Here is a 72,089-nt window from a genome sequence, read left to right on the forward strand (position 1 = left end):
AAATGGGTTCTACAGATATTATTTATAACAAAAAAACATATAGGTTGAAGGAAGAGAAAACCTATCATTGCCACGTTAGCTATCAAATTAATATTTGACATTTATCTTTTGACATCTCCGTTGAAGAGTATTAAAGATGAGATTTGGCAATTATTCTTATCTTTAATGTCTTTGGCATATCTTCTTTGTCGCTAGTAGGGAGCTTGGAGGTATCGCAATCTGATGCTCAAGCCTCCAGGGATATTGGATTGTGCGTGAGAATATTTGTGTACCCTGCCCATTTATTGAGGGCATTCTTGTTTGCTTCGAAAAAGAAATCCACATGTCATCTTCAAGGTTTTTTGCTCCACAGTGGTGAACTGGGTTACAAACAAAATTTGTTTTTGAACAAATGATATTATCTACACTAAGGGGGAAGGGGTGGACTTAGCCTCACAATGTGTTAGCAATAATGTGGTTCAAATTCGTCTTTGGTGAGAATCATACCTAAGACATCTCACTTACAAATGAAGAGAAATACCACTAACCCATATTACTAAGTGGCTGCATACGAGATTTTTTTTAATTTTTATTATATTTTAATGACTTAACAGTGCCAGTTCTTTGTTAAATGTAAGAACATGTGTGGAACAAATAGATAGAAGACACTGATGGGGACATGCATTCGGAGACAGCAGACATGAGCCCGTTTTGACTTTTTGAGCCGTTTAAGGTTTTGCCAGTAGTAAGAGTAAAATTTCACAAAGTTTGAGTACTATATATATAGTCTATATGACCGTTCTCAACACCGAAGCTCACTGAAGTACGAGCACCTAACATATATAGAACATCGAACTAGCTTAGTACTGCTATCTTTCGGGTCTGAACTGCCTTTACCAACCTACATCTAAGTTGAAGGTTTGCTAGCTAAGCTGTTGAATATGGCGAAAGTAGCAGAGGAACACGTTGAAGCTCGCGTCAAACAACTCCTGTCTCGTATGACTTTGAAAGACAAGGTTGGCCAGATGACCCAAATCGAGCGCCAGGTCGCCACTCCCGCTGCCGTTAGAGACCACTCCATAGGTATATATATATATGTGTGTGTGTGTGTGTCTCTCTCTCTCTCTCTCTCTCTCGATTTTTTGTTTCATGTAGTAATTGATGGAGGACTATTTATTTTATGGGGTTGGCAGGGAGTACATTCAGTGCCCCGGGCAACGTGCCCTGTGAAAAGGCTTCGCCTTCAGAATGGGCGGATATGGTGGATGGGCTTCAGAGGTCAGTGCTAACGTCGCGGCTTGGGATTCCTCTCATATATGCGACTGATGCAGTGTTAAACTTATTCCAGCAATCAGATTCAGTTACATAAACCACTACCAAGATCAAAACACAGAACACTAATCCTTATAAAGTGAAACATACTAACCTGAAGAATTTCCATTGGAAGCAGCCATGGGTGTTCACTGTTGATCTAAACGCAGCAACTCTTCTTCTCTCTGTCAGGATGCTTTTACTCTAACCAAGAATAGGACTTAGTTCCAACAAGAGCACGCACCTGTGAGAGGAGAGAATGCCATATATACACATATCCTTCTCATATTAGCATGTGGATTCCCTATTAAAATCCTTATGGGAAATAACTTATGTTTTCCTATATCAGTTTACTACTGCAATAAAATCCTTTATTGACAAGAACTGATATTCATCTTCATATAAGACTTTCTTATCCTTATTGGATTTGAATAGCTAATGCCCGATCATCTTATCTCATGTTTATACTCTTACATGCAGTTCATGGCAACGGTAATGTTTATGGTGCTACTATATTCCCTCACAACGTTGGTGTTGGCGCCACTAGGTAATTAGTTTGTCTTTCATTTTTGTTTTAAATTTTTCCTCTATGTTTTTAATATTGTTACGTGGTGCTGCTCTGCTGATCCACCCATGTTATAACCGAAGTTTAATTTATCAACTCCATAAACACCTCGCTCCCCGACCTAGCTATATTGTAACAAATGGATTATACTAAAATATATTTTCCATTAAAAGGATGTGTCAAAATTAAGTGAATTTGTAATTCTGAAAATGTGAATTCCGTACTTTACGAAAACAAATTAAAGTACATTTTCATAATGTTGGTTTACAATTACACCAGTGTCTACCAAGTTATCAGTCTCTTGTTTCATTTTTTAAGAAACTAATTTCTTTGTAATGATTTAAAGTTTGGTTTAAATTACTGAATTGTAGACAGAATCATTTTTTGATGAAACCAAACGGAAAGAGATGAGTCTTTGGTAGTCATCCTCCTCCAGTTCCTTTAGATTAACTTTTGAATTGTGTTATAGAGATGCGGATTTGGCTCGAAGGATTGGTGTGGCAACTGCTCTTGTGGTTTTCACTATATAATCGCTCCTTGTGTGGCTGTAAGTCATTATAGATTCCGTACTAATTACGTTTATCTGTTTTTATATTCATTAGACTCTGAATTTATTGTCAATTCGCAATAAATAAGTACTTATTTAGGCTCCATTTGGATCTTAGAATTTGGATTTTAATATTCAAATTTATATATGTACATATACACACACATGTGCGCGCGCCCACACACACACACACACACATATATATATATATATGAATTTTGGAATCAAGCATTTTAAGATATATTAGACATGACAATGAAGCATGAACTGGATGGTTTCGCAAAGAAATTCAGTTGAATGGATTCCGAGTGTTTTGACAGGTAAGCAAAGATCCGAGATGGGGAAGGTGCTACGAGAGTTACAGTGAAGACACTGAAATTGTAAGTCTATCGTTTCAGGCTTACAGGGGCAGCCACCCCAAGGACATCCCGAGGGCTACCCTTTTATAGCGGGAAGGTCAGTCGATAGTTTTTTATTCATGCTTCTTTTTCATGAAACATTTTGCATTTATCTGAGTTTGATAAGTTACGCACTTGTACGTTCTCTGTTCCAAAGAATTTGGAAAAAAAACGTTGACATGTTTGAGGTCATTTATGTTGATATTTAGACCATCTTTCATCTCAATAAACTAAACACATGGATTAGGCTAGAAAGATGAAGCAGCATATGACAAATATGAGCAGCAGCTTGCTGCGGGAAAACAGAGGGTATAGAGCAAACGGGGAAACAGAGGGCATAGAGCTTTTCTCACAAAGAGATATGTAGAAGACAAGGAAATGGATGTGGTCTACTACAGGATAGAAGATCAAGTTGCTGATATCTTTACCAAGGCATTACCAAAGGACAGATTCATCTACCTAAGAGAACTTTTGGGAGTGAAGCAGCAAAGCATTAAGAGAGAGTGTTAGAATTAATCCTTTGCTTTAAAGTTAATCCTTTTATGTAATTTGAAATGGTTAACTCTTTTACAAAAGATCTATGTCGTACATGTGGCAATAGATTAGAGATCCAAACATTTCAAATTACATAAAAGGATTAACTTTAAAGCAAAGGATTAATTTTAACACTCCCTCTTAATGCTTTGCTGCTTCACTCCCAAAAGTTCTCTTAGGTAGATGAATTTGTCCTTTGGTAATGCCTTGGTAAAGATATCAGCAACTTGATCTTCTATCCTGCAGTAGACCACATCCACTTCCTTGTCTTCCGTAACACCTCTGATGTAATGATGCTTCATAGCAATATGCTTTGATTTGCAATGACAGACATGATTCTTGCTCATGGCAATAGCCGACTTGTATTCACAAAGGATAGGAGTTGCTGATTCTTGTTTCTCACCAAAATCTTGCATAATTCTTCTCAGCCACACTACTTAAGAAGTTGCAATTGAAGCTGACGCATACTCAACCTCTACCGTTGATAGTGCAACTGATTTCTGCTTCTTAGACACCCAAGAGAATACACCAGTCCTTAGTGTAAAAGTATAGCCATATGTGCTCTTCAAGTCATCCACACTACCTCCCCAATCACTCTCACAGCCCATACAATTTTGTCTCAACATTCCTTTCATACATAATACCAAAGTCAATCGTACCTTGTATGTATCTTAGGATTCTCTTTGCATCTCCATAGTGAATGCGAGTAGGCTTGTGCATAAATCTAGACAACAAGCTTGTAGCATACTAAATATCGAGTCTAGTCGCTGTCAAATGCAACAAACTCCCAACTAGGCTTCTATACACAGATTCATCAGCATCACCACTACCATCTTCTCTTTGAAACGTTTCATTCACAACTAGAGGTGTTGCAACAGGCTTGTAACCAACCATTTTGAATTTTTCTAGAAGTGTTTTTGCATATTTCTTTTGAGCAATAAAGATACCATCATTTCATTGAATGGTACTAATTCCCAAAAAATAATGCAACATGCCTAGATCATTCATCTCATATTTCCTCATCATGTCATTCTTGAAATTCAAGATCATTTTATCACTACTTCCAGTATAAATCAAATCATCAACATATAAGGAAACGATAAGGATATCTGAAATAGCTTCATTTTTGACATAGAGGGCAGGTTCATTCTCACTTCTTTGAAATCCCCTTTCATTGAAATATAAGTCAATCTCTCCATACCATGCTCTCGGAGCTTGTTTCAGAACATAAAATGCCTTCTTAAGCTTGTACACCTTGTGCTTTTGTCCTCTAAGAACAAATCCTTGAGGTTGATCAATGAACACCTCTTCTTTTAGGACTCCATTTAGGAAAGCAAACTTGACGTCAATTTGGTGTAGAAATCACCCCTTTTGAGTAGCTACAAAAATAAGGCCTCTGATTGTTTCATGCCTAGTTACCGGTGCAAAGGTTTCTTGGAAGTCAATCCCTAATTTTTGAGAATAACCCTTTGCTACCAATCTAGCTTTGTTCCCTTGAATGGAACCATTTTGATTGAGCTTAGTCTTATAAATCCATTTCACTCCAATGACGGAGTTGTCACAAGGTCTGTCCACTAGTTCCCATGTCTTATTTTTCACAATGACATTGATCTCCTCTTGCATTGCAGCCTCCCATGTATCTTCTTTCACTGTATCATCAAAGTTTTCCGGTTCTACAACATAGAAATTGCAGCTTTCATAGACTTCATTTTAGCTTATTAACCAAACCGGCGTTGAACTTGGACTCGAAGGTGTGGGAGGGTGAACTTTAGGACTATTTTCAAGTGACAAATGTGGAATTTCCGGCTCAATTTCTTCTTCAATTCTGATTAGTATAGATTCCTCTCAGATGGTTGCTTGATTCCAATCCCACGAAGATTTCTCACTAAAGAGAACATCTCTACAAACCACAACTTTCTTCCTTTTTAAGTTGTAGAGTTTGTACCCTTTTGTGTGTGAAGCATAGCCTACGAAAATGCATCTTTCACTTGACTCATCAAGTTTTTATCTTAGTTCTTTCGGAACATAAACAAAATTGATTGACCCAAACACTCTCAAGTGATTCACGGAAGGCTTTCTTCCACTCCATGCCTCAAATGGTGTCTTGCCTTCAACTGCCATTGTCGGATGCCTATTCCTCAAGTAGATTGCTGTATTAACTGCCTCACCCCACAAATATTGAGTCATTCCCTTGTCATGCAACATTGCCTTAGCCATTTCGACTATGGTTGTGTTTTTTCGCTCAGCTACTCCATTTTGTTGTGGAGTGTAGCTGACAGTAAGCTGCCATTCCAAGCCAATATCTTGACAAAACTTATCAAATTCTGTGGATGTGTACTCTCCTCCTCTATCACTTCTAAGAACTTTGATTAGATAACTAGATTGTCACTCAACTATAGCTTGAAACTTCTTGAAGATTGAGAACACTTCTGATTTTTGTCTTAGAAAGTAACCCAAGTCATTCTAGAATAATCATCCATGAAGATTAGGAAATACTTGTTTCCCACTTGAGTAGAGGTTTTCATGGGTTCGCAAACATCTGTATGAATCAATTCCAATGGAGCTTTTGCTCTCCCAGCTTTACCATGTGGAAATGAATCTCTATGATGCTTCCTAAGTGCACAACCTTCACAGATTTCTTCATTTTCTTGGATGCTTAGCAACCCATGCACCATTTCTTTTTCTTGTAGCTTTTTGAGACTTTGAAAATTCAAGTGGCCAAGCCTTTTATGCTATAGCTTTGAATCTTCTTGCACTTCCATCTTGAGTACAGATTGAGTTGCATACTTAATTGTAAGAGGAAAGCTTATACTCTTCCTCATCTCAATCTTAGGCAAGAGTTGTTCACGATTCCTCCCATCATATATCTTGCAAGTATTGTCTCCAAAATACAAGTAGTAGCCATGTGCAATGAGTTGTCCAAGACTTGGTAAATTTTGCTTCAAATCAGGAACTAACATGACATCCTTGATGAACATCTTTCCATTCTTTGTATACACAGTAATAGTACCTTTTCCCAATGTATCAACTAGTTGCCCATTTCCCCTCTTCACTCAGGTTGGGTTTGTAGTGTCAATATTATGGAGTTTGTTCTTGTTCGCCATCATATGATTGCTAAAGTCGTTGTCCACAAACCAAACTTTAGCTTCTTCTTAGACGGTTGTATCATGACCAACATAAAACATATTGGTCTCTTCACCTTCTGCTTTGGTGTAGTGAGCTAGCTGATTATCTTTGTAGGTCCAATCCTTTTGCATCTGCTCGAATCTGCTACACTTGTGGCATTATACTTTTCCCTTGAACCAACATTCACTGGAATGAGCTTTGTCACAAATTTTGCACTTCGAAACATACAAACTCTTCTCAAGCATTTTCTTCTCTTCAAAATTACCCTTTCCTTCCCACACTTTGTTTTTGCCTTTCCAATTCTTGTTGGACTTGGCTTTGCTTTGACTTGAACTAGCTTCAGTTTTTGGATTCACTGTAAGTGTTTGGAAAGCATTTTCTACATCATTGTTGTCATGCCTGGATAGTCTTTGAGCAAAACCTTTGAGTGAACCAATCAATTCTTCAACGCTCAATGTTGACAAATCCTTAGTCTCCTCTATGATTGAAACTATGTTGTCATACTTTCTTGGCAAGCTAATTAAATACTTCTGAACCATTCTCTCATCAGACAAGGTTTCACCATAACTTTTCATTTGACTAATAATCTCAGACAATCTACTCAGGTAATCATCTAGCAATTCATCATCTTTCATTCTTATGTACTCAAAATCTCTTCTCAAATATTGGAGTTTGACTGCCCTTACCTTAGTAGAGCCTCTGTAGACTTTCTCTAGCACATCCCAAGCTGATTTGGCACTTGTCTCGTTCAAAATTCTCGGAAAAATTTCATCTAAGATAGCATTTTGGATGACCCCAAGAGCTTTTGCATCTCTCTTGATGTTTTCCTTCAGTTCCCTTGTTTGAGCCTCTGTCAAAACCACAGTACTTAGGGGTACCACATAGCCATCTTCAATCAAGATCCACAAATCATGAGATACAAAAATTGTTCTCAACTTTGTCCTCTAGAAGTCATAATTCTATCCATTGAAGATAGGTGTTCATATCTCTCCACTGCTACTTGAACCAGCCATGAATTTGAAAATTTTGATTTTAGGGTTTCACTTAGAATTTTCCCCTTTTGAGAATAAAAAAAGGATCCATTCTTTGATCAAGTTGGCTCTGATACCGTGTTGATATTCAGACAATCTTTCATCTCAATAAACTAAACACACGGACTAAGCTAGAAAGATGAAGCAACATATGACAAATATGAGCAGCAGCTTGCTGCGGGAAAACAGAGGGCAGATAGCAAACAGGGAAACAAAGGGCAAAGAGCTTTTCTCACGAAGAGATATTTTTCTGATATTTTTTTTTATATTGATTGAATGTCCCAGCACATGGGACAACTGATAAGGCAAATGGTTACAAAAGATTTATGCCATACATGTGGCAATAGATTAGAGATCCAAACATTTCAAATTACATAAAAGGATTAACTTTAACAATTTCTTCACTTTGACACCCACTCTTATGCCTACCAATATCTTAAATATTTTTAATTTTCTCCTAATTCTTTTATATTTCAGCAACAACAGTATTGCATGTGCCATGCATTTTGTTAGAGAAGGGGGTACAGACAAAGGTGTAAATGAGGGGAATGCTGTATTATCTTACGAGGATTTAGAGAGGATTCATATGAAACCTTATCTGGACTGTATTTCTCAAGGAGTTTGTACTATTATGGCTTCCTATAATAGCTGGAATGGAGATAAAGTACATGGCCACCGTTTTCTCCTTACAGAAATCTTGAAAGATAAGCTAGGTTTTAAGGTGAGGAAACCATATAATCTGCATAATTTCTCTTTCGTCTCAAAGTTTAATTGGACCATTATTATATGTAAACATCGGCGTCTACTATTGCTGCAGGGAATTTTAATTTCTGACTGGGAAGGAATTGACCAACTTTGCGAACCTGAAGGTTCAGACTATCGTTTATGCATTTCCTTAGCCATTAATGCAGGAATAGACATGGTATAAACACTCCAAGCTTATAGGCCTAAACAATTTTTCACTTTCCTTGATCTTTACATTGTCTGATTGGGAAGGTACGCGTGCAGGTCATGATGCCTTTTAGATATGAAAAATTCATCGAGGAATTAATATATCTTGTGGAATCCAGGGAGGTACCAATGTCTAGGATAGATGACGCTGTTGCAAGAATACTGAGAGTGAAGTTTGTTGCTGGTGTTTTCGAACATCCCTTTGCTGATAAATCTTTACAGGACGCAGTTGGTTGCAAGGTAATCTTCTGAGCTCAGCACGTCTTTCATTCTCCTTGTTGAAAATTTCACATGCTTTGCCTGTTATCATTTGAAAGTGCATGATCAGTGAACATCTGACAAAACCAGTTCGAATCAAGTTAGTACTAGTGAATTAGTTTTGCGTCAATGATTCTTGTGTGCAGTTGCACATAGATCTAGCACGTGAAGCAGTTCGCAGGTCATTGGTTCTGTTGAAGAACAGAAAGGACCCAATGAAATCTTTTCTTCCATTAGACAGAAATGCTAAAAGAATACTTGTTGCTGGAACTCATGCCGATGATCTTGGAAATCAATGTGGAGGATGGACCTCTACAAAATATGGTAGCAGCGGCCAGATAATAATCGGTATGGAATTTTATAATTGAGAGACTAACTGTGATCAGTGTGACTTAAAAGACTAGGATTTTTCTTTTTAAAAAAGTTTAAATTCTCAAGTTTCGAACCCAGAATTCTTCAAAGTTTTCAAAAACCATTACTACAGGCTACATAGAAGTTGTGTTTTCTTGCGCTTGAAGAATTCTGGCTATTACTACTTTTAACGGATAGTATAATCTTGGCCTTAAATTGATAGATTGTAAATCAGCATTGTTACATCTCCTCATTGCATTTATTACCCTAATTTATTAGCACATGTACATGTTTAAGGACAACCATCTTGGAAGCTATTAAGATGGCAGTTGGAGATGATACAGAAATAATTTACGAGAAATATCCATCAGCAGACACCTTAGCGTGTCAAGATATCTCTTTTGCGATTATGGTTGTTGGTGAAGCTCCGTATGCAGAAGGCAGGGGTTACAGTTCAGAGCTTGTGATCCCGTTCAATGGAACTGATGTCATAAGCTCGATTGCTGACAGAATTCCTGTCTTGGCGATTTTGATTTCTGGAAGACCCTTAGTTTTAGAGCCTTTGCTCTTGGAAAAGATGGATGCCCTTGTTGCTGCTTGGCTCCCTGGTACTGAAAGAGAGGGAATTGTAGATGCAATCTTTGGAGATTTTGACTTCGAGGGTAGACTCCCGGCGACATGGTTTAAAAGGGTTGAACAACTGCCTATGCATGCTGCAGACCCTTTATATCCTCTTGGCTTTGGGATGACATAAAATAAGGTGTAATCTTTGCACCAAAGAATTTGAAGATAATGTTGTTTTATTGTTTGAATCTGAATTTATTGCACCGGTTTTTGCCTAACATTTATTCATGAATGCACCCTCTTTTATGCCATTGTCTTCGTGTCACCGAGGAAATTTTTGCTTAGACCGTTATGCGGTTAGACTTGTAAGGTAGTCCAATCAAAAGGTGTCATGTTGATACGATAGTGAGATTGATATGATGTCCTGCTGACTTGGCATCTCAGCTTCATACAAGTTTTTCACTTTGATTTCTTTACACATTTCATAATTTCCATTATGTGTATTTTTCTCTTTGATTCTTTCCGCATTCTCATAATTTAGCTTACACAAACCTCTTGAGAGTTGGCATCATGCTTCCAACTTGAAATCGAGCCTATAGTTTAGGGGTTTCAACAGGCTTATTGATAGGATTTTTACCATTTATGTAAATAGGGTCAAAATCACATGAAATACTTGCAAGAATAGAAGGATATTGTAGTATAGATGCTCATGCAAGGTCGTTATCCTCAATGACTATTTCAATAATTTATACAAAAACAATTCCTAATTAATTATTTGAAATTTAAAATTGAAAAAGATGATTTTGAATTGAGTAATATTAAAAATGAATTTTAATTAAAAACAAATATGATAAAAGAAAAGAGTTTTAAATATCAATTTATAAAAGCATTAGGGTTTCACCATTACCTAGCAATCCTATGAATTTTTACCAATTACTTGTGATCTACACATGCCACTTTGAAGGTTAGGTTTTCCTAATATATATTCTACTTGGAACCTCCAACATAGAACGTATACCTAACATACAACCCGTCCGGACGTTTAGATCAAATTTGAACATGAAAGACTCATTATACTTTATGAAAACCCTTAGAAAAATCATGCAACCCTTAAGACGAGGTGTTCATCTTAAGTGAAATTACAATTATTAATCACAAGAAGCCAGCGCCAATTTTAGGGAACCTTCTGACCAAAATTGCATCAAATTAATTTTCTAAAGATCCTAATGGTGATCAGGCATTAAGACAATTAGATAATTTAATCACGGTGATTAATAAATTCAAAGTATGCATACAATCAATGATAAGCAATTAAATAAAAATTACATATTCATGCTAAGGCTAAAGGCTTCACCCTAGCAAAATAAATTAGTTACACATATTTATAATTACAATCATAGAAAATATTATTAAGAAGAAAAGGGATGAAAACACCTTAAAGTAGAGAATCTCCAAGAACCCTAACAATTACTCTCTATCTCCAAAGTTTCATAAAAGAAAGCATGCCTAACTAAGGCCGGCCGAAACCTTTTAAATCGCATCTAAAAGGCATCACACAATTCCTAAAAACCAGGTCTTTTATTCCCACTAGGAAACTAAGAATAATAAAATAAAATATCTTAGAAAATAAAATCCTAATTAACCTAGGAGAATCTGCCAAGTACTTGTCCAACCACGTTTTAGCCTCAGAAATCCCCAAATCCGGCTCATAATAGCTAGTTTTGAAGATCGGGACGTTCTGAACACATCTCCAGAAGGCCATGAACCCATCTGAGGTCATCATGGGCTCCAAAACCGCAATTCAAGCCCAAAACGTTACTATTCCAACATTGCACACTGCTCCTTTATTTTATAGTAAAAAAATAGCCGCTTGGTGGAAAAATTTGATATTTTGACACGATCAAGCAAAATGACTCACAAACGTCCTCCAACTAGAATTACACCAAAACTCATCCATTTGATCATGTTTTTCTCTAGAGGAAGTCGAAAGTCCTATATTGGAAATACAATTCAAAGTATCAAAATTCTTCCAAAATATTAATCAAAATATACTAAGAATAGGGTTAAATATATAATATAAAATCTACTAATCACTTATTGCAATTTATAAGGAAATTTGTACACGTCGAAATTTTGGTGAAGTAAATGTTTACCAACACATTAAAGTTTCGACATGCCAAGACTTATGTGGCATGCGACATGTGTGTCTTACAAATCGTACACATGACATGCGACTCATCAAAATCTGATGAGTCATCAAGAGAGACACGTGTCAATACTTGACGGAAAGTAATTAAGAAATTATTTGATTTTAATTTTTAATTAAAAAATTAAAAAATTAAAATTTAAAACAAACGAAAATACCAAATTGGGGAAGATTGATATATGATTTTTATTTGATTAAATCAAATATTAATAGACGGAGTCAAATGACGATCCGAGTCACAAATTAAGTCTTGACTCTTTCGTCAATTAATCAAGTCCACAATTAAGGCCAAAGCCGTAGGTAAGCCTTGGAGAGCCTATAAATACGAGACTCGAAGATAAAGAAAGGGGTCAAAAATTCATTCTCACACCTAGATGCTCAAACTCTCAAGCCTCAAACAATCTTGAACATTCTCAGAAAGCTCTCTGCATTATTCGCCACACCCATGAAGAATCATCAAGCACAACTATATATGGCAGTTCTTCTATCACCATAAGCCAAAACCTTGCGGCATCTATTCATCCGATATCAAGTCATTGCGAGTCTTAGATCAACATCCCCTACACAAACACTTTGCATCCCGAAGATTGAATTAGATAATCAAATTTGTAATCAGATATTATAATGCTAAACATTCATTAATACAAATATTATTTTGTACTCATCAATTGCCATGATAATATAAATATACTCATACATTAGTCCATGCTTATTCAAAACACATGGAAAATTAAGATGAAAGGAACAACCTTTACTCCCACATAGCAGCTGAATCAAATAAGTCAATGACTCCCATATTCATGACATGATCTTTGAACACTCCAACAGTCAAGGGCTTTGTGAGAGGCTACTCCTGCCTTCACCTTTTCCTTTATGGACAAATATCTCATGTCCATCATTCATACATGTTTATGTTACACCTTTGGGTAAGAAACATAAATAACCATCAATTTGAAAATAGATTATGTAACCTTATTGTATAATAGTCATTAAAAGATTAAGAAACCAAGATTTCAAGTCTTTGGACAAGAAAGAGGTCAACTTAATTCTCTTGAAAATGTTATACCCTAAAAAATCTCAAACCATTTATCTATTCCTCTCTTTGGAAAAGAATATTGACATGTTATGAGTTTTAAAACCATAATTTACATAATCCAATTCCTGAAGTCTTTTCACTTTGGTGAAAAACATATGTACACAAGTTTGCACTACAAATCTCGTTCAAAAGATTTTTCCTGAAGATGTAAATGTCAGTGAACAAAATATTATCGCAAAATACTTTATAGCTATGATTGCAACCATCTGAAGAAGTCAAGAAACATCAGTGAGTTAAGCGCCAAACCCTACTGATCATAAAATAATCATTAGTCAAAACCAATTAAGCAGTCTTTAACTCAAAATTGCCTCAAAACCCAATCAATCGTGAAAACAAGTTCATTTAATCATGCATATTTATGTCACACTTTTGAACAAGAGACCTAAATTGCCTTAATTCTTTACTGTATAACCATCATAATAGATTAAGATAGAATAACCCTTTGATAAATTAATGCCCAAAACTTTCTTAACAATATGATTAGAATAACCCAAAAACAACTCCTATTAAGTTTTTAGAACTTATACACTTATTGCAAATAAGTTAATGAGTGTGAAGCCCAATTTTCTTTCACTAATTCTCCCACTTGGGCAAACACTTGTTAATATATTCTTTCAAAAAATGTATCAAAAAATTATTTTCTTCCTAAGGAAACATCTCCAATACATGCCATAAATTAGCCTTGAATGAATTCCACATGCTTTTGAAATTCATACGTTCATCACTTCCTTATAAACATAACCACTTGACCAACGCATTACATAAGAATCGATAAATATTGATGATAATTATCACATAATTACTACAAACCTCATTCATTTGTATAATGTCTTTCCACTGAATCTTTTCTTTTGTTCCATCCATGAATAACCAATGATAAGTACCGAGAAGCTCAAGCAGTAGCCTTCAATTCCGATAAACCTCCCTCATCAGAATTAGTGCTCACACCAATGACAAAAGCTTGAGATATAACTAACCGCATTGCATCAAGTAAACTATAAAGCAATCTCTGTTTTTCCCAGAGAAAACAAGTCAAACTCATCCATAACATAGATAATTGTATGAGCTAATCCACACTCCCTTTACATGGCTATCTTAAAGTGGGTTATCATCAAATGATGCCACTCTCAAAAGCACCAACTGATGGACCATGCATAGCTGCCTACTTTGTACATAATGTTTGAACTTTATTAGGGTTAGCTCATAATCAAGGATTACAAACAGTTAGGGAACAAGGTTACATACATACATACATACATACATACATATATATATGTGTGTGTGTGTGTATATATATATATAATCGTGCATTGCAAGCATATAGTGGAAACACAGAAAGATTAGATATTCCAGTGCTCCATCCATCTTACAGCAGTATATGATTGCATACACAAATGGAGGTGTGAAACAGTCGAGAAATACCTGCCCAGTTCAAGACAGTGACGCCCTTCAATCAATGGCCTGTGTTCAACTAACCACTTTGCAAACGAAAATGTCCCAGGCCATATTTAATTGGCATTCAACTGATTGAACAAAATTTCGCGGACGACCAACTCCATCCCAGGAAACGCGTGCCCCCTCTCTACGAAGCTTTGCTGGCTTTCTAGGGAAAAAGGCAATAGAAGCTTTGGGAATTTGAAACTCGAATTCACAAGATCCAAAACCCAACTCCATCAACCACACAAACACAGCAATCCATCCCAGAAAAGCAAAGAAAACTCACACACATTAGTTGAAGAATTATAGTGCCCAGGATCAAAATATAATCAACGACAATAGTAATTAAAAGAATCGAATTTGTTCAACATTCCACCAAATACTATGTTCAAATTCACAAATTGAACCACTCAAAATATTCCCTTCTTTGAAAGGAAATATATGCACGTTATGATGGATGAATCACAATTTCATGCAATCATATCACTGGACCAATATATTACCATGTAAAATTATCAGAGAGATGGGCCAAAGGCCCACTTTCAACAATATCGATATTGTCTCAGACTTGATAATTACCACCTGGATAATCCGTCAGGTGTGGTATTTTATCTCAAAATGCCTCAGTATTAGTTTAGAGTATGATTAGGATATTTAAACTATTACTTTTGTTTTTCTACGACCGATGTGGGATTCGACACACCCTCTCACATGGGACCTAATTTGCGGGTCACATATTGAAGATCCACACATCAGCAACCACGCAGGGCCAAGGGACCTACCATCATTTTACAGGGACAAGGGGACCCACCCATTGCGTGGCAGTACGTACAAGCCTGCTCCCCGACTCTAATACCAAATGTTAGATTAGAATTTATTCTCAGACTTGGATCACAACATTCATGTAAGTGTTAGTCAATTGTGATTGAATAATCATATATATATGAGATGAATGCACCGAAGAGAAAACTTTTAGAACGTTTTCTACTCACACAGTCCTTATGTCCAATACTAGTGATAGTCTAGTGATTGAGCGAACGTGTGTCTAATGAGCAGGGACGTTCATATTTATCGAGTATATTCCTAACGTGATCCCAGCTATCATGGGATCAGTTAATACCCATTAATTTACACGTTCAAATGAGGCTGACTAATCTCATTTGTATCATGATCCCAAATCTTAAATAATAGGAAAATAGTTTGTTCATATGGCCACGACTCCTAATCAGTTTAAACGACATTTAGGTATCCTTATCATAATATGTGTACGTTCAAAACCTAACACATTCCACAAGCTTTGCTTGTTACCATTTGAAAGTGCATGATCAGTGAACATCTGACAAATTACCAGTTTGAATCAAGTTAGTACTAGTGAATTAATTTTAACTTCAATGATTCTTGGGCGCAACTGCACAGAGATCTAGCACGTGAAGCAGTTCGCAAGTCATTGGTGAAAGGACCCAATGAAACCTTATCTTCCAATAGAAAGAAATGCTAAAAGAATACTTGTTGCTGGAACACATGCCGATGATCTTCTAAATCAATGTGGAGGATGGTCGGCTACAAAACATGGTAGCAGCGGCCCGATTACTATCGGTATGGAATCATGTGGCTATTTCCATTATATTTGATAATTGGAAGACTAATTGTGATCAATATAACTTAACAAGACTACGATTTCCCTTTCTAAAAACTTTAAATTCTCAAGTTTCGAACCAGAATTCTTCAAACTAACAACAGCCTACATAGAAGTTGTGTTTTCTTGTGCTTGAAGAAATTTGGCTATTGCTACTTTTAACGGAATTAAATTGATAGTTTGTAAATCAGCACTGTTATATCTCCTCAATGCCTTTATTGCCCTAATTTAGTAGCACATGAACATGTTGAGGGACAACCATCTTGGAAGCTATTAAGAAAGTAGTTGGAGATGATACAGAAATAATTTAAGAGAAATATCCGTCAGCAGTCACCTTAGCGCGTGAAGATATCTCTTTTGCGATCGTGGTTGTTGGTGAAGCTCCGTATGCATTAGGCAGGGGTTACAGTTCGGAATGTGATCCCGTTCAATGGAACGGGTGTCATAAGCTCGATTGCTGACATAATTCCCGTTTTGGCGATTCTGATTTCCGGAAGACCCTTAGTTTTTGAGCCCTGGCTCTTGGAAAAGATGGATGCTCTTGTTGCTGCTTAGCTCCCTGATACTGAAGGAGAGAGAATTGTGGATGCAATCTTTGGAGATTTTGACTTCGAGGGTCGACTCCCGGTGACATGGCTTAAAAGGGTTGAACAACTGCCTATGCATGTTGCAGACCTTTATATCCGCTTGGCTTTGGGATGACATACAATAAGCAATAATGTTTGCACCAAAGGATTTGAAGATAATGTTGTTTTACGTTTTGATTCTGAGTTTATTGAACTGGTTTTAGCATAACATTTATGTTGGGATTTACGGCTCAAAATTAGGATGATGCAGAAATTAGCTTTGTGTTACCTATTTTATTTGGTGTCCTATTTGTGCTTGGATTTGACTTCTTGGTTGAATTCCTTGCTTGGTGGAGAGGTTTTCTTAATTACCTATTTGATTAGGATTTGGATTTACTTCCAATTAGAATTAGGATTCTCATTGTAACCTAAGTCCTATGCACTATAAATAGGACCTTTGACATGCCCCAGCCCCGATAATTCCAAATATTAGGGTAGACACGTATTGGTCGACAACTGAGGGTGACGAAGCCATTTTAAACATGCATATAAGTAAAAGATATGCAATTAAAACGTAAAATACCATAGCAGGAACGTGTTCTAAGCATACAACTACTAAGAATAATATGGAAGAATTACTAGGAAAATATACGAACAAAGGAATGATACCTATACTAAGAAGACTCTAGAATACATAGGCAAAAGTGTCCTGACGCCGGGATCATGTGCCTCAATCCTAACTCCTGAGGGAGCACAAAACCAGAAAATGTAAGTGGACCAAAGTTTATAATAATAATATTAATAATAGAAAAACCGTTTTCTTTATGAACATAGTAACCCCCTGTTTTGAAACATATATATAATACTAAATATAGATTTTATGAAAAACCCTAGCATGCCATGTAAAACATTTGTAAAACCTCTGTAAATCATATCCGCGAAGTACTCACCTAGGGGTATCATAATCGCCCGAAGGCAGTACCTGTCCATCCCCTGAAGGTGAAGCTGAATAATCTGTCCATCAACCTGAAGGTGAAGCTGTATAACCTATCCATCACCCAAAGGTGAAGCTGTATAAAATAGCATACATTCACACTGACACTAGACGTGGCTAGTGAAGCTGTCCGACACCACTTTCGGCGATGAAGTTAGGGGTATATAATATATCATATCTCACTCCTCCATCATCTGTGTCCTATGGCCACAGACATAATACCCGTGGTGTGTGGATGTGTCGTATGATAACCCACTAGGTAAGTATTGAAAACATATCTCAAAATCTCGTATCAAACATCGTAGCTCAGAAGCTCAAACCTCGTCTCATAAATCCATGGCAAACCATATTCATAAATCCATGATAAACATATATTCATAGAATTTTATAACAAAAAATCCAATGATTCATAACCTTTAGTGATATATAAATCCGATAAATCGTAATTATTTCGTAAAAGCAATTTAAATAATCATAGGTATGAAAATCCGTAAAACATAATATAAATCATGCTCCAATCATAAAATATGCAATGCATGCTAGGCTAATATTTTATAAAAATATATAAGTTATGAAGGGGTCCGCTCACAAGTTTTCCATTGCCCGAAAGCCTCTCAAACTATCAAGAATGTGATCACTTCTCGCCAACGCGCCTAAACACAATTAGGAACCTTTTAGTAAAACTCTACTAAAATGTTCTAATTTTGGAAAACGGATGATGGATTCAGATTCGCCACGTCGAGGAACCTCAGTTTTTCCCCCACGCACCACCATACGTGGCAGTTGGCCGCCTCGACTCACCGAAAAATCCAACAACTCCAAAAATTCTCAAATTTTACAAGAAGGAAGATCTCAATGAGTGGAGAAACTTTCATACCTGTGGCTAAGGCCAATTTGGCCGAGAAAAACCTCAATTTCACTCAAACCCGTCGGAACCCTAGATTTAGGTGTGCTTTGATTCAACTCCTCTGGTGCTCCACCGCCTCTATGGTTGGTTGGGGTTTGTTCTTGGGTTCAAGGAGAGTCTAATGGTGGTAGAGATCTAAGGAATTTGCTTCAAAAATTGGTAGATTGCCACCAAGAACACCACGGTGCCACCGGTGCTATTCCCACAAAACCAAGACCAAAAATCATCGAGTTTGGGGTGGAACTTGAAGAAGAAGGGTCATGGAGTTGATTCTAGGTGGTGGCGCGGCGTGAATTGCTGGAAAAAATTGCCTTAATGGCGTTGGAAAACATGGGTGCCGTCGGGTCGGGTACGTGTCAAAGGGAACCCAGTGGGTTCCTCTCCTTCTCCATTAGTTTATTTTGTGTGCTTCACCATTAGTTTAGAGAAGTTTCTCTATTTGGGTTTTATGTGGAGGTCACTGTTTGGAATCATGAGTGTGGCAAATTCATGGCTCATTCGTTTGGGAATTTGGTAAGAATCAATTTAAGTTAGAGAACAATTGGGAGAATCTTATCCATTTATTTGTTTTGAGTTCTCTACTCGTTTGGTTTAGGATTTTGTAGTTTGTGGCATTTGAGTTGTGAGAGTTAAACACGCTTTTGTAATCTCGTCTATTTAGTGAAATTCCTCGTCGTGTTTCACCAGTGGACGTAGATTTTGTGTCGAACTAGATTAAATCTCTTGTGTTCTTATTTTGAGATTGTTTGTTTTAGCCTTCATCTACGATGTTGATATGTAGTACTTTATTAGAATTCGTTTCCGCTTACGCATAAAAATACCACAATTTATTCATGTACGCATCTTTTTTTATGCCAATGTCTCCGCATCATCGACAATATCTTTGCTACGAGCGCCACGCGGTCAAATGTAGGGCAATCCAATAAGAAGATGTCACGTTGACACGATCGGAAGATAGATTTGAAATCCCGCCAACTTGGCTTCTCAGCTGCATACAAGTCGACCAGGATGAAATGAGATGCCTTTTAATTTACCTTTCTACTCTTTGATTTCTTTCCGCATTCTCATAATTTCCATTATGTACCTTACACAAAACCTCCTGAGAGTCGAGACCATGCTTCCAACTTGAAATCGAGCCTACAGTTCAGGGGTTTCACCTGCTTATTGCAATTTACAAGCAAATCATTGCAGGGCATTTCATATATTTATCCACACGACATTATGCAAGCAATTCGTTTGCCTAAGCCTAAGGTTTTGTCCGGTCAAAATTTTTCAAGAGAACAAGAAGATTGCGCCTACAAATACACATGGAACAAAGAGTACTTCTACTTTACAAGCTAGACGCAACTCTGAGCAATGACAGAAACTCCTACAGCATAATCTACTGCATGTTCAAGTTTCAGATACATTAGTGTGCGCCTGCCGGACGAAAATTTGATGTACAGTGAAACTCTTGCCATAGAACGATTGGATAAGTGTGAAGCTTCCATAACTCTCTTAATATAGGGCTCATATTAAACCCTCCCAAGGCAAGCCAAGTTCGTGTATTGAAATCCTTGAACATATTTGGAGTATCCCATTAAAAATCAGCAATTTATGGCAATACGACCTGAGAAAATATTGATTCCAAGTTTGTAAGGTATTGAGGAGATAACAACAAGATTAGTCGTGAATCATATTATCCAAAGTAGAATATAGAAATAGTGAATTACTTTCAAGGCTAACGTCTTCTTTTAGATCTGGTACGACGGCGGAGAATCCGGAAAACCACGACAGTAAAAGTGAGAAGTACTTGTGTGATGATTAATATCTTCAAACCTGGAAACACGAAAAGCCCCAACTTTCGTTCACACATAATTTTAGCTATAAAAAGACAAGTAAGAAAGAAGAGACTACCTGTAAGATTCTGAATCAAGTCGTCCAAATTAACTCCACTTTTGGATTGTTTTCTGTCAATTTGCCCAAGATCACCAACTCTTGAGAAGCTATGGATGGTTTTGTACTCAATATTCCCGCCCATGATGCATGTGTTTGGACAATTGACACTACCATCATACTCGTCACTTCCATCGCAACAATCTATGTAAATAGTGGATGGCAACAGACAAACATCATAAATCTAAATGGATAATGGAACTATATATGGAAAGCAAACACATGATTAGACCAGACCAGAGCTTAGAATTAAACTGGATTAGTGCCATGGATTTTCTGATGTCAGAGCTTAGAGATATGGGGACTATATCATGCCAAAAGTTAGAGAGCTTCGGAATTCAGACTGAAAGCCCATCCTCAACACTGGATGCAGTCATGTATTTAAACCATGTAAAGAAATATTACAGCAAATCGAGTGTGCAAGTGTGTTCATATATACAAGCTAACAGCTGGAGAAAAAACGTATAGAATTCAATTATTCAAATACAATGAGCAAATGAAAATCAGTTTGAATTAATGCAGAATCATTCAAAACTAATTAGTGTTTGAATATAAATCCATTAGAAACACGCACATGACTAACTTGACTGGGTTTTACATATGTCCACCGGCAGAGGAAGAAATGTATGGCAAAGGACCTGATATTATATGATGGACGTTATCCAAGCAAAAACATTTTTTTTTTAGTATAGCAATACCACAAAGCAAGGCATCTGTAACATCCCAGCGATAAATAAGGGAAAACTAGATGTCACTTCCTCATAGAGGAGACTAGCTTTAAAGCAAAAAAGGAAAACTCAAAACAATTTAAGCATTGGACTTTATATAGAGAGAACATACTCATGTCATACATATGTAAAAACTGGTCTAAAGAAATTTAGCACTCTCCAGTGTTTAAAGAAAAATATCAAAGAACACAACTTAAATAAAAATGTACACTACGACTTAGTCCCCGCCGTATACTACTAATACAGTTACCCATTTTTTAAAGTTATGTTTGAAGTTTTTCATTAACCTCAGGAGGGTGCTAAATTACTTTAAACCATCTTACCTATGTATGACTTGAGTATGTATTCTTTAAAATAAGGTCTAGTACTTAAATTGTTTTGAGTTTCCCCTTTTTCTTTAAAGCGAGTCTCCTCTACAAGAGAAGTGACATCCCGTTTTCCCTTATTTATCTCTAGGGTGTTACAACATCAATTCATCTTGTTTGAAAAAATTAAGCTACAAGCGCCATGAGCCATGTATTACATAGAATTAATTAAGAAAAGCCTTAAATAAATATGCGATTCAAGCAAATAAGTAACTATACATATGATACTTACCACAAACCTGATCGTTAACTCGAGAAGAAAATAGGAAGCGCGGAGTACTTCCGCTATTCAAACAATAGAATTTTCCTGCATGGCAAGCGGAAGTCCCTGAAAAATTCAAAAGAAGCTTAAATGACTACTGGGACACAAACAGGGGGATTATATGCATAGCATAAAAACAAAACTTTAAATAGGAAGAAAAACTTGGAAATGAGAACTGAAACTAATATTATTAAGGGGTAGTTACAGTTTACTCCAATTACCATACTTTCTTTTTTATTTACACACCAGAAAAATTAGTCTTTCCTTTCCACCCCATTTAGAATTTTTTTTTTTGTGGATAGGTCACATTTTCATATTTTCTACCCTATTTAAACCCTAAAAGTTCCTCAGTGACTGCAAGTTTCCGGCATTTCCGATCAAATATTCCGGTCAGTAGAGTTACAAAAGTTAGTTCCTGCAAATTGCAATCTCCTTGATGTGCCTGTGTTTTCTATTTGGGCGTTCACCAATAAATGAATGACCCAATTCAAAATTAGGGACAGGAAGATAAATGGAAAATTTTTACGAGGCGAATGTAGAAACAAAAATTCAAAGAGGGGGTTATTAATAATTGAGAGTTTAGAGCGAGTGAGTACCAGGCTCATCGGTTCCGTCAAGGCAGTCACAGAAATCATCATTGAGACGGTCTCTAGTGAAGGATTTGGAGTCATCCCTGCAGTTGATCACCTCTGAACCATAGTATTTTTCATCTGCATCCACACAAGAGAAGAAATTATTTCAATTTCATATATATATATATATAGAGAGAGAGAGAGAGAGAGAGACCGAGTGGGTGAACTCCAAGAAGAGGTGGGATGGGGAGAGAGTGAGGAGAGGTGAAGGAGGAGGTGAGTAGGAAACACACGGAGACAAGACGGATGAAACTCGTCTCCATGTCTTTCTGCCAGAAACCCCTTCTTTGTTTTTTGTTTCTTCAAAGGGATATTTTTCTTAATTTGGCAAAATGAGCTAAAGAAGGTATTGACCAAAAAAATGGGTTTATTGACCCAAAAAAATAGGTTAAATTTTATAAATAAAATGATATAAAAGTTAATGATTAAATTATTATTTAAGTATTAATTAATGTAGTATTTTTTTTATTCGTAAACACTATTTAATTTAAGAGGTGTATTCAGTTGAGATTTTGAACGATTTTAAATTTTGTAATGGATTTAAGAGTATTCAATTAAGAGTTTAAATGATTATCTATTAATTTTAAAGTGCATTCAAGGAGGGTTTTGAGATAATTTATTAAAATTCTTATATATCCGGATATATTCAATTAGAATTAAAAAAAATTATAATACTATATTCAATTAGAAATTAATTTCAAAAATTTGAAAAAAAGTTAAAAAATTCGAGAGAATTGAAAATTTCATTTTGCATTTTAATCGTCTACAAATCTCATAACTTTCCGTAAATTCTTTTAGAAAATTGAATTAAAACTTTTACATAAAATAAAATGTCTACAAATTAATGAAAACTCCATAAACATTTGTAAATAAATTTATAAGTGCATTAAAATCTCTAAAATTCCGATACAACCCCAGAGTCTAAACGTCGACTTTAATCTTCTACTCATTCCGTCGGTCTGTACGGAGACACTCACAGACAGAGCAAGCCAGACCGCCTGGGGATACAGAAACAGATCTTAACGGTGGCACTCTTCTATTCCCTCCCAATTATTGAATCTCCACCGTCCGATCTCCTCAACATTGTGCTTCAGATTCAACTCTCCGGCCGCCCATCTCCTCCCTGATCTCCTCTGGACAGTAGTATTTCCCTCGCAATTTCAAGGTGCATAATCCTCACTTCCCTCGTTTTTCGTATCAGAATATGACCTCATTTCATTAATTTGGTTCACGGTTTATCCCCTTGATTGAATTGTCCGTTTGTAAACTTATTTATGAAGGTGGACACACATTTTTGTTTGGTTGCTGAGATTTTTGAGAGAGAAAATTAGAAATTCAATCTTGATTTGACGTGAATTATGATGGGTTGGTTTCGGAATACAGAAATGTGAACTGGGCAGTTGCAATTTTGTCAAAGGATTAGTCTTGGTCCTTTTCTTTTGATTGGGGTAAAAAGAAAAATTGTGTCATGCTTAATGGTAACTGAATTCAATCAATTTCAATTTCAGTGTTTGATAAATTCTTCGTATGAACCAAATTTGCTCGCTGTTTCTGTTAGTGTCTTTGAAAACTGATACTCGTTAGGCTAATTGTGCAATTGAACTAAATTGAGAGAAACAAGACAGAAAGGAAGAAGATTGGTTGCAGCTGAACAGTTTTCGGATACGAGTGTTACCTCAGATCATTAATCTGTTTCTTGGTGTTTCAAATTTTTTCATATTCTTTTTTTTTTTTTCCCTTTGGAGTCTTCATAATGTATATGGTAAATCTTTTTTTGTATGAGAAATGGAATAGGAACTAATATTAGTAAACAGTACAATTGGACATTACTGAGGACAAGGCGGGAACTGAAGCGATCGGAAGGCTGGTAAGAGTATAAAGTTTCACTCTCGTTACAAAAAAACTGCCTCTACAAACTGTAACAGGTCTTTCTTGCTGATGTTCAAACCACTGTAGTTGCCTTTCCGTCATTCTTTCCACAGGATTTTTTTTGTTTTTCAATCTAGTATTAGTAATTTTTATGTTGTACTTCTCAAATTTCTGTGCTATCAGTAACTAGCTACATTATAGGGGATTCCTTCTGGTAGGCTATAATATCAAGTGGGTCTTTATCATAGTATTTCTGAAATGATACTAAGTGGTGATGTTTTTTTGTTTATGCTCTCAAACAGGAACTGTGTTTATTATGAAAAGTTGGTGGAAGTAATGTCTGTTTATTTTGCTAGTTCTTTCTTTTGGTGATTTAATACTTTAAATCAATTGGTTCACCTGCAGACAGCTTCTATGGGAATCGAAGGGATTGTGAAAGATGTTGATACCAGCAATTGGCAAACAGATTTGGCCTATGACCAGTGGTTAGCACTCCCTGTTTCTGGTCCACGACCACCAGCTCGGTATAAGGTACGCATTTATTTTAAATTTAGATAAGCTCTAGGTTAAAACCATAGGGAAATATTTTGTTTAAGTTCACATTTTTTTCTTCTTTTGTAATTCCTAAAGTCATTTTTTTAAAGTCAGTGCAAAATCAAACTTGTTTTGTTTATATTTATCAAATACTTTCATTATTTATCAACAATATTTTCATTTATTTTTCAAGAAAAGGAAATTGATCAACCAATACTTACCATGCTATTTCTCTTTTCACTGTAGCATGCTGCTGTAGTAGCGGATGAAAAATTATACATTATTGGTGGGAGTCGTAATGGTCGGAACCTATCTGATGTCCAGGTATTGTACATGCTCATGTACTTTTTGACTTTGAGGTTCATCTTTTGTGTAATGTAGTACTGGACTCTTCTTGCAGGTCTTTGACTTTAGAAATTTGTTGTGGTCTAACATTAAACTGAAACCCAATTCGGATAAATTTGAAGACAGTGGCTTACAGGAAGTTCTTCCAGGAATTTCTGCTCACAATATGGTAAATGTTCATGAGAACAGTACTATTTTGTGTTTGTCTGTGCATATTATTTGTTTGTATATGTCCTATTCGCATTTTGTCTGGCCGTCATCCCATTCGTTTATGATTTCACGTGGTTTTCATTATCCAGTTGAACACTTGTGTCTATGTCTTGGCAGGTTAGGTGGGGAAATAAACTTCTTCTTCTTGGTGGAAATTCAAGGAAATCGTCTGATAGAATAATAGGTTTGTTACTAAAACGGCCATCTTGTTAGTTCATGGATAATATTTTATCTCTTGTGAGACATTTGAAAGTGCACTTTAATTGGCGTTTAAAACCTTTTGCAATGTTAATGGACTTGTAGTTTGGTTCATCGATTTGGAGACGCATGTCTGTGGCATCATCGAGACCTCAGGAAATGTTCCAGTATGATGGCTGAATCCTTATTTTTCCTTGTGCTTTGTGCTTTCAACTGTTTTATTAACCTGTTTGGTATGCATTCATCCATGTAATTTCTGGATGGCAAACTGATATTAGCCAAACCACAGAGTGCAATGGGTTTCCATATATGATATCCCTTCTCTAATTTTGTTGCTCTAATATATTTGATCCATTGTTCTGTGGTAATTTAACCTGTTTGGTATGCTTGCAAATTATTTTTCAGGTAGCTCGTGGGGGCCAGTCCACCACACTGGTTGGTTCTAGACTGATAATGTTTGGTGGAGAAGACAAGAGCAGAAGATTGTTGAATGATGTTAATGTTCTTGATTTAGAGACAATGACTTGGGATGTGATGGAAGCAACGTAAATATCCATACACTTTTATTTGAAACAACTTCTGTGACGTGTTTTTTTATGAATTCTGCATTACTTTCTTATGTTGTGATAGGCAGACACCTCCAGCTCCCAGATTCGATCACGCAGCTGCAGTACATGCAGAACGCTACCTTCTAATTTTTGGTGGTTGTTCTCATGCTACTTTCTTCAATGATCTTCATGTACTTGACCTGCAAGCAGTACGTGATTTACTGATTACATCAGGACTAGTTTACAAATTGTGCAGTCTGTTCTAATACACATACACATGCATTATTTAAATGTTTAATTTATTAGTTTTCAGTTCACCAGATGATTTCTGAGCTAGAAGCGTACTGAAGTGATTAATGAAAACTAACGCAGAATATAGCTAGTTGGTAATTAATATGTTGGTTTCCAATGAAGGCAACAACTTTTATCAACACTTAATGAGTTTCTGAGACCATTTTGCAACTTATATTTATGAAATTAAAAGATCTCTGTTTCACCTTTTTAGATTTTTACCGAAAGTGCTATATAATGTAAGAGCTCCTTTCTATGCATTAATGAGCATCTCATGTTTTTGCTTCCATCCTGCTGTAAACCTAGAGGCCTCAGTTGAGTGATCTAGGAACATCTTCTTTTGTTTTGTTTTACTTTTGTTTTTTGCTTTTTTATTGTGTGCATCTGTATACTCTCTTTCAACCTTGAGATCAGAAGATTCATGCTTCATTTGAACAAGTAGAGGACTGCATGTATCAAATAGACTTTAGGATACGTGGGCTTTTGTGCAATAAGAGAAATTGGCTATGATGCAAAGCGAAGTATTTACTTTCCGAGTCTGTCCATTTGCCTTCTACCATATGCCACACATCATGGAATGTTTATGAGTTTTTAGTGAACTTAAACATTTCTGGTTTCAGGAGCATTATTTTTGAAGGTTTTTCGTCATACCTTGAAAAATGATTATGTCATCCTATACTAACAAATAACCTGTTCTGAGTATAGGCTGAATGAAAAATTACTTTTAGTTGTGACCAAAAACTGAATCATTATTAGTAGTCTGATTTTCCATGCTTTTTAAGCTGCACAGTTTTCCAGTTAATTGTTGTATTTTCTATTCTTATATTTCTTGCCCACAATTTGCCATTACTTTTCAGAGGGAGTGGTCCCAACCACAAATTCAGGGTGATCTAGTGGCTCCTAGGGCTGGTCATGCTGGTATAACCATTGATGAAAACTGGTATATAGTTGGCGGTGGAGATAACAAAAATGGTATATATGCGCACGTTAATATGTACTATTGTGGCTTTTACCTACTGGATAAATGTACTTTTCTAGCTTTCTGTGATACTTTCTGTAAAATTTTACAGGCTGCCCCGAAACTCTGGTGTTAAATATGTCTAAGCTAGTGTGGTCAGTCTCAACCAGTGTGAAGCAAAGGGATGCACTCGCTAGTGAGGTCTGTTCCTTTCTTTGATTATATATGTTTTTCCGAGAAGTTTCAGTCCGAAAGAAATTTTGATGACTGCATCCACTGACATATAGTTCCACTAAAATACTAAAAGAAAATGGCAGTTTTCATAGTTAGTAATATACTGGACCGAAAATATACTTGTGACGTATTGTCATTACTCTAATATGACTTGTTATCCAGCTTTGTTACATAAAAGGTTTGTTGCTCCCGGTGTAACTGAATATCGTTTAGGATCATGCCTTTTACAAGTACACATTTCTAGTTTATTGGTTTGTAATTCAGCAATGAATATGATTTGGAAACAGGGACTCAGTGTCTGCTCAGTGACTATAGATGGAAAGAAGCATTTGGTTGCCTTTGGTGGCTATAATGGGAAGTATAGCAATGAGGTATGTTACTTAATGCCAGGTTTCGTATCCTATTGTTCAGAAGCCTATGTTGCATTGCATGAGGTGTGTTGTGCATCCCCTTCTATTGTTCATTGCCTTTCTTTTCTTACAGGTTTTTGTAATGATGCCCAAACCGAGGGACTTATCACAACCCAAGATATTCCAGTCACCAGCAGCGGCTGCAGCAGCAGCTTCTGTTACTGCTGCATATGCCTTATCTAAAATAGAAAATTTGGATTTCAAAACAGCAGAGCTGAACTCCAAGGGACCTGGAAACCAGCATTATGAACAAGATTTCACGGTTGAGATAGAGGCCCTTACAGAGGAGAAAAGTGTGCTGGAGTTGTCGCTGGTGGAAGTCAAGACAGAAAATTCCAGGATTGGGCAGAATATTGAAGAAGTCAACAATACTCATGCTGAGTTGTCCAAGGTATGCTCCTTAGAGACACTGGTTACTAAGGTGATTATTGTGTTTTAGAGTATCTCATCCTTTCAACCTTCCCTTTCAGGAACTTCTTTCAGTCCAAGGGCAACTAGTAGCTGAGAGATCAAGATGCTTTAAATTGGAGGTTTCTCCTTTCATAACTTGTTTAATTTATTTGGGTTGGGTCATTTGACGTGCCTTCTACGAATGTAATGTGTTCCATGTAGCAGCTGATTCTTTTCTTATATTGTTTTCCTAGGCTCAAATCGGTGAACTGCAAAAGAAATTAGAATCGGTGCAGTCCATTGAGGATGAGGTGCAGGCACTTCGGGGTCAAAAATCTGCATTCGAACGGGATGAGCTTGCCTCATCTGTTCAAAGACAAGGTTCTGGTGGGGTTTGGCGGTGGATTGCTGGGGGTGGTGGCGACTCATAAAAGTCGCAAGGTCAGTGCATGAATTCTTGACAAAAAGAGAAAATGATAGAAGTCAGAGCCGGAATATTTAAATGGAAAGCTCACACACCTGGTTATCTGTCCCAGCTCCCTCCAGAAGCTGAGGCAGATCCCAGCAGTGGCCTACCGGAAGCGGTGGCCTACAGAAAGTGTTCTTACTAAGATAGCCAGTAAAAGGGATGAAAATTACAGTCTGAGTTATAGGATTTATATAAACGTTTGTTTGGGATTCATGAACAGTCATTTGATCTTTTTCTTTTTTTGCGTCGTTCGGTTTATATTCATGTCTAAATTGATAGAGTAGTTGGATTTGTATGTATGATGCAGTTCAAATTCTTTATGTTCTCGTGGTCTCAGAAAAAAGTGATTGATATTTAATTTTCATGGCCATTGGAGAATGAACTTCATTTCATTAACAGGGGTCAAATACAAATTTGGTACATGACAGAAACCCTAGCTTGAGGAGGGTTCTGCTAAATACAAGTATCAACAACGAGCACAAATACACCGTACCGTGATTTAGACACTATGAATGGCATTGGCACTTACAAAATAAAATGATATATATTATAAAATGTTAGAACATATTGAAAACATGGAAAACAAGTATATAATGAGTGTTTATATAAGTATTTAACAAGTTTTTTACATTTTATTGAAAAAAATATAGAATGCAATATGAAAGTTATCGATTTTTTTGTATAATTTAGTGCAGTCCGTAACGAGATGACTTTATGGCACTTGTTGCCTTGTCTCTCTTTATTTTCCTTATTTTCTCGTTATTCTTACTTTCTTTGTTGGGCTCTCTATTTACTCCTTTGGCTTCGTCCGTGGTTATGAATTATCCAGTTTTTCAAGAAAAGAAAGAAAGAACACAGGTTTAGGACAGTGGCCAGCCATGCAGAGATTAATCGGAACGGTGGCCAGTAGCCTATACAGGACATAACGGAAATTTTTAGAACAGTGCATGAACCCCAGCCAGCCTCAATGATGCAGATCAGATCTGCTTTCACACCATCAAAGTCAAGGAAGCAAACACTACAAGAACAAAAGATCGATTCCATAGTAGATCTGCTCAAAAAGGCAAGGAAAGCAAAGGACTGGGGGAGGCAGCTCTCCGCATTGACTTAACGTGGGGAGAGGTTTTAAGATTACATCTATAAGAATTGAATTTAAAATCTCTCATATACAAGTAAGTGTGAATACTACTAGACCGTATTACTAAATGACACTCTACAACATCTTCTAATTGCCAATTCTTAGTTGTTTTTTCATAAATAATAGGTTAAAGTTGATTTTACCACCACCATCCCACGCACAAGAGTGTACAGTTCATTAGTTCAAATAAATTACAATGAAGATCCATGTGGAATCATAAAATCATATATATTTCAAGATGTAAAGCTAATCAAAGATGCTTCAACAAGATTAGTATCTGGAAAGTGTCCAAAATAAGATAGATTGTATTGTGATGTGTACTTATCACATCAATTAATAAATTTATCTTATTGAATGATGATTGTGTGTATCACTTATCACATAAAATAATACATTAATAGCCACTCAGTATTACGGTATGGGCGTATTCCTCTTTACTTATAAGTGAGAAGTCTTAACTTCGAATCTCATGGATGACGAATTCGATACCAAATTAAGTTGCTTATTGTGTGGTTTTAGCAGAACTCCCCTCCTCTTAGTGTAAATATGATATGAATATGTGATCTTCTTAGCATTACTCGATAAAAATATTGAGAAAAATAAATAATTAATGTATCATGTATATGCTCTCGAGAGTAACTAAAGGTTTTAATAATATAAAGAGTTAATCTCAGTTTACTACTTTGCAGTTTCTTAGTTTTCAACATTTGGTACATCAAGTTTTTTTCATTCCAAAGTGGTACCTGAAATCATAATTTTTGGCAAGTTTCATACATTCATTAAGGTTGCTGTTAAATCAGCCGTTAACTGGTGATATGGCAACCCACGTGGATAAGAATTGAGCATCATGTGTCAATATAGGCCCACATGGATATTAAAAATGTTTAAAATAATATATTAAAATATTTAAAAATAATAATAAAAAATATAAACTTATTTTTGCCGTCTCCTTCCTTGTCACCCCCCTCTCCTGGTTCCCTGCGTAATTTTTGACAAATTTTCCGTCAAATTTTCCGGCGTTTCACAGTCATTCACCACCACCAATCATCACCATGCCACTTCCTCTTCGTTTTCCACCTAAACTCGACTGGGTTTGACCCCAGTTTCGCGACGAACTCACCCTGTCCACTTCTCTACTTCACAGCGACGATTTCACCATTTCTACAAGCTCCACCGTCAATCTCCGTCAATCTCCACCATCATTCAACTTCTCTTGAACCCAGGGACAAGACCCAAGCAATGGTTGAGGTGTCGGAGTCCCGATGAAGTTAAATCCATGATTACCCTTTATATGGTTTTTGGCGGTCTAAGGGTGGTTTCAGACATTTCCCGGCCAAATTAGACCTCGGTGAAGGTATCAAACTTACTCCACTCATCACAGTCTTCATTTTGGTATAATTAGAGCAATTTTGGCGTTAGGTGATTTTTTCGGCCAATTGAGGCTGGCCGACAAATCGTAACCAAATCAGATAAATTTTGCCTCCTCCTTTGGTGGGTGGAGTAAGAGTGGATGTGCGCAGAGTCGACGAGGAGAAGAGGGGAAGGGAGGGGGACGACAAGGAGGGAGGGGGCAAAAAAATTATTATTATTTTTTTTTTAATTTTAATTTTTGTATATTTAAATGTTTTAATATCTATATAAGCTCATATTGATATGGCGTGCAGTCATTGTCTAAGTAGAAGTCACATCATCAATTAATGGCTGATTTAATAGTAACTTTAACAGATGTATGAACTGATAAAATTAATTAATTAATAAACTAAAAAATGTCTACCCTCGGAATTTTGCACAATTAAACCATCCAATCGCTTAAATGGATAAGGATAATATTAGGAAGACCAAAACTTTAAATCAAATTTGCAAATCAATTGATGTATCACCAATAGGAAATAAGCACGTTAATCACATTTAAGTGATAATTTAATCATAAACAACTGCATTATTTGGTTTATAAAATTCGGTTTAGAAATGTGTCTCCCAAGCATTACCCAATGGATAATGCTAGGAACACTAAACTTTTAAACCAAATTTACAAACCAAATAATGTATCACCAATAGACAATAAACAAGTTAACTAGGAAAAAGAAAAATGTGACACTTCCTCCTAAAAATAAACCTGCGCAGTGTAATTTGCATTCATTTTCTTGGTTTAGTAATGATATACAGAAAATCCAAAATCCAAAATGCAATTGTAGGGCTATGGTTCATCCAATGGCACCTCGTGGATCGTCCTTCCATGAAAATGGTGGTTCAGATGGTAGGAGGGAAAAAACTGGATGATACCACCTAATTCTTTTGTCTCTACAAATCTTACAAAAATATCACATGCAAGCATCCCAAAAGGCGCCTCCTAGAGCTAGAAGCAATTGCTAAATTAGAGTAACATGTAGATATATACACACCAACACAAGTAGTTCTTAAATGAATCCAAGCCCAAACAATTATAGATAACAGTTCTTCACTAAATCACTTTAAAATAACAATTTAATAGGAAACTAGATATTAATCCTTGAAAAGGATTATCTTTTGACTAAAACCTTAACTAAGATAAAAAATAAATAAATAACTAATTATAGTCCCTTGACTTATGTCCAAGTCAAACTAATTTCTTTTATGTAATTTTTTTTTCTTCCTATATTATCTTTAAGTGAATTGTAACGTCTCATATTTAATTTATAGGAAAACTAACCCAAAGGTTTGGAAACTTTAGCTTTTAATCAAAATCATGTTGTAAGTTTATTTAATGGTTAGTACAAAACCCACTTTTAAATTAGCCCAAATGAGTGGCCTAACCAAAATAAGACGGTGATTTGTCAATTTTACCCCTAAGGGATTTGGTTAACCTAACTTAATTATTTTGTTAGATTAGTTATTTCGAAATTAGCCTAACCGAACTAATTGAAGGTTTATTTGCAGAACAATTGTAGAGTTCTTCATTCTACACTTGTAAACACGAAAAATTCCTGAAACAAGAACACGTGTACAAAATATATTTTGTATTAATTAATGATTTTGGGGTTACAATCTCTTTGTAATTTGATCCTCTGATTCGATCTCTGTAAGGTGTTGATTTGTGGATGTACGATTGATCCAAGGGTTGTCGAGGCTTGATCTTGGATGAACGCTTTAAAGTTTCTTCAAGGGCTGTTGGGGCTTGATCTTGAAGGTTGAGGGAAGTTTCTTCAAGGGCCGCCTTCAGGGCTTGATCTTTGAAGGTTGTTGAACAGGTCTTCAAGGGGGCTTTTGGGCTTGATCTTGAATAATGGTTGTGCAGATTTCTTCAAAGGGCTTTTGGGCTTAATCTTGAAGTACGATTGGATGTGTGGATTTGTTGAGGTTGTTGATCCAAAGGGCCGTTGGGGCTTGATCTTAAGATGAACGGATGATGAACGATGAACACTTTCTTTAAGGGCCGTCGGGGCTTGATCTTGAGTTGGTGGAAGTTCTTCAAGGGGGCTTTTGGGCTTGATCTTTGAATAATGGTTGTGTGGATTTCTTCAAGGGCTTTTGGGCTTGATCTTGAAGGTTGATGGATGAGCGGATCTTCAAGGGCTTTTGGGCTTAGTCTTGAAGAACGATTGGATGTGTGGATTTGTTGAGGTTGTTGATCCAAAGGGCTGTTGAGGCTTGATCTTAGGATGAACGGATGATGAACACTTTCTTCAAGGGCCGTCGGGGCTTGATCTTGAGTTGGTGGAAGTTCTTCAAGGGCGAGTTGGTGGAAGTTCTTCAAGGGCCGTTGGGACTTGATCTTGAAGGAGGATTTGATGAAGAACGAAGAGTGCTTTCTTAATCCTTCGGGATTTGCTTGAGAGCTTTAGAGTTTCAAGGCTTCAAGGTTTTGGTGTGATGTAAATTCCCTCCCTTTTTCTCTTGATGGAGAAGCCTATTTATAGGCTTTGAGAGTGAATCACCACCATCCATTTTTTTGGTGAAGTGAGTGGATGTTGTAGGTGAAGTAAATGGAGTTGGTAGGTGAAGTAAGTGTGTGAGGTTGGTGAAGTAAATGGAAGTTGTAAGTGAAATGAGTGTGTGATGTAGGTGAAATAAGTGTGTGAGGTTGGTGAAGTAAGTGGAAGTTGTAGGTGAAATGAGTGTGTGATGTAGGTGAAATAAGTGTGTGATGTAAGTGAAATGAATAAATGTTGTAATTTTAATACATTGGTTAACATTTATTTCACTGAAATTTCGGTGTCTACAACACTGTTCTTCAATTTTTTTTTTTTGAATCTGGTTGAATGTTTGAGAGTGCATTTTCAAATCCGGATCATCGTTGTTCTTCGTTTATGTTAAGCTGATTTTTACGACATAATCCTTTGTTTCAGAGCAGTTTCGCAGTAGTTGAATGTTTTGAGATTCTACTTTTGAATCCTTATCGTCAGTGTTGTTCATCATGGTTCCTTGGAGTTCCGTAATGGGATCGCCTTTCTTCATAGTTCTTCATAGTTTGATTATATTTCGTTTAGAGGTAATCGGCACTATTTTGCAGTTTTGAATACGATTTTTTTGTTTATTTTTTGCATGTAATATGTTTAGGTTTTTCTTTTGACTTATATATTTTTGTTCATTTGTTCTCATATTAGAAGATTGATTCCGATTTTTGAAATCATCAGTTATCAGTATTTTATTTTGAAGAATCTCATGTAAGTTGTGATTTATTTTTCGCTTTTTTTTTTTGTTTAAATTGTTCAAATTGCTTTTGTTTTCATTTTCAGAAACATATTATGAATTAATTCTTGTTCATCACACTTGATGTGTTTAACATTTTTCAGAAATAGTGTTATTTTTTTTTAATAAAATAGTGGTTATTATAATAATTTTCAGTTTTCTTTTTTGTTTTGTGATTGTTGTTTTTAGAAATAGTGTTATTTTTGGTTCATTTTATATGTATGGTTTCACAAATACGTACTGTTTTGTTTTACAAATATTTGAATTTAGATTTACAACAGATTAATAAACAATTGTTGTTGTGTTTATATTTTGTTGTTGTTATTGTTATGTGCATAAAATATTGTATACTGATTTATAATTGTTTGTTTGTTTGTTTGTTCAATAGTTATGGAAAATGGTAAACTAGCTCAGTTTACATATGGTGGTTTATCCATTTTTAGTTATATTTTTAATAACTTCTACCTTCAATCAGATTTGCATTGATCTTTGTTCTAGGTTTAAGGGTTTGAGAGTTGGTTGTTTTGAGTTGCGATATGCTTTGAATGAAGATTCTACTTGCCTGTTAGATTGTGATGTTGATGTTATGAATACGTTGATGGTTCTGGATGTTGTTGGGAAATCCATTGTAGAAATATTGGTTATGGATCCATGTGATGGTTATATGGTTCAATTACCTACGGAAAACATATCTTCTTCTTGCCATACATCAGACTCTATGATTGTTGTTAGAGAAAATGATCATTTAGGAAAATCTGGTTCTTATGGTGTGCATAATTATATGTCATGTGAATGAGATAGTCACATAGAATTTGAAGGGCAAGTTTTTAGGGGAGGTTGTGTTGATTCCTGAGATAGGTTGAAGAAGTTTTCTGTTGAATGTGGTTTTAATTCGAAGTATTTGAAGAATAATAAGAATCGCATTAGTGTTGAGTGTTCTAGGAAGGAATCTGATGGTTTTCTTTAGCGTGTGTTTGCATCCAAGTGTGATATTAATGACTTTTTTGGTTATTCGGAAGTTGTATAATGTACATACATGTAAGGATATGATTCGAAAGAAAAAAAAAAACAAAGTTGGTGGACATCAGTTTGTTGCTTCTCTTATCATCCATGTAGAGCTTAATAAGACTCCAAACTGATCATAGACATCCAAGTGTTGTTGAAGCATCGGCTTGTACAATTTCATTGAATTTGCAAATTCAAAAATATTGCACTTGTGTTGCACATATGAAGTTAGAGCTATTTTTTTTCTTTTTCTTATCTGGACTTTTATTAGCTTAGGTCTTCATTCTGGGTTTCATGGCTCCCTCCATCCGTAAGAAATAAACACAGTTTAATTATGACAACTATTTATGTATCTATATCAAAATATGCCACAATGTTTTTAATGAAAGAGAACTATGAAGCCACACTAATTCCGAATTCACAGCAAAATAGATTACATAGTTTATCAAACAGAACAAAAATAAATCTATGTTGTTTCTTAAATTAGAACAAAATCACCCAGATTACCTATGATGCTGAATTAAAAAATTGAATTATTTAATGATCTATATCTAAATAGACCGCATTATTTATCAAAGTAAACTAGAAAACCACACTATTTATCAAAGTGAACTAGAAAATTGAACTATTTATTGATCTATATTTGAATAGATCACACTATCTATCAAAATGAACTAGAAAGCTTCATTATTAATCAAAGTGAGCTAGAAAACTGAACTATTTATTGATCTTTATCTGAATAGATCACACTATTTATCAAAGTGAACTAAAAAACTAGACTATTATTGATCTATATATTGAATAGATCACATTATTTATCAAAGTGAACTAGAAAACTACACTATTTATCATGGTGAACTAGAAAACCACACTGATTCTGGATCCACAACAACATGGCCACACTATTTATCAAACAAAATAATCCATAGTACTTTCGAAACTTAACTAAAAAGATTGAAGTATTGATGGATCTACATCATAATATGGCACCCTATATAAGAAAATAAACTAAAACACCACATTTAATCTAGATCCACATTGTTTACCAAACAAAAACAAAAAACTATAATGTTTTTGGAACCACTGGAATAAAATGTTGATTATATTTAAGTTATTTAAGCAAAGTAACCAAGACATGAGGGGAAGAAAAGACTATTTAAAAGTTATAAGACAACGAGTAGTTATCAAAGTGAAGCAAAAACATACTATTTGTAGAAACATTGCTCATTCTATGAATTCAAAGCATGCAAACATACATATTAATGTAAAATCATCAAGGATATCAGAAATTTTGTGGTATGTACATCTATTTCTTCTCTGTTGCTTTTTTTTTTTTTTTCAAATTTTTTTCTGTGTTTTTGTCTAGATGCAAATCAAAATACTCCGAATTGGAAACATAAATTTAAGAAACATAATTCATTTTGAAGAATCTCAAACATCCAAATATTCATAAGTAGTAAATGAAAGTAAGAAATCGTCAAGAATATCAGAATTTCTAGGTTCGTACCTGTATTTTTCCGATTTTCTTATTGAATTCTTTTAGTTTTCGTCTGCAAATGGAGATTTTTGTTTGAGGAATTCTGGATTTGATGTATAGATTATTGTTTGAAAACTTGAATCGAACTTGAAATTGATTTGAGAATTTGCGGTTTCGTCTAATAGAATGGATTTCTGGTTTGATTTTTTGTTGTGATTTGAAGGAGGTGGTTGGTATTCTGATATTAATGGCGTTGGATGGATGATTGAATTTTGTAACTACTAGTTTGGCTGACGGGCCTGGGTTAGGCTCTGTTAGGGGCATTTTTTGGGATAATAATTGGTATGCATTTTGAGTTTTTTGTTGAGCCCATGTGTTCTAGTTTTTGTAGGGCCTGCAATATAAGTTTTGTGTCCTTATGATTGAAAATTAAGCCATTTTTATTAAAGAATAGTTTATGGTGGTTTTTGGTTAAATGAAAGCTAGCCCAAGCTTTTTTCATTAATGCACCCTTAATTTATTTATAACTTTTCATTTTATTGCTAACATATATGATTCTATTTAAAAATGAAACTTTTTGTCCAAAACCCTAAAATTTATCTTCAACCGTGTAAGAAGAAACGGGTAGGACCACCATCCACATCTAATATTTCTTCTTCTTATACATATAATATTGCATGATTTATTTTACCCTTTTTTTCCAATGTTGATGATTTACTTTTACGTCCTCATACATCTAATCTACTGAGTTTTTCTTTTGATGCTAATGTATCGATACTTCTGTACCTATTTGTATGTATGTACTGACACTTCCACACCGATACTTTCATATTGATGCTAACGTATCAATACTTTTGTATTTTATACCTATGTGTACATATGTATTGGCACTTCCATACCCACTTCCGTGCCTATGTGTACATATGTACCGTATCCAATTCCTATATGTAGATAATAAGGAGTTGTATGCTAATTTTTTTTTTCTTTTGATATATATACGCACACACACTAGTAGGAAAAACAATTTGTGCGACAGATGTTTGGGCGATAAAGAACAATTCGTCGCACAAGTGGGTTTCGCGCAACGAAATCGTACCTTCGTCATGCAAGAGCCATGTTACTTTGTGCGACGAACAACTTTGTCGTGCAAGAACATTTGCACGATGAAATAAATATCCCCATGTCGCAAAGTGAGTCAGAAAACCACGGGTAATTTTTTTTTTTTTTTTTTGTGGCGTGAAACAAGTGCACGATGAAATGTTTCCCGCGAAATCCTTGTGAGACAAAGGCTTCATTGAACAAGGTCTGTAACCAACATTCAGTTTTTTGGGTCAAAGGATTCAATGCATGTGAATCAGAGGAATCAATACCGAATTTAGTGCAGGTGTATGAACGACAAAGGCTCCGTCGTGCAAGGTTCCCAAGTTTCCTATAAATTTGCGCTTCTGCTCTCCTTATTCTTCACAATTCGTTTTGAAAACGCTTTATTATTTTCCAAATTATAATCCAGTTGTTATTTGAATCTTGGTACGATGGTCGACTCTAGTGCGCATTCGTCAAAGAAAATCGATGGTGAAGGTTCTGAAAAAGGTATGCGTTGTAAATTTTGCATTTTGTATAAAGTATATATTTAGCTTGAGTATTATAAATATATATTTTGTTGGTAGACAAGAAGAAAAGAGTTGTGCCACAGTTTTGACACACTTATGATGGAAGCCGCAACTGAATCACTTATAATGAATTACTAGGGTTGTGAAGTTGGATATCCGCATCAACTTTTTGTCCAACGTTGGAGTATTGGTACGTGATAAATGTGGTATGGATTGGGAGTCTTGGAGAGTCGTCCCCGATGAGATGAAGACACATTTGATCGATGAGTTAGTTGTATGTGTTAAGTAATTAGTTAAATAATAATTATGTTTGTTAAATTTAATATATTAGTGAGATTTTAATTTATTAATTTTCGCATGACAGCCTAATTGGGACATTGACAAAAGTGACCCAAATCTGATGAAGTGCACAACAATATCTTCAAGTCCCATTTTTGGGAGTGGAAGTCTGATAATCAACATGCAGCAGAACTACAACGAGAACCTGAACCACCAGCGGCGAAGTAGAATTGTGTTTTTTATTTTTTAATTTTATTACTTATTAAAAAATGATATGTGAATTTGAAGTTTTTTACGTATGAACGGCTTAATTAATTATGTATTTAACGTTTATTTTGAAAAAATTAATGGCATTCTAATAAATAATTGTATTAATTAATTATGAATGAATGGTTTAATGAAATAAGTTCTTGATTTATTAAGTATTTATGTGGTTTAAAATAAATGAATAGAAAGAAGAATTTTTTAAAAAATGAAATAAAATTTTACATAATGCGCAACAAAGCTTTGTCGCACGAGATAACTTTGTACGACGACAACCCTTTGTCGCGCTATGTATCTTTGTGCAACGCATTGTGGTTCGTCATGCAAAATGTGCTGAAAACGCGGCAAAGTACATCATGGATGGTGCCAAAGTATGGAATCAACATGTTTTGCACGACGGTGCCTTAGTCGCACAAAGTGTTATTCACTTTATTGAATTTAACAATAATGCAAGGAGGCAGAAGCTGCAAAACAATTGTAGCAGTTGCCTCCCTCTTGATTAATTTCAACCAGCTATTTGTGTTGCCGTTAATCTCGAAGGTATATTTTCTTAAATAACTAATTTAATTTTCATTCATTTAACTGGTTTTGTTTGTAGTTTATAATTGTTGTGAGTTTCTGTATTTGTATGCAAACATTTTTGTATGGATGTACAAAAAATGTTTTGCAGTGTTCATACAAGCTTAGTTTCTCGTTTGAGAATTGGTTGGATTTCGCAAATGGATGCGAAAGCATAACTGCGATTCAATTAATTCTTGAATTGTCCCATAATTTTGGACAATTTAAGAATGCACAATTAGATGTTGTATTTTAGGGTTCATGCATTAGAGTTTGAACGTGGGAAATTTGGTAACATCTCTTTGCGTTCTTCAGGTGGATCGTAGTGTTTTGTATCTACGTCGTGCAATTGAAGAACTACAGGAAGATGCTACCGAAATTTTCCCACGATCGAACTCTAATGTGTTGTAAACATAAATTGCAGCAAGTAACTGTGCATTCTTGAATGAGATAGGACCCATACCAGAGACATAAGGTGGCATGTCATAATTGAAGTTGTTGTAACTCTTGTAAATTTTTTATGTTTACAGGTGATATGGACAAATAGTGGATACATAATCCTAATAGCTATGCTGATGATTATTTGGATGGAATAAATCAGTTCATTGATTTTGCAATTGAAAACAATCGGGGTTTAACTCAAATTCGGTGTCCTTGTAAGAAGTGTAACAACTCAATAATTGAATATTTTGAAATTGTTTGATACCATTTAGTCAGAAATGGGATGATGGAGACCTATATTACATGAAATCATCACGGAGAACAAATACAACATGCTTCATCTTCACACATTACCCTGGAGACAGCTGAATCTATTGTGAACCCAAATGAACAAATTATGGACATTATCAATGATACTTATCCAAACACCAGTTCGAATACAAATCGGAAAGTAAAAGATGACGTCCCTCCCACCATGGACAATGAACCATTTGAAAAATATGAAAAACTATTAAAAAGTGCCATTATACCTCAGTTGCGAAGGATTTTCGGTGCGCACGACCATTGGTGAGCTGATGCATGGCAAAATAAAGTTTCGTATATCAAACCAGTGTTTTGATTATTTTTTGGGGTTTTGAAAATGATGCTTCCAAAGGACACTTGCCTGCCTAAAGATCATAAATGTGGAAAAAAAAGGTGTTGAATGGTCTTAGATTGGGCTATGAAAAAATTCATGCGTGGAAAAATAATTGTATTTTGTTCTATAAAGAGAATAAAGCGTTGGATAAATGTCATGTATGTAATGAGTCGTCGTTTAAAATGACCTCTCAGAATAGAAAAATGAAGATTCCATAAAAAAGTTATGTGTTATCTCCCATTAAAACCCAAGTTGCAGTAATTGTATATGTCGATGCACACTACAAAGGACATGAAGTGGCATAAGGTCAAACAAGTGGATGACGATGTTATGAGACATCCTACAGATGGAGAGGCATGGAAATAGTTTGATCGGTTGTATCTCGATTTTGCACGAGAGCCTCGAAACGTTAAATTGGGACTTGCGACAGACTAGTTTAATCCATTCGGAGTTCTAAACCAAAACCACAGCACTTGCCCAATCTTTGCAATTCCGTATTAATTTTCGCCTTGGAAGTGCATGAAAAAAGAATATATGATGATGACAATGTTGATAACCGAAGATCCGGGCACGTCTATTGATGTTTATTTACAACCGTTGGTCAATGAACTGAAAGAATTATGGGAAAACAATGTTCCCACGTATGATAACTACTAGGAAGATGTTTGCCTTGCAAGCAGCAGTGGTGTGGATTATAAACGATTTTCCATGTACACTATGATGTCTGGATGGAGCACTAAGGGTTATTATGCATCCCCAATTTGCAAAGAAGACATAACGTCTAGTTGGCATGCAGGAAAAGTTTGTTACCTAGGGCATCGTAAATGGTTGCAGTAGGACCACGAGTGGCGTTAGAATGAGATAGCCTTCTTCAACGACACAGATATTCAGCCAAGACCTAGAGAATGCTCTGGTGATGATATTTTGGCTCATATGAATCCTTTGGATTTTACTCCATTGGATAAATTCGTAAATAGGACAAGACCAAACACACATTTGAACTGGACACACAAGACGAGGTTGTTTAAGCTCCCGTACTGGTCAAAATTAAAATTAAGACACAACCTCGATGTAATGCATGTTGAGAAGAATGAGTTTGATACACTGGTCGAAACTATACTAGACATCGAGTTAAAAACAAAAGACACAATAAAAGCTCAGATCAATCTGGAAAGAATGGGCATTAGGCCAAGTTTATGGATGACGAGGCACGAAGACATAGCCAAAAATAAGCTTGCATTTTTTCAGTGAAACTGGCTAAGAAGAAAGAGTTTTTGCAGTTTCTATCTTATGTACAGTTTCCGAATGGGTATGCTTCAAAGATCAGCCGTTGCGTAAACGTTATGGAGCCAAATTTTCTGGCCTCAAGAGTCATGATTGTCATGTGATACTCAAACGCCTTTTCCCAGTTGGTATTCGACGCCTTTTTCTTGAAGATGTGGTGAAGCCGATTATGTTTGCGAGATATTTTTCTCAATTATCTACAAGACCTTTGAGCAAGTCCAATGTTAAACAGTTGCGCGCCGATATTATTAAAGCGCTATGCAAGTTTGAAAAAATATTTCCTCTAGCTTTATTCACAAGCATGATCCACATGATGATTCACTTGCCGGAGGAGGCAATTCTAGCTGGGCCCGTCAACTATCGATGGATGTATCCAATAGAAAGGTATTTAATCCCCAAAAATTTATTACTTCGTGATGTATATAAATTTGACTAATTTTACCCGTTAATTCATTATTGATGCAGACTACTCAGTGAATAAAAAAAGAGTGTACGGAACAAGGCAAGCCCCTAATGATCAATTGTGAAGGCATAAGTCGTATTTGAGTCGCTTGCATTTTGTGCAATGTACCTACAAGACGTTGAGATGATGTTCAATTGACAACAATGCAATAATGGATGGTGGCGTGAAAAGTGAAAAACATTCTGTTTTTGCCCAAATTGCACAACCCTTTGGCGAACCAATCAAAGGCAAGTTGTTTAACTAAATGGACATGGAGGTAGCACATTGGTTTGTACTTAACAATTGTGACGAGACAATGACTTATCTAGATGAGCATGAAGAGTTGATGAAACGAGAACATCCTTCACATTTATATGCCAAGAAGCACCATGAATTGTTTTCTCGTTTGTTTCGCAACAATGTAAGTTGTTAGTGTTTTGGGTTATTTGCATAATTGTAAATGGTAAACTAACACATTAACTTTTTATCATTAATTTAGGTGAGGAAATGAAGGACATGAATTTGCCCACTTACACTGAAGGCTTATACAACTTGGCTATCGGGCCCCTAAGCGCAGAATTGTAGTCCGGTTGTCATGTAAACGACATCAAGTTTTTGGCAGCTAATTGCGATGACAAGCTGTGTACGCAAACTAGTGAGGTACATGTCTCAGGTGCGGGCGACATTGCAGACATTGAATTCTATGAAAAGCTTAGAAGTGTTGCGCAATTGCTTTACAAAGACCATTGTCAAGTTATCTTGTTTAAGTGTAGCTGGTTTGATATAAACCCATGTAGGATTGGAGGTGTTAAGCAAGACGATGGTTTGCTATCGATGAACACTAACAAGTGTTGGTATAATGACGACCTCTACATTTTGGCAACAATGGCAAAACAAATTTTCTATATAGATGACCCTAAAGGCGGGATGAGAGGGAAAATAGTTCAGAAGATTGAGCATAAAGGGATTGACGATATTCCAAACCAAGATCCTGCTAACGATGACGATTATGTTGACATCACTGACCAACAGTTGGAGACTTCGACGAAATTTGGTACTAAAACATTGCGGGATATAACTATTGTGCAAGAACCGTATCATGTAGCTAAGGGGCCTAAAATCAAAATACCGATCAACTCCATTATGGTTGGCCTCAAGGATTTGCCACGATACAATGCACCAAAACACGCCAATGACGATGCTTATGTGCCTACAGACAAGGAAGAATGTGAGTTTGAATCTGATGAAAGTGATGATATTGATACTTATTCTACTTCGGATGAGGATAAATGAAATTTTACACTATAAATATAATGGTATTTATTGAATGGTATTTATTTTGTATACAAAAATAATGAGAAGACTAATGAAAATGACTTCAAAACTTTGCATTTTAATAAACAAAACCATATACTAACTTTATTTAATGAAAAACACAAAGAATAAAAAAATTAAAAACACAACTTGCTGGGCGCACGTCCTCCCTCCCCTTTTCCCCTTTTTCCCTTTTCCCCCTCTTTTTCCTCACGTTGTCAGCTATCATTAATATATATATTGTTTTTTTTTTCTTAGGATAAAAAAATGACTTCAAACTGAATTATATTTCCTAGTTTTATATTTGTGGTGTTGCTTCCCAATAGTAGTCAAGATGATTAGAGATTTTTCAATGTGCTTAGATAACGAGGCAATACACTACGTGTCTCTATACAACTTGTATAATACAAGTGGTGAGATTCTTGTGTAAAAAATTTGATAACATAAAAATAAAATTTCCCATCACTTACATAATAACATGTGGTATACCATTTGTATTACAGGCACAAGGAAAAATTTCTCCAAGATGACACCCAAGCTAAAGAAATTGGATGGAAAGTTACATTTAATTATTGTAGATATGTAAAAAATGTGAGGGAATTTTAATTTGGTAATTGAAAACAGCTTTTTCAATACTGAGGACATAATCTTCTCAAGGTTTTGATCTAAACAATCACTTATGGGTTTATCGTTTTCAGCGCAATGAGTGCTTTTACATGACAAAAAATGGTCCAAGTTTCAAACCTTGTGAAACTGAACTAAGAATTGGACACTATTTATAAAACTTGACCAATAAGTAGACACTATTATGAAATTGGATCAATAAGTAGACACTATTTATGAAAATGGATCAATTAGTAGACACTATTTATGAAATGAAACTAAGAATGAGGCATTATTTCTAAAACTAAACCAATAAATGGAAACTATTTATGAAACTGGACTATACACTATTTATGAAATTGGACCTAGAACTAGACACTATTTATGAAAGTGGACCAACAACTAGGCACTATTTATGAAACCAGACCAAAAATGAGACACTATTATGAAACTCTATTTCATAAATAGTGTTCAACTTCATAAATAGTGCATGTGATGGACACACGGGTCCCACGCGTCAAATCTTTTTTTTTTTTTATTTTAATTGTGTCATTTTCATTCAAGTTTAAGTTATTTTGCTCTTTTTATTAAATTTTAAGGGTTTGTCATTAATAGTTAATTCTTTTTTCATTAAATAAAGTTATAGCATAGTTTTGGGTTAAAATAAACTTAGTCCAACCCCTTTTCATGAAAGCTCTAAAAAATTCCTTTTAAAATTTGCAATAAATTTAAGGAAAAATAAATTAAAAAAATAGCTAATTATTTATTAAACAAAAAATAAATTAAATTTATAAATTTGCACAACGACGTTTTGGAAAGATTTGTCATGCAAATATTTAATAATACGTTTTTTTTTTCTTTAGAAAACTGAATGCACGATGAAAATTTGTACACCCTTGTCGCGCAAACATTTAAACATTTGATTTTTGACTAAAATTGGGCTCGTGTTTGAATTATAATTATCACTTTGCGCAACGAAGAGGGACAAAAGCTTCGTCGTGCAAGATCCTGCTTTATAATTCCTACAAAGTCTATCTCTCTCGATTCTCAATCTCTCCGTCTCTCGCTCTCATCACTCACTATCTCAGTCTCTTCCTCTCCCTCTCCCTTTCTCCCTCTCTCGTCTCTCTCTCTCTGTTGCTTTGTTTCTCTGTCTCTCTGTCACTCTCTCCTCCGCACTAGACATTCGACGCCGCACCATCTCTCCGCCACTGCAACATTACTAGGTAAGCACCCACTCTCCTTTAATTCTATTATTTGTCACTTCAATTTTTAACTCTTTCTGTTGAATTGTTTTAATTAGAATAGTTAGGGATTTAGTGTTCAAATTGGGATAGTAGATGCGGGTTTTCAAATTAATTCAATTAATTCTCACACAACATTACAAGTTATCACAATTAATTTTCGAATTAATTAGAAAATCTTGGGTTAGGGTTTTCGAATTGGCATTCCTTCTTTTAAGATATTGCTTTACTGTAATTTTCATGGAGGGCTTTGTGGCTACTATCCATGTGCAAAGGCAACTGACGCTTAATAAACTTGCATTTTGTTTAGTGGGCTGGCCATTTACTTTAATAGGTTTTAGGTAAAAACATGGGTTTAAGCTGATTTAGTACTATTTTTAGAGCTATATTGCTTCAGGTAGTTGTTCTTGGCTGAGAATTAGGAACCCTTGCACATGAAAAACCATGTAAAATTAATGCAAGATGGAGAGGAAGTGGGAAAAGGAACCTCTTCATTAGTTTAAAGCCTGAGCTTTCTACTCCTTCTATGTAGATAAGTACTTGAGTTAGAGCTTATCTGCTTCTTCTATGTACTTGAGTTTATATTTTGTTTCCTGCAGCTTAGATTAATTTAAAATAAATATTGCTTGTATAAGAAAAACAATAAAACCTAGCCGGATGTGTTGTTATGCTTGCATGATCAGTAATTTTTCTTAGTTGTATTAAGTGGTATATAGAACTGGAAACCTGTGATTGAACTTGATCATTGGATTAATATGATACAAAAGAACTGTATGGAACTTCAGAATTCCCAAACATTTTCGGTACTTGGGCCTTTGGAGAGGACTCTTAGTTTCTGTATCTGTTTGTTTTCTTTACTTTATATGATATACCCTAATTTTACAACTAGCTTCTTTTCGGATTTGGAGAAAATCTCTTAAAGGGATGAACAATCTGTTTGATTTATATGCTATTTCCCATCAAGCTTTTAGCTTTATATGTTTCATTTGGTTGCTGAGTAATCCGAGGAACAATGTTTTTATCGTTCGAATTACTGGAAAATGAAAAGTTAAGTTCTTTCTTTTTGGTAGTTTTGAACTTGATGAAATTGCAATTCTGTGTTGTAATCATATTGATCAAGTTTGTTATAGTATTAACTTGCAAATTTTTATTTGAAATGATTTGTTATAGTATTCAGTTAAAGATTTAAATGATTTGTTATTTACATGTTATATTATTCAATTGTTACTTTTTCATATAGGGAATTGTTATTAGCACTCTAAAAATCTCATTCTACACTTCAAACTTTCTATATTAGGAAAAAAAAATATACTTGTGAGGAGTGTAGAATAAGATTTTTGGAGTGCCAATAACATTTCCCTTTTATTTATTGTTTTTGTAGATGTCGAACTTAATTTCAAACCGCAGGGCAACTAGTAGTAGGGCTAGGCAAATGGGTCCGAGCGATTCGAGGCGGGTACAAGACAGGTCCAAAATTTATGTACACAGAATGGGGCGGGGCGGGGCGGATCCCAGAAATTGTGGCAACGAGGCCCTGATTTGGACCATAGCTAGCGTTAGATTAGATTGGATTTAACTTCACCGTTGGATTTCAGACTTACTCTTCTCTGTCATCTCTCTCACATTCATTGAAGCCTCTGCACATCACCACCAATTCACCGACTCAAGCCCTCAACTTGACTCCGTCTTCGTCTCCCTCTTTTTGGCGACTAGTGAGTTGCGACCACCATCACTACTATCATCTCCTTCCTCTTTAGCTTTGGCTTTGCTAGATTTTGGGTCTCCTTGTAGGCAGAGATCGAGCTGGTGTAGATCTAATCCCCAAACTTAGCATGGGTTTGTAGCAGGCGATGCTGGATTGTATCAATGCTAAGAACTTGAGGTTGGTAAGCCCTATGCTGCGATTTTGCTTCCAATTTTCAAAAAGCCCAAATTGGTTTTTATTTGGGTTTCCTGATGGCTTTATATGGGAAAATTTTGTGATATGGGTTTTGATTTGGGGTGATTTTTGAGGTGGGTTTTGCCATTGTTTGGATGTGTGCTTTGAAGTTAGAAAATTTTGTTCTGAATTCTAAATTTGGATTTATGGGTTTTGTTGCTTAATCAGAAGGAGGAAGTTCCATTTTTGGGTTCTAATTTGCAGCCTAGGATTGATCCGATTATGCGGCGGAAGAGGGTTTGGACTCCCCACTCTGTCTAAATTTAGAAGTGGACACTTGCCCTCCAATGTCATACCGGTTCGGACTATTCTAGCTGATGGGGATGAGAGTGGGTCTACTTTTGATAATGACAGAATCACTGATTCTTAAGATGGAGTTTATAGAGGCAGGTACTCGCTGGATTCGTCAACATAAGATGATAGGGTTCCCAGTGCTTCTATTCATAGGTATGGGAAACCATCGCAAGGGTAGACCAATTATGGCAGTGCAGTATGCCCAAAACCGAAAAAAAAATAATAATAATAATTGGCCCCGTGGACCCATCCCTAACCAGCCCGTTTGAAACAGGCTGGGTTAGGTCTGGTTCCCAAACTCAAAATCCCTCTACCCAGCCCACCCTGCCCCGTTACATTTTAAAACGGGTAGGGTCCGGTTCCTCTAATTTTGGGCCAGGGCCCTAGCTAGTAAAGTGACGCAGACACCTTCTCCAACAGGTGGTGTTGCTACCACCTTCCCACTGGATTTAGGCAAGAGTGGTGTATCTTCGATCCCGTCTTTTGGTCCAATGGTGTCTTCAGCTCCTGCGTCATCGACTTATTCGATGACGCATCCTCTACTAAGTGTCTGGCAAACTCATCGAAGGCCTCAGAGTTCTGAGGAACTAGGCAGTCTACTGAGGCTTCCTCTATCCATGAAGAGGGGTAGGTAATGCATATTTCTCATAATCTTTTCAAATTAACAATTTGGAATTCAGATTATAATTGTTTTGAATTTCCCATTGGCATAAAGTTTTGAATTTTTGGGTGGATGTGTTGTTTTTGTTGTTATATTCTCTGCAGGTTTGTTATAGTTTTAGGGGAAGCTTTGCTGAATTTTCGGTAGAAAATAGAATTTGTCTAATGCTTACTTTGTTTATTTTGCAGTTCAAACAAACACTAGGGGCCCATGCAAACTTTTGAAGACGGCAAAGATCACTTGCACCATGACCGAGAAGATCACCATTATGTGGGATCCTCAACATCGTGTGGCTGCAACAAAGGAGCAGCACAGTGCATTGGCCACTATCATTGGCTCGGTTATCAGGAATCATTGCCCGCTTCTATGGGAGTCTTGGAGAGTTGTCTCGGCTGAAGTCAAAATGAAATATTGGTAAGTATTGTCAACCTCAAATACTAAATTTTTATTAAAGTATACAAATATTATAAATTTTAACTACTTTTTATTTTTTGAGTTTTGTAGCATCACTATGATCTCACGAACCTCATGCCAATAAAAAACAGTACATCAATGAGATTTGCACTGGTAGGTTCACTCAATGGAAAAGCAACCTCCACAAGCATTATGAGAAATATGACGGTCCAAAGGTCGCCCTAGCAGTTGGGTGCCCTAAGGAGTTGGTGGACTAGCGAGATGAACGGGAGTGGCTTTGCGGCCATTTTCAGGATTAGAAATACCTCGTAAGTATAATATATATTTCAATAATATTTAATCAAAAATTTTATATTTTTATATTTTAAATAATATTTTAATTTTTTCATTAATTTGTTATAAATATCCAAACTAATACACTTTTTTATTCAACAAAAAAGCGTGAGGGCAAACTCGATAAATCGGTCGAAGAAGAAACTTCGTCACCACTCCGGCTCGCAACGCTTCTCTTATAGGTTGGAGGAGCGATGTAAGGTAACCATATATTTATTTTAAGTTTCTTTTTACTCTCTATTACACAATTGGTAATCTGTGTTAATATTTTTTTATTCAGGGGGGTCGAAGTTTCTTGAGATTGGCATGTTTAATGAGGTATACGTTTTACCCGGGAATGAGTTGGCGAAGCAGCTTCATGTAAGTTATTTTAATTTTTTAATATTCAATTAGTATTAATATTAATTACATGTATATTAAAATTAATTTTCTTGTTTTCATTTTTCTAGGCCACCATGGTGGATGAGAGCCAGACCATTCTAGAGGACACCTTGGAGGATGTGAGTTTTCAGATCAAGATGGACACACTTGATCAGACCCTCAGTCCTAGGCTAGGGAATGTTCACCGGGGGCTTGGGAAAGCGCGCCTTCGAGACCCGTCCGCCTTCTCCTCCAGGCAGAGAACAGAAGAGGTCGAATCCCTGACATCTTAAGTGGTGGACCTAAAGGAGCAGATTGCCGCCCAGCAATCTCAGCTTGCGGCCCAGAGCAGTGTGATGAACCAAATTTGTCTCGCCCTTCAGTTCTCTGGCATTTGGTTCCCCGATGTAGAGCTTACTCCAACAATGGCCTCCTAGCCCCCCGTCGTAGCAGCTACGACCTCCTAGCCCTCTAACTCAGAAACAACACCACCAGCAGGCAATTGTGACGTGGACGACTATATATTGTAGTTTTTTTTATTATTTTCAAATTTTAAAATTTTTCCTTCCGTTGTGTGTACCCTTTGAATAATGTTTTAATTCAAGATTCTTCTTTACATTTTCTGTTTTTAATTTCATTAAATTAATTTAGATTACATAAAATAATAATATCAATGTTTAAAAGGAAATAATAAATAATAAATAAATAAAAATTTGATTAAAAATATTTTAAAAATTATTGCATGACAAATGACCTTTGTTGTGCAAATATTACTACGTCGGACACCAAGTTCATCATGCAGAAGATTTCGCGCAACGAGCACCAATTTTGTCAAGCAGAATGTTTCACACAATGAGCACCAATTTCGTCATGTAGTCATCATTTTGCACGAAAGACTTTCCTCCATCACCCAATGTCTGATGTCATGAGCTTTATGCGACATCGTCGTCGCCGCCCAAAATTTTCGGCTAACAGCTGTGGCTTCGTCGCCCAATTTGTTATTCTTAGTAGTGACAAGGGTTATTATTTAACTTTTTAACCTATTGTTTTTGTAGTTGATTTTTCGTATAAAATTTAATTGTTTTGAATTTTGAATGGTTAATTAACGGAATATATTTAAGCCTTAATTATAGAATAAGTTGACAATTTAAATGGCAAAGTTTGTAAGTATGGTTGATAGGTATTTTATAATAGGTTTTTATAATATGATGTGACGTTGAATATTAAATTAGGGATTCGACATGTTTGCTTATTTGGAATAGGAGAAATCAAAAATCAAATTTTAGGAAAAAAGAGAATGGGAATGTGATCAACTAGTCTCAAAATTTACATGATTCCTGATTTTTCAAGAAATCGCTCTTTTTTTTGTCACAATTTTAACCCTAAAAACTGTTTTGGCTGGGAATAACACTGCATGCATTGACATTAATATATTAGATCCACTGCTACTTTTCCTTTCCTAATTACTTTGCTTTTGATGTAATTATAGAGAATGGGAAAATCTATGCTAATAATACAAGCTGGTCTTAGTTCTTACCCATGCATATGAGTATACCCCATCCACTTTCTACAAAAGAAGAAACGAAATCAATCAACTATGACTTTCAAAAGTGAATAAAGTGAGAGAAAAATCAACTGATTAAAGAGTATGAACTAAGACCAGTAGGAAAGATATCAATGCAAAACAGTACATGAAAAAGGAAAGGAAATAATCTACAACGAACCTCTCCTAAAGCAACCAGATTTTGTTTCCTCCTTCTCCTCATTGATATTGGGATGCAAACGAGTAAGTATACATGGTCCCGCTTAAACAAGGAGTTAGGAGTCCTTCTTACTAGTATAAATACCTCCTTCATGAACAATACAAGGCACGCAATACTTTGAGCTCTAGGTCGAATTCTTGGTTCGCCTTTAAGGATTTCATTGTTAGTTTGTCGATTACACTCGCAATTCAAAGGAGTGGAAAATTTTGCGCTAACAATGTCTTCAGAATCGAATTACAACATTCCAGGGGAAGTTCCTGACATTGTATCTTTGTATACATTTGACAATGGACCTAAGAGAAGAAGCAGTGAAAAAGCAAAGAAAAGTAAAACAGAAAATAACAAGGAAGCCACCTCCTCGTCAGCCACCAAACAGAAGAGCAACTGTAATAAACGACAATCCACTACCAAGGATTGAACGTTTGAATCTTTTAGCAAGGGAAAAGCGACATTACAAGCATTGAGTTTAATTTTAGGTACAATAAAATTGTAGGAACGATTTCATATCTTGATGCATTGACATGTTGAAGTATTATAAACTTCGACATATTTTTTGTATTATTTCTTTTTATTTGCAGATTCTCTTTGATGAGTTTTTGATCTAGTGGAAGTTTAGTTTGAATTTTTAGTATATTTGTTTTAATTTAATAAAAATAGTTTACAATTCTTGAATAATAAGTTTATATTTATGTTCGAACAAAGGACCAATCGATCTCTCTCTCTCTCTCTCTCACTCTCTCTCAAGAAGAAACAATAGTTGATTTTGTTCATAATATGTTGAGTTTTGGTTTCAAATAATGTATAGTATTTCTCATTATTTCCTGTATGAGGGTAAAAAGGCAACTCGTATAGAGAGCCGAAAAGAAGACTTCAAGAGGAAAGCTAACAGCTTTACCTCACTACCACATCAGTCCTAACAAGTGGACAAGACAAATATTAATAACAAGTAAAGTGATTCCTAGAAACAAGGAAGAAAAATTGACAAAAGACCTAAGTGAGTGACAAGGTATGGAAGACAAGAGTATGGTTGAGAAAATCACTTTAACCCATGACTTAAACTAATGTTTACAACCATACTTGTGACATATGCAAGCAACTAGTAATCAGTTTGTTTCAATACTCCCCCTCAAGCTGGATCAAGGGGGTTAACAAATCAGCCAGTTGATCATGGCTTCGTGTGAACACCGTGACTATCACCTTGGATTAAACTTGAGCATGAATGTAATGGCAATCAACTTCAATATGTTTAGTCCACTCATGAAACACTGGATTGGAGGCAATGTGCATGGCAACTTGGTTGTCACAAAACAAAGACATTGGTGTGTTTCTTGTGAAACTAAGATCAGAAAAAAGACCTTTCAGCCATATAAGTTCACATATTGTTGCTGCCATGGCCTTATACTCAACTTCTGCACTGGACCGTGCAATTACGGTTTGCTTCTTGCTCTTCCAAGTGACAAGATTGCCTCCATCAAATGTGCAAAAACCTGTTGTAGATTTTCAATCAATGACATTTCTAGGCCAGTCAACATCAATGTAAGGCATGATGTGATTTGAACCATTGTTCTTCATAAGTATTCATCTACCAACTGAGCTTTTGAGATAACGCAGTATTCTTTTGACAATTTCCCAGTGAACTAGTGTAGGAGAGTGATAAACTAACTGGCTAGGATTGCTGAATAAGAAATATCAGGCCTAGTGATGGTGAGATAAATGAGTTTCCCAACCACTCACTGATAAACACTAGGATCCGAGATAGGTACACCTTTTTCATGCAACTAAAGTTTGCTAGCTATGGGTGTCCGAGCTGGCTGGCTTGCACTCCATCATGTTAGCTTCATCCATAAGATCTAGAACATACTTTCTTTGATTTAAGAATAACCCCTTTGAAGAGGTGGCCACCTCAATTCCAAGAAAGTATTTCAAGGTCCCTAAGTCTTCAATGGCAAATTTTTTATGAAGTGATTGCTTAAAAGCCGTGATTTCACTCACATTATCACCTGTAATAATTAGATCATCAACATAGATAAGTACCACTAATTTGCCAGTATTACCACTTCGAACAAACAAGGAAGAGTTAGCATGACTACTTTTGAACCCTGTTGCTTCAAGAACTGAACTGAGCTTCAAATACCAAGCTCTAGGGGACTGTTTGAGACCATATATGCCTTTGTGAAGTCTGCAGACCTTGTTGGATTCCTTTTCTCTTGGATGACCTGGAGGCAACTTCATGTATACTTCTTCTTCTTCACATCCATTTGGAATAAGGGCCAGGCATTATTGATTGCCACATATAACAATACCCTCACAGTGTTCATTGTGGGAACTAGAGCAAAGGTCTCCTTGTAGTCAATGCCATAGATTTGTGTAAAACCTTGAGCTATTAACTATGCCTTGTGTCTTTCAATGTTTCCGTTGGAGTTGAACTTGGTCTTATATATCCACCTACTTCCCATTGCCTTCTTGCCTTTTGGAAGATCCACCATACTCCATATCTGGTTGTCATTCAGAGCTTGGAACTCTTTAGTCATAGCATCTTGCCACTCAGGCATGCATGAGGCTTCATGAAAATTCCTTGGTTTAATAGTGTTGGATAATTTTTTAAGAAAAGAAGCATGAGATGGTGCGAATTTGTGAAAAGAAATGGCTACAGAGATAGAATGCCTTGCAATGTAAGTAACGTACCATTGCAACCTCCTTGGTGAACGTCTATCTCGTGCAGGATTTCTCCTTGGTGCACTTATAGCTTGCTAAGTTAGTTTAGGTTTTGATGGTCCTGAAGAGCTAGGCATGCTCTCACTTACACTCTCAATGTGGTGAGAATTATCAATGTTGGTATGAGTAGGAGTGACTTCATGAACTTCTGCTGGAGTAGGCAGTGATAATAGGTCCATAAGATATTCCCTATTAGGATTCATCTCCACACCTTGTGGAAATAAGGTGAATATTCATCAAATCGAACATCTCTAACGACTGCCAGCTTCCCAGTATTAAGGTTGTACACTTTGTAACCCTTTTGAGAACTAGAGTATCCCATAAACACACATTTGACAACCCGAGGGTCGAGTTTATCACGATGTGAAGCTTGAATGAGCATATAACAGGTGCGACCAAAGGTCCTGAAATGAGAGAAGTTTATAGACATGCCCTTCATGACTTCGAATGGAGATTTAGTATTCAAAATACGAGTTGGTAGTCTGTTAATGATGTAAATGGTGGTGAGTAGGGTTTGAGACCAAAATTTCTTAGGAACATTCATTTTGATCATAAGTGATTGAGTCTTTTCCAATAAGTCTCGATTCTTTCTCTCTGCCACACCATTTTGTTGTGGAGTACCAACACAGTTAGTTTGATGTAAAATGCTATGAGTGCTCAAGTAACTACTCATGTTATTGGAAGTGTACTCGGTGCCATTATTTGATCTTAACAGATATAACTTATATGAGAAATGATTGGTGATTAGGTTGTGAAAGTATGTAAAAGCATCAAACAACTCACTTTTAAACTTTAGAAGAAACAACCAAGTCACTCTAGAATAGTCATTAAAAATGTAACATAATATTTATACCCATCAAAAGATTCTACACAAAAAGGACCCCAGATATATGAGTGAACAACCTCAAAAAGTCTACTGGTTCTAGAATTAAAGGAAACAAAATGAAGCCTAGTGGCTTTTGACATTTGACAAGTTTCACACTCAAGTGTGTTTTTACACAAAAAACAAAAAAAAAAAAATGGGAAACAACTTGGTCATCACAGGTTCTAAAGGATGGGCAAGACGTTGGTGCCAGAGTTGGTGTTCCTGAGCTTGACTTAGGTTGACACTGAGCTTTTTGACAAATTTGGACTCCTTTGAGAAGTAGTAGAGTCCATTTAAGAAGAACCCTTCACCAATCTTCTTCTGTGTAACTCAATCCTGAAACACAACATTATGAAGGGAAAATATGGCAAGACAGTATAAAGTTTTTGTGATTTTTCCTATGGACAAGAGCTGAAAAGGAAAATAAGGTACATAGAGGGCAGTGGAATCAATATGCTCACTCAGCAATCTAATTTTTCTTTATAGGTTCCCCTTTCCCATTTGCAACAGACACATGAATTGGATCATTAGTTTTTTGAAATTCATGTAGACTAGAGGATTTATTAGTTATATGATTAGTGGCACCTTAGTCAATAATCCAAAAATCATGTGTAACATTAGCATAAAAAGGGCAGTGGAAATGACACTGATTATACCTGGAATATTGCCTTTCGATGTGTTCTCCTAGTTAGCCAAGTATCCAGCAAATTTCACTAGCATTGTAGTACGGTTTTCAGTCATCACTTCTTCATGCTCAATGTTTCCTTGCTTCTTTTGAAGAAAAAACTGCAAACTCATTGATCAAGGAAATGCGGTTTGTTGAGAAATTTGCCATCCCATCAGCTGAGGAACAAGCTAAGTGAAAGGCTTTTGGAATGACTTCTTTCACATCTTTGATCATCCGACCTTCCCTATCAAGCTTAGGTTTTAACTTCGGATGTAGGATCCAACATTTTTCTCTCAAATGTCTTTTCATGTTGCAATAAGAACATTTCCAATCTGTTTTCTTCCCAAGCACTCTATCACCAGTTGCCTTGTGATTGGTTGTGCCTTATGATTGGTTGTGAAAACCCTAGCCTCAGAGTGGGATTTGTGCTCAACATTCATCACTCTTTGTCGAGTATCCTGTCTTTGGACTGCATGACACACAACAATAAATGAGGACAGCTCTGGAGTCATTAACAAATGGCTACGCAGGTCTTCATACTCAGTTCCCAAGCTTGCCAAGAGTTGAAACACCTTGTCTTCATCAGCCCTCTTCAGGAGCACAGCGAAATCAATCGTGTGTGGATAGTACATATCAAGTTCATTCCACATGGATTTCAACCTTCCAAGATGTTGAACAAAAGAGTGATCACCTTGCTTTAGACTAGCAACATTCTTCTTTAGTTGAAAGATGCGAACTGAGTTGTTTTGGCTACCATACATGTCTTTGACAGACTCCCACAGAATAAGGGAAGATTTTGAGTAGCTAAAGAGCTCAGACAATTTTGGCTCCATGGAGTTAAGTATCCAGGACATGACTAGTTGGTCAATAGCGTGCCATGCATCATAGGTTGATGAAGTGGATTCTGGAGACTCCGAGCTTCAATTGATAAACCCTAGTTTCGATCTTCCTCCTAGAGCAAGTGATACAGCTCTTGACCAAGGTAGGTAGTTGAACTCGTTCAGTAACACCGAACATAGTCGTTGATTTAGGTTGTTCTCATCCCCTTGAATTAAGTAGGGTGAAGATGAGGAGCTATCAGCACTAGAGACATTTTGTTCTGCCATCTCTTTCGATGATGAGCAAACGAAGAAGAAAAAGAAGGAAAAAAAAAACGGACACAGTCAAGACCCTATGGTTCCTGCTCTGATACCGTATTGAGTTTTGGTTTCAAATATTGTATTGTATTTCTCATTATTTCCTTCACAAGAGTAAAAAGGCAACTCTTATAGAGAGCCGAAATGAAGACTTCAAGAGGAAGGCTAACAGCTATACCTCACTACCAAATAAGTCCTAACAAGTAGACAAGACAAATATTAATAACAAGTAAAGTGGTTCCTAGAAACAAGGAAGAAAGATTTACCAAAGACCTAAGTGACAAGGTATGGAAGACAAGAGTATGGTTGAGAAAATCACTTTAACCCATGACTTAGCTAGAGTGATGTTTACAACCATACTTGTGACATATGCAAGCAACTAGTAATCGGTTTGTTTCAATATAATATCAAGAAATAGTACAATCTTGAAAGAGTGCATCTCTCTCTTAGATATGTACGTTGCGGCATCTATTTTTCATAAATCGACCAAACCAAACCATGCAAATTCTTTGGTTCGGTTTTTATGGTAAACCAGACAAAATTGAACCGTGCCCACCCATACAAGGGAATGACAAGTCTGTCATGTACCGAACAATAACCAGCAACAGATCAACCATCTGCCAGGAAAACAAGCGATTAATAGAAAGGTCCACTTTGAAAATAATTTAATTTGTATAGAAGGATCAATAGAGGGGGAAAATGTTAGCTCGTTGAAATAGGCAATCTATTTTTTGGAATCAAATAAGCTATGAGGATCGTCCGTTTGTATAATTGAGGACTTTCTAGTTTTGGCCTGATGAGAATAAGAACTTCAGGTTAGGGATTCCATTCTATCAACGACATGTTAGAGATTTAAACAAAAGGAGAAAGTGTAGAGCACATTGTGTTAGAAAACTAAAAAGGAAATTGTATAGACAGATGAGAAGTAGGGAGTAGAGAGAAAGATACCTGTTTCATGAACAATAACAAGGCACACATTGAGCTCTAAGTCGAATTCTTTGGTTCAAAAAATTATACGAGTTTACTATGACTATTAGAGGGTCTTTAGCCGGTATCACATCATTGTCTTTTTGTCCTTAAGGATTTCCTGTTAGTTTGTCGATTACAATTACAATTCAAAGGAGTGGAAAATTTTGCGATAACAATGGTGTCGGAATCGAATTACAACATTCTAGGAAAAATTCCTCAAATTTTGTCCTTGGATACAGTTGATAATGGACCTAAGTAAAGAAGCAGCGGAAAAATAAAGAGTAGTAAAATAGAAAATAACAAGGAAGCGAGCTCATCGTCAGCCGCGGAAAAGAAGTGCAGCTCTAATAAACGACACCCCATTACTACAGCTTGAAAGTCCGAAATCTTTTAGCAAGAAAAAAAGGACATTAAAAGCCTTGAGTTTAATTTTAGACACAATAAAACTGTAGGATCGATTTCATATCTTGATGCAATATAAACTTCGACATATTTTTAATTTTTGGTTTTTTTTATTTGCAGATTTTTCTTTGAGAAGTGTTTCTACTAGTAAATGTTTTAGCTTATTTTTTTGGGAACTTTGACAAAAAGCTCTTGTACTATTCAGTTTAACGAAAAACCACATTTTTACACTAAAAAATCAATCCTGGTACTATTCACTTTACCCTTTATTTTGTCCTTATCGTTAAAACTCAAAGTTTTTAAGTCATTTTCATTAGTTTTCCTTATTTTCTTTTATATTTGATTTAATGGTATCACCTTCACCAAATGACACTATGCTTGAGCATTGAATTCGTTGAACCCAGTAATTGGATCTTTGTTGTGCTAAACATTCGTGTCTTTGCCTTGAAGTCATTAAATTTCGCCTCTTACGTTGATGATCCTGCCATTGTTCTTGTTGGCGCTCTCTCTCATCAATAACGTGTGCATTTGTTGCTCTAAACCAAGAAATGTAATTGTGCACGAAACATGTAGTTAGCATATATTATTATACAAGTACGTATAGAAATTAGAAAATTTTTGTATTCATAACACAAATATTAAATGAATGACAATGTAAAATTATGCTTCGTTCAATCTTAATAAGATGATTTTAATAATTCATACAAAAATATTCATACATTAGATGAATTTACAAATATATAATTATTAGGGTCCAAAAGACAGAAATCATAGTTACCCATTGATGTTGAACCTATTGTTTCTTGGTTTTCTTCCATTTGATTTGTACTATATTTACGAAGTTCAATCGAATTTGATAATTAGCACGTCGTTACATTGAATTTTGAGCCATTTGTAATGAATTTGCAACTCAGCGTCTTTGTCTTTGCTGATTGCTCCTACAAAACTTTTGATGTGATTATTCTTGATAAGTGTGAACATTTATTTGTCCCTATCGAACTTCATCATTATTGACCTATACAAAGAAATTGCAAAACATAACGAATTTTAGTTCTTTAAAAAAAGGAGAAAAAAAATCATATTGAGCTACAATGAAGGTGCAATTGTAAAATCTCCAACCAAAATGCAGGTTTAAGTCTTATGTATTTTGATCCGAGTGAAAAAAAATAAAATAAAATAAAAAAATTGTGTGAAGGTAAATGAACCCTACTAATATAAAAAAATTAAAATTGAAACATTAAGCAGCAAAACACCGAAATTTCAGTTAATAAAAAAGAGTAGAAACGCAATTAAGATGACAACTTGTGATATATTGCTCATATCATTTCCCTCCATACTTGTTGAAGTCAACTTGGAATTTTTCGTATTCCTACATGAACAATGACGATTTACAGAAGAAATCAAAGTCACCGTATTATCGGTACTTTTGTTCCTTGAGTCGCAAGGCTTCTGTTCGAAGTAAATATGTAGGAGTTGGTATTCTAACGAGATACACTTAATCTTTAGGGTTACTATATCTCACCTGGAAATTAATATTAGATTTTTCTATTGATCACTTAAATTGTATTGAATTTTGAATTTCATTACGTGGTAAGTGGGAAAGTAGTTATTAGATAATAGCTAATGTCCCACATCGGAGAGAGACGAGATATTAAATATGTTTAAAAGAATTTACATAATGCTATGATATTGCCGAGCCTAGTAGCGTGGGTTTGTAACTTATCAGGGCATTAAAGTGATTGGTTGCCTGCATGAAGCCTAACCAGGTGAGGTTATGGTGGTCTTGGTCTGTTCACCTTGGGTGAAATCACACAAAGTGCGCCCCTAAGCCCTTGGGTTAGTAGGGTTCCCCATCCACCATGGTTGGGTAGCTAATAAAAAATTGATGTTCAGATTGGGGTTGGGTTCTAACCCAAGCCCCACAGACCAAGATATACCTATCCTCGGCGTGCTGCCTAGTGCGGCATCTCACTCCACATTCACTTTTTGCAATCCACCAATCCAATTTTTCCGTTGCATTCTGGTTTTAAACTCTCCCTCTCTTCCCTTAATGTAGATTGTCACTTGTATTAATAATAACAAAAAAATCAAGCGATTTTTCAGCCGACCATATACCATCCTATGTTTTTTTTTTATCATTTGGAGAGTCAAGATTTGAATTTTAGATCTCTTCGAACGTTGATGTTGTGTTTGGAATGAGGGGCTTATTAAGTATCTAAAAAACGAGGCTAAATTAGTAACGAATGCACAACAAAGAACGTTGATGATGTGTTTGGAATGAAGGGCTTACTAAGTATCTAAAAAACTAAGGCTAAATTGGTAACGAACACGCTACAGAGCATTAGATAGAGAGATTTGAAATCCCGTTTACTTGCAAATCCCTCGTCCAAACACACCATAGCCTACAATATTAACTTATCAATGTGTTTCCGTTTTACAACATATTCCAAGTTTAAAAACAAATTGCAAATCGACCAAGTAAGCAGCAATGTATTTCTGCTGCCAGTTCTCTCCAAACACTTAGAAATTGGGGAAAGCGAAAAGCTTTTTTGCTCAATCATTTCCCTACAGAAACAAAAGGTTCCATCTGGAAAATATTGGGATCTCTCAAACAGTTCAATAGCGATTGTGAATCAGGTGGCAGAACACACTTGTTCAAAGAAGCACAAAAACCAGATGACCACTAAACTGGATAGGGGTTTGATTAAAAACATTAGCCACAATCAAAATACGCACAACATCCGCTCGCATTAATGGAGTGTGCGGAGAGGCTAGTTAATTAGAGATCATGCAATCGTATGTTGATAGCATTAATGTTCTGTGATACATCCAAACCCAAGCTGAAAAATGAGTGTTGAATCATTGCATCGTCGACCTCAAACGAGATTATAAACTTGCTATCTAGCTACTAAACAAATCCCAATGTGACCAAAAGCGTTTCGGAGTCTTCTTATCTGCTAAAACAGACTATAAACTTAGAAAACTTATAAGAGATAACCTCAATGCTAAAACATATTATTATGGAGTGAGTTTTGAGAGGGTTAGGAGAGAATAATGTAAGAGGTAATTGAAAAGCAACAAGTTACTAGGATCACAGATAAAATATAAATAATTACAATAAACCAATCAAACAATTAAGGGAAATAAACTTATCTTCCAAAGCAGAGGAAGAAGACGCCATGACTGCTAGGGTTTCAAAAGGAGTCTTCTACACTCAAGCAGCCGAGAGTCCTTGCTATCAAATAGGGTTTCTAGCGCAAGATAGGATAATTACTGTGAGTGCAGGGACCTCGTAATATATAGATGCTCATCCCTTTAAGTCGGCCTATTAACTAATTAAAGGGATATTCCAAATCAATTAGGATTTCATTAAAGTCCTAAATGGTAACGAATTCTTTGTCAACTAATTAAGGATTTCATGATTAATTGCACTAAATAAGGACTCCTAAACCTAACCAAATAAGGCTCCATAATTTTCTCAACTATTAACTTGGTTGACCAAGTTACCTGTATGTGAAGAAATAGTGAGCACATGTTCTTTGACACTCACAACTTACATTCTCCCACTTGTGTGTTCAAGAACATGATCCTTATTTGGCTAAGTGGTAGGTGATCACTGAGTCCCACAAAATTTGCAACTATGCCTTTAACAACTTGTCACTAGTAGTTTAAATATTGGATTATAGAAAATAACATGTAAATGCTACTACATGTTCACTCTATTACCACGAATGTCAAATTACGAGCACAATGTTGCTTGACATCATTCGTTAAATTCAGGTTGATAAGCAAAAGATCAACTCCTGAATTGAGCCTTATGCAGGCATGGCTCATATTTTCTTTCAATTAAAACATAAAAATAAGAGAAGATGCAAATACAATATAATGTTACAAAATTACTCTCTTATCAAGATTTATGAATAAAATGTTACTATTAAACCATTTTCCAATAACACTTCAATTCAATAATACAAAAGCAATTTTAAACTCCCACCGATTAAAAGAGTAAAAAATCTCATAAACGCACATACCTCTTAAAAGCTCCCACCGATCAAGCTAATCAAGGATTTAAAAGTATTGAGAATTCAACATCAACTACTAATTTTTCTGACTATATCTCTATGTCAAATATTGTAAGGAAGTGAGTGGCTAAAAAGATATACAAAATCATATAGTCAGTTTTATTCTTCTAAAATTTGACATAAACAGAAAACTTTAACGGAACGTTTTCGTATTGCAGCAAAAACATATTATTCCAAAATCATCTTTGGATAGAATCTGATTATATTAGGTTTTCACAGCTAAAACATAAAATACAAGGGCAAACATATATAGTTTCAACACTTTTGAGCATATGAAATATATACAATCTTGTCAATTCCATGTTTAACCGTTCACTGATTCATAGTTAAACTGAATAAGAAAACACTTTTGAGCAGATTAATTATCCATCAATAACATATAAATCACAAGTCCAATTTCTTGAACAACAAACAAGAATTAATAAGTGTAAACACGAGAAATTCCTGAAACACAAGAGACAAGAATACGTGTACAAAATATATTTTTTGTATTAATGATTTTGGGGTTACAATCTCTTTGTAATTTGATCCTCTGATTCTATCTTCGTAGGATGTGAGTTTGTGGATGAGTTGTTGATCCAAAGGGCCGTCGGGGCTTGATCTAAGGATGCACAGTTGATGAATGGATCTTCAAGGGGCGTTGGGCTTGATCTTGAAGGTTGATGGATGAACGGATCTTCAAGGGCTTCTGGGCTTAATCTTGAAGGATGAACGGATGTGTGGATTTGTTGAGGTTGTTGATCCAAAGGGGCCGTTGGGGCTTGATCTTGAAGGTTGATGGATGAACGGATCTTCAAGGGCTTCTGGGCTTAATCTTGAAGGATGAACGGATGTGTGGATTTGTTGAGGTTGTTGATCCAAAGGGGCCGTTGGGGCTTGTTCTTGAAGGTTGATGGATGAACGGATCTTCAAGGACTTCTGGGCTTAATCTTGAAGGATGAACGGATGTGTGGATTTGTTGAGGTTGTTGATCCAAAGGGGCCGTTGGGGCTTGATCTTAGGATGAACGGATCTTCAAGGGCTTCTGGGCTTAATCTTGAAGGATGAACGGATGTGTGGATTTGTTGAGGTTGTTGATCCAAAGGGGCCGTTGGGGCTTGATCTTAGGATGAACGGATGATGAGCGATGAACACTTTCTTCAAGGGCCGTCGGGGCTTGATCTTGAGTTGGTGGGAGTTCTTCAAGGGCCGTTGGGGCTTGATCTTGAATTGGTTTTGACGAAGAACGAAGAGTGATTTCTTGATCCTTCGGGATTTGCTTGAGAGCTTTAGAGTTTCAAGGCTTCTTTCTTTCTTCCTTCCTTCTTTTCTTCTTTTCCTTCTTCCTTTCTTTCTTCCTTCCTCCTTTTCTTCTTTTCCTTCTTCCTTTCTTTCTTCCTTCCTCTTCTAAAATGAATGCATTGGCCTCCTATTTATAGAATTTCAAAACTTGATTTTTGGATTTAAATAATCAGATGAAATAAATCATTTCTGCCAGGTATTGACACGTGTCATATTTGATGACTTTTCCAATTTATTTCGATTTTTCGTTGAATCACACGCTACATGTAAAATTTATGTGACACGTGAACGTTGAAATTTTAATTATTGGTCAACATTCATTTCACCGAAATTTTGATGTCTACAAATGCCCCCACTTCAAGGCGCGTCGTAGACATGTGCTTGTCACGTGTAGAAGATGCGTTTTGAAGTCCCTTAATGTAGATGTCAACCCAAGGGCCGTCAAGGCTTGATCTTGAATTGGGCTGGAAATTTCTTCAAGGGCCATCGAGGCTTGATCTTGAGCTTGACTGGAAGATTTTCTGGTTTCCTCCAATCGTTGATTTTCCGCAGGCTTAATCTTGAACTGGGCCGGAGGATTCTTTTGGTCTCCTCCGAAGGTCTGAACTTACTCCTTTTATCTGGAGTTGAATTTGATTCAAGGGTGGTGAACACTTGATTTTGAATCGGACTTGTGATTTCTTCAAGGGCCATCGAGGCTTGATCTTGAACTGGGCTGGAGGATTCTTTTGGTCTCCCCCTACCGTTGATTTTCCTTTGTGCTACTCTTGAATTGGGTAGCAGGATTTAGACACATGGCAGGCAAGCAGGAGGTGGAAGTGATGACCTGTTTCTTTGTTCAATCTTTCCCCAATTCGTATTGAAGAGGGTAGATCGGAAGACTGACTCCAAGTGCCGTCTGATTGCTCTTTTCACTTTGCCATGCAAGTAATAACAAGGACAAAGGAAAGGACATGGAGAAAGCATGATATAAGATACCTTTGCTTTTGAGGAAGCAGCGAATGAATCAGCACATATATTTGTTGTGTTTGTCTCCACATGCTTTGATGTATCATTTTCACTTGTCTTACTTGCTCCCTTTGCAGAAGTGGTATTTCCTTATGCGGGTTTAGCATCTTCTCGTGTAGTATTTGTCCTCTGATGCAGGAGTGGAATGCAACCTTTGCATTTAAATGGTGCTTCAAAACATTACTTCTCCGCGACGATGAGTACTCGAGAGCAATGCAAGGTAAGCAACCAGGCAAAGGTTCCAGGCAATCAGTTCCAGGTCGGAAGTTTGATTTCAGGTTCCGACTGATAACTCTATTTCCCCTTCTCCTGCAGGTAAGAGCAAGGGTAAAGGAAAAGACAGGGAAAAAGCATGATATGAGATACCTTTGCTTTCGCCCTTGATGATATGAGATACTTTTGCTTTTGAAGAAGCGGTGAATGAATCAGCACATGCTTCCATCTACCGTTTCCTCCTGGGTCATCTGTGCTCCAGGCATCTGGTATCATCTTTGGGGAAGAGAAAAAAAATTGAGTATTTTGAGATGTTTTGCTGGGAGTGTACTCTCAGAGGTGAGGAAGAGTTGGACACATTTTTTTTTCGCAGGTCTGCCTTGCCATAAAAGATGAAGGTCGACATATATAGGGATTTCCCAATAGCAAGTGGTGGTACTGTTCTTTTACCCTTGTCGACAAACGTTTTGATCCTGCAAATCCGGCTTTTTGAAATAGTGACGACTCTTCGATCTTTGAATACGCCTCTTTGATTTCTGAACGACGCCTCTTCGATTTCTGAACGAGTGCCTCTTTTGACAAAGCTGCACGCGTTTTCTGAAAAGCAGAGAAAGCGTCGCCGAACTTTGCGCTTGTCAGCTAAAGATGTGTAGCTGCGATGATGACCTCCAACGTGATCTTTTGACAAAGTGGCACCCGTGCTCTGAAAAGCCGCGAAAGCGTCGCCAGCCTCCACGTGTTTTCAACTTTGTCGGAGATCTTTTGACAAAGTTGAACGCGTTTTCTGGAAAGCCGAGAAAGCGTCGCCTAACTTACGCCGGAAAATCCAGCTTTTGAGATTTGCAGAGTGATGTCTCTTCACTTTTGAATAAGCGGCCCTTCGATTTCTGAACCAACGCCTCTTTGATTTCTGAGCAAGCGCCTCTTCCTTTTTATAGAGGTATTGATCACCTGTAACATGCATACTTTGAAGATTGCTCATTCCTGAAAATCATCTCCGGCCTTTTGAGTTTTAACTTCATCCACCCATCTCTTTTAACACCTTTGAAAAATGGCTAACCCATCGAACCTTAGCTTAGAATTGAGTCTCAGCAGTGATCCGGTTGCGCCGCTTCAAGGTAATGTATGGTGCCCTTCTTTCTTATCTTCTAACGGTCCTCTTACAGGTGAAGACTCCGTGATGCAGGATGCCACAACAACTACAATAGTAGCTAGGAACCTCCTTACTCCAAAAGATAGTAGGCTGCTGTCAGGACGGTCCGATGAGTTGGCCGTCCAAGAGTCCCTCGCTCTTAGTGTTCAGTGTGCGGGCTCTGTGTCCAACATGGGCCAACGCCTGCTTGCTCGGTCCCGTCAAGTGGAATCATTGATGGCAGAGGTGGAAGATCTTAAGCAGGAGATTAAACAGCTTAAGTACGAGAATAGAAGTTTGCATGTGCTTGCAAATAACTATTCGTCAGGCATGAAGAGGAAGCTTGATGAGATGCAAGAATCTCAAGGTCGCATTCAAAGTGACCGTCAAAGGCTTGCGTCTTTCTTCCAGAGACACCTTTTTCCTGCATCATCCAGCGTTCCACCAGGTATTGGGGCCTCGAATGATCTATCTTCGGTGCCTCCCGCTCCTGGAGTTTGGCCAAGTAGTGGGGCTTCACGTGAACAACCTTTGTGAAAGCTCCATCTTTCTCTTTCTTTGTTAGATACTTTTTTTTTTTTTTTCGTACTTGTAATTTCTCGAAAATCAATGAACATGCTTCGTTTTATTTAGTGTATAGTGCTAAATACAGAGAAAACATATACATCACCAAGAGTTTTTTTTTTTTTTTTTTTTTTTTCAATGGCACTGACCCACCAAAGAACTTTTTTTTTTTTTTTTTTTTTTCAATGGCGCTGACCCACCAAAGAACTTTTTTTTTTTTTTTTTTTTCAATGGCGCTGACCCACCAAAGAACTTTTTTTTTTTTTTTTTTTTTCAATGGCGCTAACCCACCAAAGAACTTTTTTTTTCTCTCGGTGGTACTGATCCACCAAAGTTTTTTTTTTTTTTTTTTTTTTTTTTTTTCTTTTCAATCCCGATGGCACAGATCCACCAAAGTTTTTATTTTTTTTATTTTTTTATTTTTTTATTTTTTAACTTTCATCATTACTTCCCAACATCATCATTTCATTTTACTTTATTTTATTATTTTTTTATTATTTTATTTTATATATATATATTTTTTATTATTCTTTTTTTTCTTCTTTCGGTGGATTGATCCACCAGAGTTGTTTTTTATTTTTTTATATATATATATTTTTTTTTTACTTTTTATTTTTTTATTCTTTACTTTCATCATTACTTCCCAACATCATCATTTCATTTTACTTTATTTTATTATTTCTTATTCTACATTGTCGTTTTTTTTTTTCTATATAAAGGACCTGCAAGATTGAGGCTCTGGGTGAAAACCCAGGCTGAGTCCGAGAGAGAGAAGGCGGAGGATCTTTGGGTGTGAGTTGACAGACTTTGATTTTGTCAAGCACATTCAAAGGCAGCAGCAGAGGCAACCAGACGGATGAGATCTTTGGGTGTGAGTTGACAAACTTTGATTTTGTTGATCACATTCAGAGGCAGCAGCAGAGGCCAGCAGACGGATAAGATCTTTGGGTGTGAGTTGACAAACTTTGATTTTGTTGATCACATTCAGAGGCAGCAGCAGAGGCCAGCAGACGGATGAGATCTTTGGGTGTGAGTTGACAAACTTTGATTTTGTTGATCACATTCAGAGGCAGCAGCAGAGGCCAGCAGACGGATGAGATCTTTGGGTGTGAGTTGACAAACTTTGATTTTGTTGATCAGATTCAAAGGCAGCAGCCACGGTGGAGGTGCAGAAACAGCCAGATCTTGAGGCAGAGTGTAAGGCGTCGAGTTTGAAGACCGGCTAGTCGTTTGACAGCGGTCAATGAAGCTCTTCGTTGATTTTGATCACGGTGGCCAGAATGACGAGCTCGAGGTAGTGCAAGGTGTCAAACCTGAAGTGGAGGAACTGCTGCATTGTCCCTGGGGAGGTTAACACTGGCGGTAGTGATTGCTGCAGTAGCCGTGTCTTTTGATGGCTGCGATGGTGGAACTTTCACCTTTTTCTTTGCTTTTGTGAAAATAAGAAGAGCCAAGTCTTCTTTCTCTTCCTCTGCAAAAAGCTGAAGCAACACCAAGACAAAGAACAAATTATAAACAATAAATTTATACCTAGTACTTTTGCTTGCTTTGCCGTGAACCCCCCTTTTACCGTGTTTCGATTTATTTTTTTTTTTCGAGTAGAGAATATGTATATTTTTTCTAATACATAGTAACATATGTTTTTTTTTTTTTTTTTTTGAGTAGAGAATATATATATTTTTAATACATAGTAACATATGTATTTTTTTTTTCTTTTTTTTTTTTTTTTTTTTTGAGTAGAGAATATATATATATATATATATATATATATATATTTAATACATAGTAACATATGTATTATTATTATTTTTTTTTTTGAGTAGAGAATATATATATATATATATATATTTTTAATACATAGTAACATATGTATTTTTTTTTTTTTTTGTACAGGTCTTACTGCATTCACAAATTTCCTTGCTGCCTTTTGACGGATTACCCATGTTCACAATTGGTGGCAGCTTCTTGTGAATTTGGAATTGGTGACGGAGTGAGCAAGATGTGGGTGCAACTGTACTCTTTGCCTGGTGCTTGTTGCAGTGCGCCACTTTTTACCATGTGGTGTTGTGCAAAAGACTGCAGCGGGATTTTGCTGTGTAATGCCTTTTGGTCACGGTTTTCCCTTGGCGGTGACTTTGTTGTGCACATTGACCTTATTGCTTGTCGTGGGCTCTTTACCACTGCTACTTGAAGCTTGTCCCAAAGTGTCACTTTTATCGTGTGTGGTTGTGCAAAAGACTGCAGCGAGTTTATGCTGTGTAGTGTCTTTTGGTCACAACTTTCCTCGGTGGTGACGTTGGTGTGATGCTCACCCTTGTAATACGGCTTTGTAACCAAATCATTCCTTTAAAGAAATAAAGTATTCATAGTTTGAATTCGCTTTTTTTCTTCAAAGTGTTTGTGTTTTTGTTGGTGATGTGACTGTACTTGAAGTTTTGAAGTTTCAAGTTGCCTACGTACCCTTGGTTGAGGAGGGATCAAGTCATGACGTAGTTCAAATGAGTGATGGTTTTGATGATGATTTTGCCGTACACAGTTTATGCTCTTGCGGGCCAGGAGCGTGGTGCGTTTGCTTTAGGGGTAGTAGCGCTTCAAAAATCTGCCGTTGATGGGGCCGATCCTTAACCCGTCTTCTGCCATGATTAAGTAGGCGCCATTGGTGTAGATTTCTTGTATCACGTAGGGTCCATCCCACTTTGATGTGAACTTGCTTTTTGTCTTATGAGTTGTAATGATAGGCCTACGCAACGCCAGCACGAGATCTCCGGCTTGGAAAGACCTTGGGCGGATTTTCTTGTTGAATGCCTTGGATAACCGTGCTTGGTAGCATTCCAAGTGTTGTTGAGCTTCGAGGCTTCTCTCATCCAGCGCTTCCAACTCCTGAAGGCGCAATTTTGCATTTTCTTCATCAGTCAAGCCTTCTTGTATAGCCATCCTTAGTGAGGGGATTTGACTTTTGAGCGGTAGAACAGCTTCTACGCCATATACAAGAGAATAAGGTGTAGCTCGGGTAGGAGTCCTATGTGTAGTCCTATATGCCCAAAGTGCTTCACTTATTCTTTCATGCCAATCTCTCTTTGTTCGGCCGATTACCTTTTTCAGGAGGTTGCACAACGTCTTGTTGAATGCCTCTGCCAGGCCGTTGGCCGGAGCGTGATACATGGAAGACTTGTGCTGCTTGAACTTGTATTTGTCGCAAAGCTCGTCCACGAGTCGGTTGGAGAACTGCTTTCCGTTGTCAGTGATAATGTAGCGAGGCACCCCATATCGGTGGATGATATGCTCCTTGATGAAACGAACAACAGTTTCCTTTTTTACTTCCCTTAAAGGTATGGCTTCAGCCCACTTGGAGAAGTAATCTGTTGCAGCTAGGATGTAAGCTTCCCCTGCAGATGACTTTGGCGTAATTGGTCCTACAACGTCCAATCCCCATGCGTCGAACGGCCATGAAGCAACTGTAGGGTGTAATGGTTCAGGCGGTTGATGTATGAAGTTGGCGTGGAACTGGCAGGCTTGGCACCTTTTGGCGTGTTCCAGGCAGTCCTTCACCATACTTGGCCAGTAGTAACCCATTCTTTTAAGCCGGAAATGTAGCTTTGGCCCAGACTGATGTGCCCCACACACACCTGAATGTGCTTCTTCCATGGCTTGATTAACTTCTTCCTCACCTAGGCATCTCAGGAGTACTCCTTCAAAAGAGCATCGGTAGAGTGTTCCTTTGTAGTAAAGAAAGCGAGGTGCTCGTCGACGTATTTCGGAACGGTGTCTAAGATCATCTGGAAGCTTTCCGTGCTCTAAGTAATCGATCAGCGGATGTCTCCACTCTTCAGCATCGACTGGAAGTACTGAGATGACATTTGTATCATCTAGTGACATTTCATTAACGAGCGGAATCACCCACCTTTGGCAAACTGGCACGTCTGCAACTTCATCTTTTCCTAGTGTCATACTCGAGGCTAGATTGGCGAGAGCGTCTGCCATTTGATTTTCCTTTCTTGGCACATGTTCCAGTGTCACAGCTTCGAACTTTCGTAGCAGTTGGGTCGCTAGCCGGAAGTATGGGACGAGATCATCTTTCCTCACCTCATATTCAGTTAAGAGTTGATTGATTATGAGCTTGGAATCGCCATACACCTCAAGAGCTGTGATTTCCATGTTGATCGCCATTTGGAGCCCGATTATCAATGCTTGGTACTCAGCAACATTGTTGGAGCACAGCTCATTCAGTTGGAAGGAGTAAGGTAGTATTTGCCTTTGTGGCGTCATGAATACTACTCCTGCCCCCGCTCCGTCTGCTCGTGCGGATCCATCGAAGAACATCGTCCATGTTGGAAAAATATTGATGTAGAACACCTCTTCATCAGGCAAGTCGTCTGAGATTTTCCAATCAGCCGGGATTGGATGATCGGCAAGGAAGTCTGCTAGCGCTTGTCCCTTGACAGCTTTAGCTGAGACGTAGATGATCTCATATTGATTAAGAAGCAAAGCCCATTTAGCGAGTCGCCCCGTCAAGACTGGCTTAGACATAACGTATTTAACAGGGTCGGCTTTAGCAACCAAGTGGATGGTGTAAGCATGCATGTAATGTCTGAGTTTCTGAATGGCAAACACCAAAGCGAGGCACATCTTTTCTATTGGGGAATAGTTCAACTCAGCGCCGGTGAGAGTCCGACTGAGGTAGTAAAGTGCTCCTTCTTTTTGGGATTCATTCTCTTGCGCCAAGAGTGCTCCGATTGAATTTTCCTGAGCAGCAATATACAATATGAGTGGTTTCCCGGGCACAGGTGCCCCCAGGACAGGTGGACTTGACAAATATTTCTTTATGCTTTCAAAAGCATTATGGCACGCTTTGTCCCATACGAATGGGACATCTTTCTTCATAAGGCGACTGAACGGTTGACAACGCCCTGCGAGGTTGGAAATGAAGCGTCTAATGAAGGCTAGCCGTCCTTGTAGACTTTTCAGCTCGTGCAGGTTTCTTGGCTCGGGCATGCTTTGAATGGCCTTGATCTTTGATTGGTCTACCTCAATACCACGGTGCTTGACGATGAAGCCAAGGAATTTTCCAGAGGTGACGCCAAACGCACACTTTAACGGGTTCATCTTGAGGTTGTATTTTCGCAGCCTTTCGAACACTATTCGCAGATCCTTTAAGTGGTCTGATCTTTTCTTCGTCTTAACCACCACATCATCTACGTAACATTCTACGTTCTTGTGTAGCATGTCATTGAAGATTTTCTGCATTGCGCGTTGATACGTAGCTCCAGCGTTCTTTAGGCCAAAGGGCATCACCTTGTAGCAATAGATACCTTTGGAGTACGAAAGGCTGTTAGCTCCTCGTCTTCGCGGGCCATGCGAATTTGATTGTACCCAGAAGAACCATCCATGAATGATAATGCCTCATGGCCAGTGGTTGCATCCACCATGATTTCAATGATTGGCAAGGGGAAGTCGTCCTTTGGGCAAGCATCGTTGAGGTCCCGGAAGTCTAC

General features: G+C 36.7%; 2 protein-coding genes and 1 pseudogene across 4 annotated transcripts; 2 read left to right on the top strand and 1 right to left on the bottom strand.

Moving 5' to 3' along the window:
• The first annotated feature begins 920 nt into the window (after window positions 1-920).
• LOC103936727 lies at window positions 921-9,878 on the top strand (annotated as a pseudogene).
• A 9,758-nt stretch (window positions 9,879-19,636) lies between these two features.
• On the bottom strand, window positions 19,637-22,705 carry LOC103937860 (glucosidase 2 subunit beta). The gene is made up of 6 exons (XM_048591655.1): window positions 22,534-22,705; window positions 22,344-22,457; window positions 21,718-21,813; window positions 20,354-20,536; window positions 20,170-20,275; window positions 19,637-20,066 (listed from the first exon to the last, which is right to left on the bottom strand). The coding sequence occupies exons 1-5, from the start codon at window positions 22,640-22,642 to the stop codon at window positions 20,178-20,180; spliced, it is 600 nt and encodes a 199-aa protein (XP_048447612.1). The 5' UTR covers window positions 22,643-22,705; the 3' UTR covers window positions 19,637-20,066; window positions 20,170-20,177.
• A 572-nt stretch (window positions 22,706-23,277) lies between these two features.
• LOC103938376 (acyl-CoA-binding domain-containing protein 4) lies at window positions 23,278-29,199 on the top strand. 3 transcript variants are annotated; one of them, XM_048591825.1, is made up of 15 exons: window positions 23,278-23,544; window positions 24,551-24,571; window positions 24,658-24,779; window positions 25,029-25,106; window positions 25,183-25,296; window positions 25,455-25,521; window positions 25,641-25,702; window positions 25,941-26,080; window positions 26,166-26,292; window positions 27,232-27,346; window positions 27,445-27,533; window positions 27,854-27,937; window positions 28,050-28,367; window positions 28,447-28,506; window positions 28,621-29,199. In XM_048591825.1, the coding sequence occupies exons 2-15, from the start codon at window positions 24,565-24,567 to the stop codon at window positions 28,795-28,797; spliced, it is 1,560 nt and encodes a 519-aa protein (XP_048447782.1). In that variant the 5' UTR covers window positions 23,278-23,544; window positions 24,551-24,564; the 3' UTR covers window positions 28,798-29,199. The 3 variants fall into 3 exon arrangements, with proteins under 3 accessions (XP_048447782.1, XP_018500758.2, XP_048447783.1); XM_018645242.2 differs by lacking the exon at window positions 24,551-24,571 and having other exon boundaries at window positions 24,654-24,779; XM_048591826.1 differs by lacking the exon at window positions 24,551-24,571.
• The last annotated feature ends 42,890 nt before the right edge of the window (window positions 29,200-72,089 follow it).

Source organism: the organism of the source record quoted next, unplaced genomic scaffold, assembly GCF_019419815.1.
Source record: "Pyrus x bretschneideri cultivar Hongxiangsu unplaced genomic scaffold, Pyrus_bretschneideri_v1 Contig35, whole genome shotgun sequence".
Classification (NCBI taxonomy): Eukaryota; Viridiplantae; Streptophyta; class Magnoliopsida; order Rosales; family Rosaceae; genus Pyrus; species Pyrus x bretschneideri.

Excerpts from the sequence above, each read along its gene's own strand:
- LOC103937860 (XM_048591655.1), bottom strand. The coding sequence starts at position 22,642 with ATGGAGACGAGTTTCATCCGTCTTGTCTCCGTGTGTTTCCTACTCACC. Across the intron at positions 22,458-22,533 it reads TCTTGGAGTTCACCCACTCG|ATGAAAAATACTATGGTTCA; the intron begins GTCTCTCTCTCT and ends GTGTGGATGCAG. Across the intron at positions 20,537-21,717 it reads AGTTAACGATCAGGTTTGTG|ATTGTTGCGATGGAAGTGAC; the intron begins GTAAGTATCATA and ends CTATTTACATAG.
- LOC103938376 (XM_048591825.1), top strand. Across the intron at positions 25,297-25,454 it reads GAATTTCTGCTCACAATATG|GTTAGGTGGGGAAATAAACT; the intron begins GTAAATGTTCAT and ends ATGTCTTGGCAG. Across the intron at positions 25,703-25,940 it reads AGACCTCAGGAAATGTTCCA|GTAGCTCGTGGGGGCCAGTC; the intron begins GTATGATGGCTG and ends ATTATTTTTCAG.